Genomic DNA, 72,089 nt, shown 5'->3' with positions numbered 1-72,089 from the left:
AGACGCACGGTGGTCAGCTTCTCCCACGGTACACGCATTATAGACTGAGGCCCCGTTCATGTCGGTGTAGCGATGAATGTTAGCTGATAGACGCTGTTAATCTCACTGTTTGTCGAAGTAGTTTACTGTCAATATGCTTTGCTTAAGAAGCTTCCTTGCCCTATTCTGCACTCAATCTGCTTAGCTGAGATGGCATGCCAAGGCCGATTAGTTGCTAAAATATCCTGCCATATATTTATTGTGACGTAGATTGCCATGGTCTAGTAGCCAATCTGTTAGGTGAAATAGCTCTACACCGTTTTATACTCGATCTTTGTTGCTGCGATGGCCTTCGATAGTTCGATGGCTGTGTGCTCGGCCTCATTGACTTCTGAAACAGCCTGCCATAATTTGGCACTCAAATCTGTTTGCTGAATTAGCTTTACATATATTTCGTTACTTAGATCTGCTCGTCCAAATATCTTGCCATAGCTTTAGACATCGACCTAGGTATTTTTTTCTGGACTTCATAAAAAAGCATATATGTTTTTCCTGTAATATCTAGTAGAAGAACTAATTTGTATGTCTAACAGATGGACAGGACTTGGATAACTTCTGCTCGAAGATTCTCCGCTGCATATGTCGAGGGGGTTGAAAACTTCATGAACTTTATCAGAGCTGAGTACGGTGGTCCGAAATCAGATGTGCTCTGCCCGTGTAGCAGTTGTATGAATTCAGTTACAAGACCCCAGTCAACTGTGCAAAATCATCTACACTTGTATGGGATGTCGGTCACATATACTAGGTGGGTTCATCATGGTGAAGCTGTGAACGTCAATGTTATTGACTACGTGGAAGCAGCAGATCACCATCTTGATCTGCCTGATGCTCAGGTGGAAGAGGAGGAGGAGGTGGTGGTGGCGGAGCCAGTGAGTTTGACCAACATTGAAACAATGCTACGAAATGCTCGTGCATTCCGTGAACTTTCACCTGCAGAAGAAAAACGGTGGGCCCGCATGTTGGAACAATGCAACGTTGCTGTCACCCCAGGAAATAAGCTGTCAGTATTCTCAGCTATGGTCACCTTTCTTCAGGTGAAGACATCTGAGCGGATGACCAACAAATCATTCGATGCGATGTTGGCTGCTTTCCGCGAATCTTTCCCAGATGCGTCTGAGCTGCCACACACCTACAGTAAAATGAAGAATTTCCTTCGTGCAGTTGGAATTGGATATGATATGATCCATGTTTGTAAGAATAATTGTGTTCTGTTCCGGAAGGATTATGCCAACTTAAGTGAATGCCCGAAATGCAAATCATCAAGATGGAAAGATGGCGATGCTGTGAAGAGGATTCCTCATAATGTTCTGAGACATTTTCCAATTACACCAAGATTGCAGAGGTTGTTTCATGATGCTGAAACAAGAGAGGATGTACTGTGGCATTCTAGGAACCAGGAGTACAGAGATCAGAATGTAATGAGCCATCCATCTCATGGTAGTGAGTGGAAAAGCTTCAATGATAAACACAAAGAGTTTGCTGCTGACCCGAGAAACATTAGACTTGGCTTAGCTTCAGATGGATTTAACCCATTTGGCCACCAGAGCGCCACATATAGCATGTGGCCAGTGCTTGTTATCCCTTACAACATGCCTCCAAATGTCTGCACCAAAGAATCAAACTACATGATGGCCTTGCTCATCCCAGGTCCAAAAAGTCCTGGAAAGGATTTTGATTTGTTCATGGAGCCTCTTGTGGAGGAACTTCAACAGCTATGGAAGGGTGTTCTCACTCGAGACCTATATAGCAGCCCACCAGCTGATTTCTTTCTGCGTGCTGTTATAATTTGGTGCATCCATGATTATCCGGCTTTGGGCACTATGTCAGGGCGAACGACACATGGTTACAATGCATGTGTTCGCTGTGACAGGAATCCGCTGTCATACGCAATACTTAGCAAGATCTGTTACATTGGACACCGCCGTTTCCTTGCCAAGGACAAGCCGCTTCCTAGAAAATACCGAAGACATGTGTTCAATGCAAAGCATGAAAACCGTGATGCGCCAAAGAGGCTCACCGCCGATGAGTTGCAAGTGGAATTAGAGAAGGTCAGGCATATTACACCAGGAAACCATCCTGATAATGGTAGCGGGAAAAGGAAGCGTGGCAGGGCAGAAGAGAGATTATTGTTTACCCGCAGGTCCACTTTGTGGGACTTGGAGTATTGGAAAGATTTGGATCTGCGGCATAATCTTGATGTGATGCACATCGAGAAAAATATATGTGACAGCATTATCGGCACACTTCTTAATATTGAAGGCAAGACGAAAGATACCTTAAAATCTAGGATTGATTTGACACACCTGGGTATCAGACAGGATTTGCAGGTGCAAGATGAAGGTAAACCACGGGATATGGCACCAGCTGTGTACGTCTTGGACAAGGTAAAAAGAAAAGAATTCTGCGAGGTCCTGTCACGTGTGAGATTCCCACATGGATTTGCTTCCAACCCTGAAAGGAGAGTCAGTGCAGATGGAAACAAGGTACAAGGGTTGAAAACTCATGACTGCCACGTCCTACTTCAAAGGGTTTTACCTGTTATCCTTAGAGGATTGGGCCGCCCTGACTTATACAGAGCAGTTGCAGAGTTGGGACAATTCTTCAGGGAACTCTGCAGTAGGAATATCAGGATAGATGCTTTGGAGCGTCTTAGAGACAAGATACCAACTATCCTATGCGACCTTGAGAAGATATATCCTCCAGCCTTCTTTGATGTGATGGTGCATTTGGCTGTTCATCTACCTGATGAGGCACTACTTAGAGGTCCAGTACAGTATGGCTGGATGTACCCTATTGAAAGGCGGCTAGGCACTTTCAAGGGCTATGTTAGGAACAGAGCTAGACCCGAGGGTTCCATTGCAGAGGCCTACATTGCTACAGAAGCGTTGACATTCTGCTCAAAATACATTGAAACAGCTGATCAGCTTAGCAAAGAGGTGGGTGAAGACAATCCCGGGCTCAATGTTTTCGATTATTCTGTTCGAGTTACAGGGAAGAGTCGACAAGAGGACAAACCTAAAGATTTGGACAAAATGGTTTGGTATGTGTTGAATAACTGTCCTGAGATACTACCTTATATCAAGTAAGTGCAGTACTGCAGCTTATACATCGTAATCTACCAAACTTGCAGCACATTCTTATATATTTAGATGTTTGACGCGATCACTATGTTGTGCAGCATCTACAAAGAGGAGTTACTGCCGCAAAATCCAAGAAACATTGACAAACTGGTTATGGCAGGATTTGCGAAATGGTTCAAGAACCATGTAAGCTTTTGAAGTGCACTGTCAGTTTTTTTAATATATTGAGTACATAAGATGATCAGCTTGTCTATTTTCTAACCATAGGTTAAGAAGATGCGGGAGGATGGGCAGGCAGTTGATGATGCCCTTTACTCACTAGCAATGGGTCCTGATACTCGGGTAAGACATTATGAATCTTGCGTTGTTGGAGATGTGCGCTACAACACCCTTGCACGAGACGAAGGCAGGAAGACACAAAACAGTGCCATCATGAGCACGGATACGTATGACAAAGAGACAACTGAAATGTATGCTAACATAACAGACATTGTTCAGTTGCAGTATATCTCCAGTTTCGAGGATCATCGGTGTGTGGTTCTGTTGTGCTGTCGTTGGTATAACCTGTTTTCCAGGATCGCAAAACCCAGAGCTGATGATTATTTCAAATCCATCAATGTCAAGGCGGCGTACCAGACCAACGAGCCTTTTATTTTGGCAAATCAAGCAACACAGATATTTTTCTTGGAAGACACATTTGCACGTAGCGATGACTGGAGAGTATTGCAAAGGTTTGAGCAGAGGAATTCGTTTAATGAAGTTGCACAACAAGATGATGCTTACACTGCTCCTGATGTACAAGATAACACAGATGTTCCTAATATCTTTGAGAACCATCACGTCAATGACGCCGGCGAAAAGATTGCCTGTCGTGCTGTGGACATACAAGAGTTGATCAAGAAGAAGCCAACGTTCGAGGACGTTGAGGACGAAGAAGAAGATGACACCGTGGGGAATTACGATTCAGACTGATACACATGGCGAAGATGTTGACGCTGCTGCTGCGGATGATGATTACATTGCTTTTGTCGTATTTGCCTGTCAGAAGACGTTTTTTATCTACTATGTGAAATTGTGTTTGCTATGACAACTGAAACCTGATGAACATGTTGTTTAGTATTTTGCTGTGAGAACATCACTTGTTATGTATGCTGATTTGTGTTTGGTGATTGTATGACAACTAAAACATGATGACATTGTTGTTTAGTTGTACTCATATTTGGCTGTGAAACTTGAATTTGATGACATAGTTTGCTGTTGGACTGCAATTTGCTCGACGTCTTCGAATGAGAACAAAGCTGACCCGACAGGGCCTCTGCTATTTATTTATTTATATGAGCAAAAGGGGATACCCCCTGATTTCCGTTAATAGAAATCATTAGATGTTCAAAACACTACGCCCAGCCTGCTACACAGGTTTCATTCATTACTAGTTTCAGCAAAGTGCTCATGTCGTAGCCACTGAATACATCACGAGTGCTACATACACTGCAAATAAAGAGACAATCATCCTACAGAGCACATCGATTTTGCCCATTATCTTCACAAGCTCTTTCATCTCCTCATTGCTGTCAAGGCCGTTCAGCAGCTGTTGCTTGGCCATGATCAGAGGAACTGCATCTTTAACCTTCTGCTCTGCATCTTCCTCTTCTGCCGTTCCTTCAGTTACTTGTCCAACACCCCAACCTGCTGGTATTGGGATTCCTCGGCTAACCAAATAATCAGCGTAGTTGCATTCCCCCACATCAGCAACTTCCCAGAAATACAAATCACATGAATCTTCCCTTTTCTGCACGAATCAAATTGGTAGATCATCAACCAAACTATTAAAAAATCAGCAACTGAAAGCAGCAGAACAACACTTAAACATATTATTACCCCATGATTCGGGCATTTGTAGAAGACTCGGCCAGGGTTGCGGATTGTGGTTGAGACGCGACGGATGACTCTGCGTGATTTGCAGCAGTGGCACCACACCAACGGCAGCGGGTTGCGATGAGCAATCGGCTGCGGTGCGCGTGCCGGCGAGGGTGTGATGAGACCCACAGGCGATGGTACGGGTTGCGACTTGGCGCATATCTGGTTGTTGCCTGCTGAAGAGCAGGTGGACGAGCAGCCAGCGGACATGGTTGCTGCGGCCAGAGCTTCTGATGCTAGGCAGAGTAAGTAGAGAAGAGGAGAAGCGAACGTTGGATATGTCAGTTTCATTACTTGCAGAGTAGCATAGCACCATATATAGTCATAGTCTAGGTTTGGATTCGAACCAGCTATAGGAGCACGTCTTTCTTTTTTCTAAAACTCGGTAACGTCTCTTTACTGGTACACTAGCTTGTTCTGTACGCCTTCCCAAGTCTTTGATTTTCTTTCCCTTTTTTGCGAGGACCTGACAGCTGGGACCCACCGGAAGGGCCTCTGTATTTCGCGAAAAAAACGTTCCCCCCGCTGACATGTCGGACCCACCAGCTATATCTTCGCACGCAAGGAAGTGCCTCCTTATTACGCACAAAAAATGAATACCCCCTGCTAGCTGGGACCCACCATAGTGGGAGGATGACTTGTGGGCCAACAAAGTTGACGGGGACGGAGGGCTTTGTCAACTTAGTCAATATGAACGATTCTAGCTCCAGTGACCGTACGATGTCCATCCAACGGGCGTAGTGCTTCTTCAACCTCTGGTCTTCTTGCTCCAGCCGCCCAAAGCAGCGCCGGTCGTGCCGCATGCTCCTGCCTCCCGTGGCCGGCTGTGCTGCCGCGGAGGCCTCACCGCCCCCTACTATTCCCACCGCTGGCCAGGCCCTGCGGCGACGGCAGCCTCACACCGCAGCCGAACCAGTGAACCCTCGTACTCCTCTCCGCGCGGGCTTCCACTGCCGCGTCTTCCCCGGCTCCGCGTCGTCCCCTTCCTAGGCCTCGCCGTCGTCCACCGCCGTGGTGCTCTCCGCGCGGCGTGGTCAACGTGGTCAAGGAACGACTTCCATCGGAAGAGTACTGTACGTGGAGAGGCTGACAGCTGGGTCCACGGCCACAGCCCAGTTTTTTTGTGATTTGCCAAGTAAGTCGCTTTGTCAGGCCTGTTGGGCTGCAAATCTTTCAAGACGAGGAGAGCTTTCATTCGGCTGGCCGAGAAAATGGCCCATCAGTAATGAGAAATGGGCTGTACATTTTTAAAACACATCAAACCGGCAATTAGTTTCAAATATCTTTTTTTTCATTTCAAGATTTTAAATTACATTAATTTTTATGCGTGGAGAATTTGTTGGATTTTATATTGATATACATTTATTTTTAAAATCAGTTTGAATGTGAGTCGAAATTTCGGGATTAAAAACAGTTTGGACCGCACCGGAATATGCAAAATTTCGTATAATTTTTTAACCGTGGCCACAATTTGGGCTGCAATGCTAACAAAAAGAATATGGGCTCCAAAAAAACCTTAAGAATTAGCAAATGGGCTGAAAATTATTAGAAATAATGGCAGATGGGTTGTATGCTATTTTCCACAGATTTGAGGCTTTCCTAAAAAAAGGTTGACGCACAAGAAGTGACTGTTGGATGTCCATCCAACGGCCGTCGTGCTTCTTCAATCTCTGCTCTTCCTGCTCCAGCTGCTCAAACAGGCACCAGCAGGACTGCCTGCTCCCTCCTCCCCGCGGCCGGCTCTGCTGCCGCGCAGGCCTCACCGCCCCACCGTACTCCCATCGCTGTCCTAGCCATCCCTCTACTCGGCCACACCTGTTGTTATTCTCCAGCGACGGCAGACGAACCGGTAAACCCTCATACAGTCGTACTCCCCTCCGTGTGGGAAACAACTACCGAGTCTTCCCTGCCTCCGTGTCGTTCCCTTCCTTGGCCTCGCCGTCGTCCATCGCCCTGGTGCTCTCAGTGCGGCCTGGTCAACGTGGTCAACGACTGACATGCATCTGAATTGGACTGTACGTGGAGAGGCCGACAGATGGGTCCACGGCCGCATGCAAGGAAATGCCTCCTTATTATGCGCAAAATAATGATTCCTCCACCAGACATCAGGGACCCACCAAAAGGGCCTCTATATTTCGCGAAAAAAAGTTACCACCGCTGACAGCTCGAACCCACCAGCTATATCTTCGCACGCAAAGAAGTGCCTCCTTATTACGCACAAAAAAATGAATACTCCCCCTGTTAGCTGGGACCCAGTATAGTGGTAGGCTGACTTGTGGGCCTACTAAGTTGATGGGGACGGAGGGCTTTGTCAACTTAGTCAATAATGCACGATTCTAGCTCTAGTGACCGTACGATGTCCATCCAACGGCCGTAGTGCTTCTTCAACCTATGTTCTTCTTGCTCCACCCGCCCAAACCAGCGCCAATCGGGCCTCGTGCTCCTGCCTCCCGTGGCCGGCTGCGATGCGGCGGAGGCCTCACCACCCCTACTACTCCCACCGCTGGCCAGGCCATCCCTCTACTCACCCACACCCCATGTTACTCTACGGCGACGGCAGCCTCACACCGTAGCGAACCAGTGCCCTCGTACTCCTCTACGCGTGGGCATCCACTGCCGCGTCTTCCCCAGCTCCGCTTCGTCCCCTTCTTAGGCCTCGCCATCGTCCACCGCCCTGGTGCGCTCGGCGCGGCGTGGTCAACGTGGTCAAGGAACGGCTTCCATCGGACGTGGATTGTACATGGAGAGGCTGACAGCTGGGTCCACGGCCACATCAAGGAAGTGCCTCCTTATTACGTGCAAAATAATTATTCCTCCACCTGACAGCAGGGACCCGCCGGACGGGCCACCAGTATTTTGCGGAAAAAAATCGTTTCCCCCTGACTGCTGGGACCCACCGGACGGGCCACCGTATTTCGCGAAAAAATGTTTCCCCCGCTGTCAGCTCGGACCCACCGGAAGTGCCTCCTTATTACGCACAAAAAATGAATACTCCCCCAGCTAGCTGGGACCCACCTTGATGGGAGGCTGACTTGTGGGCCTACTAAGTTGACAGGGACGAAGGGCTTTGTCAACTTAGTCGATATGAACGATTCTAGCTCCATTGACCGTACGATGTCCATCCAACGGCCGTAGTGCTTCTTCAACCTCTGGTCTTCTTGCTCCAGCCGCCCAAAGCAGCGTCGGTCGTGCCGCATCTTCCTGCCTCCCGTGGTCGGCTGTGCTCCTGCGGAGGCCTCACCGCCCCCTACTATTCCCACCGCTGGCCAGGCCCTGTGGCGACGGCAGCCTCACACCGCAGTCGAACCAGTGAACCCTCATACTCCTCTCCGCGCACGCGTGGGCTTCCACAGCCGCGTCTTCCCCGGCTCCCCGTCGTCCCCTTCCTAGGCCTCGCCGTCGTCCACCGCCCTGGTGCTCTCGGCGCGGCATGGTCAACATGGTCAAGGAACAACTTCCATCGGACGTGGACTATATGTGGAGAGGCTGACAGCTGGGTCCACGGCGGCAGCAAGGAAGTGTCTCCTTATTACACGGAAAATAATAATTCCTCCACCTGACAGCAGGGACCCACCAGACGGGCCACCGTATTTTGTGAAAAAAATGTTTCCCCCTGACTGCTGGGACCCACCAGCTACACCTTCGCACGCAAGGAAGTGCCTGACAGTCGGGACCCACCTGGTCGAAGCGTACGTAGTGTTGTCATTCTGGTCGCGAACGTGTACGTACATATATACTGGTGGATGTAGAGGCGCGCACGTGTCATAGTAGAGGCACGCACGTAGCATGTACACGTACGTACAGCGGCCAGGGTGCAAGAAAGAAAATACGGCCACGTATGTGTACATACGGGCAGGGTCTCGAACGCCTACTCGCGCATACGTACGGCAAGGGCTCATGTACATGGCTGGGTCGGAACGGAGAAACAGCGTCATCGTCGTGTTCATGGGGAGGCAACGGAATGCGTCGTGTTCATCGGGAGGCAACGCGGCTGGGTCAGAACGGAATGCGTGGTCGTGTTCATCGGGAGAGCTTGGACGGAAGAGGCGATGGAAACGAGGCCCGGCGTACCGCACAAAGGAGGAAACGGACCTCCTACGGTTGAAACGGGGGTCCTGTTGATCAGGAGGGGTGTGGCGTACCGCACAACGGAGGAAACGGACCTCCTACAATCAAAACGGGGGTCCTGTTGATCGGGAGGGGTGTGGCCTACCGCAAAACGGAGGAAACGGACCTCCTACGGTCGAAACGGGGGTCCTGTTGATCGGGAGGGGTGTGGCGTACCGCAAAACGGAGGAAACGGGCCTCCTACGGTCGAAACGGGGGTCCTATTGATCGGGAGGGGTGTGGCGTACCGCAAAACAGAGGAAACGGACTTGTGTTGGAGCGCTACGGTCGAAACGGGGGTCCTGTTCATCGGGAGGGGTGTGGCGTACCGCAAAACGGGACTCCACGGGATACTGTTCATCTCCACCGTCGACCCCCTCCAGCCTCCACGAGCTACTGTTCATCCACCTTCGACCTCCTCCAGCCTCCACGGGCTCCTGTTCATCCAGCCTCCACCGCGCGCTACTCCACCGGCTACTGTTCAACCACCCCTCCACCGTCTACTGTTCATCCAGCCCTCCACACCACGGGGTCCTGTTCAACCACCCCTCCACGGGCACCCCTCCACCGTCTACTGTTCATCTTGCCCTCCACACCACGGGGTCCTGTTCATCCACCCCTCCACGGGCACCCCTCCATCATCTACTGTTCATCCAGCCCTCCACCACACCACGGGGTCCTGTTCATCCAGAGGCAATGCCATCGCTCACTGTTCATCCAACCCCCCCCAGAACACTCACTGTTCATCCCATGATCGGCTTCAGCTAGCAGTAGTAGCCAAGGAATCGCTCGATCAGGTTCAGTTAACAGCCATCGATCGATCGCTCGGGTTCAGTAACGCGTAGCCTGCAGTGCAATCGCTCGGGTTCAGTTAGAGCCCAACGCCTCGCTCGGGTTCAGTTAGAGCCAACGCCTCGCACACACGCGCGTATGTGTACGAGAGAAACGCGCATCGCTCGACCCCCGACCTCCCACCGTAACCGGGAACTCCCCGAAATTTTCCTCCCCCTTGCTTCTACCACGGTTTTTTCCGTCATGGATGGCCCAAAGAATGTCATGCAGCTGCGTCTCCGGCCCGCCCAGGATGAAAAGCCCATTTTCTGTCATGATTTTTGTCATAGAAGTAGGAGCCCACCACATCTATGATGATACCGGGTTTTGTCACAATTATCGTCATAGAAGTGTCATATGTATGACAGGAAAAAAATTCGTTCGGCCCAAAATGTCACGGATGTGTCTTTTTTTTTGTAGTGGATACAGTTGCTTCTCATAAATGGTAGTAACGTTGTGTCAACAGCAGCTGGATCGCCTTCCACCATCATTGGATAGTTTTTTCCAAGGAAGAGCGAGTTTCGTCCAAGACTTTCAATACTGAACCAGGGAGAAGGTGTTGGCGCTAGTACACTAGTATCCATCCCGAATACCCTGCAACGGATGTTGGAATAGGTCCAGAGAGTGTGACCATGCGAGACAACACCTGCTTCCTTAGTAACATCAGCAGTGCCCTGTATACACACAAGAAGTGGCGATCCATCGGAATAAGTTGGCACCACTGAGTATATGGGTCCTGCTCGTCCTCATGCTCGTAAAAAATTTCAAGTATAGGAGGTGGAATGTTCACAGGACCTTGGAAACACAAGAAGGTTAATTAGTAAAGGGAAACTAGCTAACCCGCATGCATGTGGATGAAACAATTATAATTACGGTGGAAGACACACGTACCGAAAGCATCAGGATTCCATGCAAAAACAGTGCCACGAGTGGTGGCAGCAAACACAAGCCCCTCTTATTGAATTGCATCACAGTACTTCATAGTTCGTGTAATCCTAAGAGTGGTTGGGAACTCGACAAATTGCTATCTTCTATAGACGACAGTCAGCATGATCATATTTGAACTCACGTGGAATACCGGTGTACTCAACCTCTGGGCAGTCGTCTGAGATTTTTGGAAGTGGAACCCGGTGACGAGTGTACACATTCACAAGTTCCCACTCGTAGTTGTACCCAATATAAACAACCCAATCTCCATTTGCGCCTGTCCAAGCCTTGCCCTCAAGCGATGGCATCTTAACATCATACGTATCATTATCAAGCGGCATCAACGTACACAAGGTGTGGCTTCCCTCATCCCCGCGCTAGTCAGCAGGTCACGGTGAAGAAGATAAGGGAGATCAAACCGCTCCTGGACCCTTGGGTTCCTTGTAATGATGTTATTAGTTGAGTCGAGAATGGTCTTGAACGAACCTGCCATGCTAGCCGAGGTGATGACGTCGCACCGATCAATGAGTTCCTCCACCGCGTCATCATTCATATCGGGGCAAGAATAACGGGGTCGTTTCCGGCCTGTGCCCTCCATGGAGAAGACGATCGAACAATGGCAGAAGGAAGGGTGAAGGAAAATGGAGGAGGGAGGAAGAGCTAGCGTGCGGCAGCAGTTCCAAATTGAGAGGGAAAGGCGAAGAGTCGATCGACGGTTGCCACGGTACATGAAGAGGCGCCTAGGGAGCGAACGGTTGCCACAGAGGTCACACACTGACGACAAGGGCCGAGTGAACCGCATGTGTATATCGCACACACCTTGATCTGGCTGACCGTTTCTTTTGTGTTGCCTAATCACAAACAGTTCATCCGATTGAACCGTATGATGTATATCACACACACCTTCATTTGGCTGCCCGTTTCTTTTGTTCCTCCTCATCACAAACAGTTCATCCGAGTGAACTGTATGTTGTGTATCACACATGCCTTCATCTGGCTGCCCATTTCTTTTGTTCCTCCTCATCGTGAACAGTTAATTGAACTGAACCGTATGCCCTTCATCACACATGCAATTAAAATCTGAACTGTGTTTGATGCATCCATCATCGCAAATGTTTTATACATTTTTGATGGTTTTCATACACCACCATTTGCGATTATTGCATCGAACATAGTTTCTCGAAGAGTCTCTGATTGTAGTGTCGCGTTAGCAGCATCATGCAGTAGTGACTTCAAGGGCTTGCCATCCACCTTGAGATCATGGGAGAGGTCCGTGATCATAAGGTGATTGGCGTTGAGTCCACGCTCCACCATCCCCTTGCACCGGAAGACATCTTGCTCCATAGCTTCGAGTCTGGCCTCCATGGTTCCCGTCCCCTTGGGACATGGCACATTGCGGAGGTGAAGCACCCCCTCATGCATCTGGATGACCTGAGGGTGCTGCACCACCTCCCGAAGGTATGGGTTGATGACGTTCTTAAAGAACTTGTCCTTGGAGGAGCTTGAAGCAGCCATGGTAGATGGAATCTAACAGAAAACAACAAGGAAAAGAAAACAAAAGATTTCTCTGTGATACGGTGGTTAATAGGTTCGGGAAGTATATATATATTTTTTATCTTGGGGGACAAGTAAACTATAGAAAAACGAAGTCCAGAAGGTGTCCCAGGTGGGCACAACTCACCCGGGCGCGCCAGGCTTGCCTGGTGCGCCCTGGTGTCTTGTTCCCACCAGGGTACGCTTCCTGGAAGTTCCTTTATTTCCTAATTTTCTAAATATTCCAAAACAGACAAAAAAATTGCGGATTTTTTGGAGTCCGTTTACTTACCGTATCACGTACCTCCTTATTCTCACGATTCTTGACTGTTCCGGAAGGGCTCTTTTATGTGTTCTTCCGATGTCAAAGTTTGAATAATATTACTTTGAACATTAATGGGTGTACCTGAGATATAATGTTTTATTCGTTATACATTGACAACCTTCGGGTTAGTACCTTCGGAATTATTTATTTTGATGGCTCCAGACCGTAAACCTCCTCGATAACATAGGGGTCTTCCCATTTTGAGAGGAGTTTTCTTGCAAAGAATCTGAAATGGGAGTTGTACAAAAGAACATATTATCCGACTTTAAACTCACGCTTTTGGATTCTTTTGTCATGCCATCTTTTATTTTTTTTGTTTGAATAATTTTGCATTTTCATAAGCTAGGGTTCTCCATTCATCTAAAGAGCTAATGTCAAATAACCTCTTTTCATCAGCAAGTTTGAAATCATAATTGAGCTCTTTGATGGCGCAATATGCTTTATGTTCTAACTCAAGAGGCAAATGACAAGCTTTTCCATAAACCATTTTATATGGAGACATACCCATAGGATTTTTATATGCTGTTCTATAAGCCCAAAGTGCATCATCTAATTTCTTAGACCAATTCTTCCTGGACGTATTGACAATCTTTTGCAAAATTAATTTTATTTCTCTATTGCTAAGTTCAACTTGACCACTAGACTGAGGACGATAAGGTGATGAAATTCTATGGTTAACATCATACTTGGCAAGCATTCTACGGAAAGCACCATGAATAAAATGTGAACCACCATTAGTCATTAAATATCTAGGGACTCCAAATCTTGGGAAAATAACTTCCTTAAGAATTTTAATTGAGGTGTTGTGATCAGCACTACTGGTTGGAATAGCTTCTACCCATTTAGTAACATAATCAATAGCAAGCAAAATGTGTGTATACCCATTAGAGGAAGGAAAAGGTCCCATGGAATCAAATCCCCAAACATCAAATGGTTCAACAAAAAGTGAATAGCTCATAGGCATTTCTTGACGCTTACCGATATTAACTATTCTTTGACATTCATCACAACATAAGACGAACTTACGGGCATCATTGAAGAGAGTAGGCCAATAAAATCCCGATTGCAATACCTTGTGAGCATTTCTATCTCCAGCATGATGCCCTACATAAGCTTCAGAGTGACATTTCCGTAGGATTTGTCCCTGTTCATGCTCAGGTACACAACGTCTAATAATACCATCTACTCCTTATTTATAAAGATGTGGGTCATCCCAAAAGTAATGTCTTAAATCATAGAAGAATTTTTTCTTTTGTTGGTATGTAAATCTAGGTGGTAAATATTTAGCAATAATGTAATTATCATAGTCAGCATACCAAGGAGTACTATGAGCAACATTTATTGCAGATAACTGCTCATCAGGAAAGCTATCATCAATAGGTAGTGGGTCATCAGGCACATTTTCAAGCCTAGATAAATTATCGGCTACTGGGCTCTCAGCTCCTTTTCTATCAATGATATGTAAATCAAATTCTTGTAACAAGGGAACCCATCGAATAAGTCTAGGTTTAGCATCTTTATTTTCCATAAGATATTTAATAACAGCATGGTCTGTGTGAATAGTTATTTTGGAATCAAAAATATAAGGTCTAAATTTGCCACAAGCGAACACCACTGCTAAGAATTCCTTTTCAGTAGTAGCATAATTTCTTTGAGCATTGTCTAGAGTTTTACTAGCATAATGAATAACATTCAGTTTCTTATCAACTCTTTGTCCTAGAACAACACCAACATCATAATCACTGGCATCACACATAATTTCAAAAGGCAAGTTCCAATCAGGTGGTTGAACAATAGGTGAAGAAATTAAGGCTTTCTTGAGTGTTTAAAAGGCTTCTAAACAATCATCATCAAAAACAAAAGGGATATCCTTTTGCAAAAGACTCATAAGAGGCCTAGAAATTTTAGAGAAGTCTTTAATAAATCTCCTATAGAAACCATCATGACCTAAGAAACTATGAAAACCTTTTATATCTTTAGGACATGGCATTTTCTCAATTGCATCAACCTTAGCTTTGTCCACTTCAATACCTCTTTCAGAAATTTTATGACCCAAGACAATGCCTTCATTAACCATAAAGTGACACTTCTCCCCATTCAAGACAAGATTTGTTTGTTCACATCTCTGCAAAACTCGATCAAGATTGCTTAAACAATCATCAAAAAGACTTCCCATAAACAGAGAAGTCATCCATGAAGACCTTAACAATATTTTCACAAAAGTCAGAGAATATAGCAGTCATACATCTTTAAAAGGTAGCAGGTGCACTACATAAACCGAAAGGCATACTGATACGTCCATTTTGCATCATGCTTTTATATCAATATTTATTGCATTATGGGCTGTTATTACACATTATGTCACAACACTTATGCCTATTCTCTCTTATTTTACAAGGTTTACACGAAGAGGGAGAATGCCGACAGCTGGAATTCTGGGCTGGAAAAGGAGCAAATATTAGAGACCTATTCTGCACAACTCCAAAAGTCCTGAAACTCCACAGAAGTCAGTTTCAGAATATATAAAAAAATATTGGGCAAAGGAAACACCAGAGGGGGGCCACCCACCATCCACGAGGGTGGGGGCGCGCCCTACCCCCCTGGGCACGCCCCTGCCTCGTGGGCCCCTGGCAGGCCTCCGGTGCCCATCTTTGGCTATATGAAGTCTTTCACCCTAAAAAAATCATAAGCAAGCTCTCGGGACGAAACTCCGGCGTCACGAGGCGGAACCTTGGCGAAACCAATCTAGGGCTCCGGCGGAGCTGTTCTGCCGGGGAAGCATCCCTCTAGGAGGGGGAAATCATCACCATCGTCATCACCATCGATCCTCTCATCGGGAGGGGTCAATCTCCATCAACATCTCATCTCAAACCCTATTTCATCTCTTGTATCCAATCTTTGTCTCCAAACCTCAGATTGGTACCTGTGGGTTGCTAGTAGTGTTGATTACTCCTTGTAGTTGATGCTAGTTGGTTTATTCGGTAGAAGATCATATGTTCAGATCCTTTATGCAGATTAATACCCCTCTGATTATGAACATGAATATGATTTGTGAGTAGTTACGTTTGTTCCTGAGGACATGGGAGAAGTCTTGTTATAAGTAGTCATGTGAATTTGGTATTCGTTCGATATTTTGATGAGATGTATGTTGTCTTTCCTCTAGTGGTGTTATGTGAACGTCAACTACATGACACTTCACCATTGTTTGGGCCTAGAGGAAGGCATTGGGAAGTAATAAGTAGATGATGGGTTGCTAGAGTGATAGAAGCTTAAACCCTAGTTTATGCGTTGCTTCGTAAGGGGCTGATTTGGATCCATATGTTTCATGCTATGGTTAGGTTTACCTTAATACTTCTTTTGTAGTTGCGGATGCTTGCAAGAGGGGTTAATCATAAGTGGGATGCTTGTCCAAGGAAGGGCGGTACCCAAGCACCGGTCCACCCACATATCAAATTATCAAAGTAACGAACGTGAATCATATGAGCGTGATGAAAACTAGCATGAGGATAATTCCCATGTGTCCTCGGGAGCGTTTTCATTTATATAAGAGTTTGTCCAGGCTTGTGCTTTGCTACAAAAAGGATTGGGCCATCTTGCTGCACCTTATTTACTTTTATTACTTGTTACCCGTTACAAATTACCTTATCACAAAACTACCTGTTACCGATAATTTCAGTGCTTGCAGAGAATACCTTACTGAAAACTGCTTATCATTTCCTTCTACTCCTTGTTGGGTTTGACAATCTTACTTATCGAAAGGACTACGATAGATCCCCTATACTTGTGGGTCATCAAGACTCTTTTCTGGCGCCGTTGCCGGGGAGTGAAGCGCCTTTGGTAAGTGGAATTTGGTAAGTAAAAACTTATATAGTGTGCTGAAATTTACTATCACTTGTTACTACGGAACATAATCCTTTGACGGGCTTGTTCGGGGTATCTTCACCCCGACCACTAGAGCAAAGAGTTGCTCCTCAACCTACTGAACCTACTGAAAATGTTTACTTTGAAATTTCTTCGGGTATGATAGAGAAACTGCTAGCTAATCCTTTTACAGGAGATGGAACATTGCATCCCAATTTGCACCTAATCTATGTGGATGAAGTTTGTGGATTATTTAAGCTTGCAAGTATGCCCGAGAATGTTATCAAGAAGAAGGTATTCCATTTATCTTTGAAGGGAAAGGCATTGACATGGTTTAGGCTATGTGATGATATGGGATCATGGAACTACAACCAAATGAAACTGGAATTTCATCAGAAGTTTTATCCTATGCATCTTGTTCATCGTGATCGTAATTATATATATAATTTTTGGCATCGCGAAGGAGTAAGCATCGCTCAAGCTTGGGGGAGGCTTAAGTCAATGTTATATTCATGCCCCAATCATGAGCTCTCAAGATAAATTATTGTTCAAAACATTTATGCTCGGCTTTCTCTCAATAATCGCTCCATGCTCGATACTTCTTGTACTAGTTCTTTTATGATGAAGACTATTGAATTCAAATGGGATTTATTGGAAAGAATTAAACACAACTCTGAAGATTGGGGCCTCGACGAAGGTAAGGAGTCAGGTATAACCCCTAAGTTTGATTGTGTTAAATCGTTTATGGATACCGATGTTTTCCGTGAATTTAGCACTAAATATGAACCTATTAAAGTTGAAGAAAAGACTATCACTTATAATGTTGATCCTATTGTTCCTACCGCTTATATTGAGAAACCACCTTTCCTTGTTAGAATAAAGGATCATGCTAAAGCTTCAACTGTAGTTCGTAAGAGTAATGCTAAAACACCTACACCTCTGAGAAAATTAAAGTTGAACCTAGTGTTGCTATGGTTAAAGATCTCTTGGCCGATAATATTGATGGGCATGTTATTTACTTCTGTGATGAAGCTGCTAGAATTGCTAGACCCGATACTAAAAATAAACATAGACCTGTTGTAGGCATTCCTGTTATTTCTGTTAAAATAGGTGCTATCATGGCTTATGTGATATGGGTGCTAGTGCAAGTGCAATACCTCATTCCTTATACAAAGAAATTATGCATGATATTGCACCTGCTGAGATAGAAGAGATAGATGTTACAATCAAGCTTGCCAATAGATATACTATTTCACCTGTTGGGATTGTTAGAGATGTTGAAGTCTTGTGTGGGAAAGTTAAATATCCTGCTGATTTTCTTGTCCTTGGTTCCCCAGAAGATGACTTATGTTCCATTATATTTGGTAGACCCTTCTTGAATACTATTAATGCTAAGATAGACTGCAAAAAGGATATTGTTTCTGTTGGTTTAGGGGATATGTCTCATGATTTTAATTTTGCTAAATTTCATAGACAACCCCATGATAAAGAATTACCTAGTAAAGATGAAATTATTGGTCTTGCTTCTATTTCCGTGCCTCCTAATGATCCTCTAGAACAATATTTGCTAGACCATGAAAATGATATGTTTATGAATGAAAGAAGGGAAATAGATGAAGTATTCTTTAAACAAGGACCTATTTTGAAACACAACTTGCTTGTCAAAATTCTAGGGGATCCTCCTCCACCCAAGGGTGATCCCGTGTTTGAGCTTAAACCATTACCAGATACTCTTAAATATGCTTATCTTGATTAAAAGAAGATATATCCTGTTATTATTAGTGCTAACCTTTCAGAGCAAGAAGAGGAGAAATTATTGAAAACTCTGAAGAAGCACCGTGCTGCTATTGGATATACTCTTGATGATCTTAAGGGCATTAGTCCCACTCTATGCCAGCACAAAATAAAATCGGACGAAGACTCTAAACCGGTTGTTGATCACCAATTACGGTTAAATCCTATGATGAAAGAAGTGGTAAGAAAAGAAATACTAAAGCTTCTGGAGGCAGGTATAAAATTTTATCACGTTGCTGATAGTCAGTGGGTAAGTCCTGTCCATTGTGTTCCTAAGAAGGGAGGTATTACTGTTGTTCCTAATGATAAAGATGAATTGATCCCACAAAGAATTGGTATAGGTTATAGAATGGTCATTGATTTCCACAAACTAAATAAAGCTACTAAAAAGGATCATTACCCTTTACCTTTTATTGATCAAATGCTAGAAAGATTATCCAAACATACACACTTTTGCTTTCTAGATGGTTATTCCGGTTTCTCTCAAATACCTGTGTCAAAAGGGGATCAAGAAAAGACCACATTTACTTGCCCTTTTGGTACCTTTGCTTATAGACGTATGCCTTTTGGTGTATGCAATGCACCTGCTACCTTTCAAAGATGTATGACTGCTATATTCTCTGACTTTTGTGAAAAGATTGTTGAGGATTTCAGGGATGATTTTTCTGTATATGGAACTTCTTTTGATGATTGCTTAAGAAACCTTGATTGAGTTTTGTAGAGATGTGAAGAAACTAATCTTGTCTTGAATTGGGAGAAGTGCCACTTTATGGTTAATCAAGGCATTGTCTTGGGGCATAAAATTTCTGAAAGAGGTATTGAAGTTGATAAAGCTAAAGTTGATGCTATTGAAAAGATGTTGTGTCCTAAGGACATTAAAGGTATAAGAAGTTTCCTTGGTCATGGTGGTTTTTATAGGAGGTTCATTAAAGACTTCTCAAAACTTTCCAGGCCTCTGACTAATCACTTACAAAAAGATGTTCCTTTTGTCTTTGATGATGATTGTGTAGAAGCATTTGAAATACTTAAGAAAGCTTTGATTTCTGCACCTATTGTTCAGCCTCCTGATTGGAACTTACCCTTTGAAATTATGTGCGATGCCAGTGATTATGTTGTAGGTGTTGTTTTAGGACAAAGAGTTGATGATAAATTAAATGTTATCCAATATGCTAGTAAAACTCTAGACAGTGCCTAGAGAAATTATGCTACTACCGAAAAGGATTTTTTAGTAGTTGTATTTGCTTGTGATAAGTTCAGACCTTATATTGTTGATTCTAAAGTAACTGTTCACACTAATCATGTTTCTATTAAATATATTATGGAAAAGAAAGATGCTAAACCTAGACTTATTAGATGGGTTCTCCTACTACAAGAATTTGATTTGCATATTATTGATAGAAAGGGAGCTGAGAACCCCGTTGTAGACAACTTGTCTAGGTTAGAGAATGTTCTTGATGACCCACTACCTATTGATGGGACGCTACTTCAGTGCCGTAACTGCACCTGCAGTTGGGTCATTGACATGTGGGCCAGCTGTCTATTAGGCCCACATGTCAGTGACCCAACTGCAGGTGCAATTACGGCACTGAAGCTCGGTCCCTATTGATAATAGCTTTCATGATGAACAATTAGCTGTCATAAATGCTTCTTGTACTGCTCCATGGTATGCTGATTATGCTAATTACATTGTTGCTAAATTTATACCACCTAGTTTCACATACCAGCAAAAGAAAACATTTTTCTATGATTTAAGACATTACTTCTGGGATGGCCCACACCTTTATAAAGAAGGAGTAGATGGTGTTATTAGACGTTGTGTACCTGAGCATGAACAGGAGCAGATCCTACGCAAGTGTCACTCCGAGGCTTATGGAGGACACCATGCTGGAGATAGAACTGCACATAAGGTATTGCAATCCGGTTTTTATTGGCCTACTCTCTTCAAGGATGCCCGTAAGTTTGTCTTGTCTTGTGATGAATGTCAAAGAATTGGTAATATTAGTAGACATCAAGAAATGCCTATGAATTATTCACTTGTTATTGAACAATTTGATGTTTGGGGCTTTGATTATATGGGACCGTTTCCTTCCTCTAATACACATATTTTAGTTGCTGTTGATTACATTACTAAGTGGGTAGAAGCTATTCCAACTAGTAGTGTTGATCATAACACCTCTATTAAGATGCTTAAAGAAGTTATTTTTCTGAGGTTTGGAGTCCCTAGATACTTAATGACTGATGGTGGTTCACATTTTATTCATGGTGCTTTTCGTAAGATGCTTGCTAAGTATGACGTTAATCATAGAATTGCATCTCCATATCAACCATAGTCTAGTGGTCAAGTAGAACTGAGCAATAGAGAGCTTAAATTAATTTTGCAAAAGACTGTTAATAGATCTAGAAAGAATTGGTCCAAGAAACTTGATGATGCATTATGGGCCTATAGAACTGCATATAAAAATCCTATGTGTATGTCTCTGTATAAGATGGTTTATGGAAAAGCATGTCACTTACCTCTCGAACTAGAACATAAAGCATATTGGGCTATTAAAGAGCTCAACTATGATTTCAAACTTGTCGGTGAGAAGAGACCATTTGACATTAGCTCACTTGATGAGCGGAGAATCCAAGCCTATGAGAATGCCAAACTGTATAAAGAAAAAGTTAAAAGATGGCATGACAAAAGGATACAAAAACGTGAGTTTAATGTAGGTGATTATGTATTTTTATACAACTCTCATTTAAGATTTTTTGCAGGAAAACTCCTCTCTAAATGGGAATGTCCTTACATTATCGAGGAGGTCTATCGTTTCGGTGCCATAAAAATCAACAACTTCGAAGGCACGAATCCGAGGGTGGTGAACGGTCAAAGATTTAAGCATTATATCTTAGGTAATCCTATAAATATTGAAACTAATGTTATTGAAACCATAACCTCGGAGGAGTATATAAGGGACACCTTCTAGAATGTTTCAGCCTCCGAAAAGGAAGAGGTATGTGGTACGGTAAGTAAACCGACTCCAAAACAGTTCTAATAGCATTTTTTCTCTGTTTTGGAATACTTAAGAAAATAGGAAAATAAGAAGCAGTCCAGAAAGGACACGAGGGATCCCCGAGGGTGGAGGGCGCGCCCTACCCCCTGGGCGCGCCCCTGCCTCGTGGGCACCTTGTGTGCCCCCCGGACTCCGTTTTCTTGCACAATGCTTCTTTTGGTCAGTAAAAATTCATTATATGATCTCCCGAAGGTTTTGACCACTGTACCACGCAAATATCCTTTGTTTTTGTTTTGAGCTTTTTTCTGCCAGAGTTGTCAAGGCCAGGCATTATGCCATCCCCCTCCTCCAACAATGAGGGCAACGATGCTTGGCTAATGAAGATAGAGCTAAAAAGAGAAGTACCCGGGGAGATCAACAAGGATGATGGGATCAAGAAGGCCATGGAGGATCAAGCTCCGGCAGCAGAAGACGAAGACATCCTCCAACCTCATTACAATCTTCTTACCCCAACCGAGATTGAAGCTTTCAAGATGATTGAGTTAGCTCGCATACAAAATAAGTATCTCATGCGTGAAAATATTTTGTTGAAGGAGCATATCACCGCACTCAAGGGCATTATCCACAAATTGGAGGATGTCCTACGCTCGATGTGTGACTATCCATCATTACCACCTTCTTCATCACCAGCAAAGGAGAACTGAGTATCTGGTATGGGCACTCCCCTTGGCAACTGCCAAGCTTGGGGGAGTGCCCCGGTATCGTATCACCATCACACTTCTATCTTTACCGTTTTTCCTAGTTCGGTCCTTTCGGTAATATATTGATCTAGTAGAATAAAGTTTTAGTATGATCTAGTTTTGAGTTTTGCTTTATGATCCTTCTATGTAATCGAGCCCGTGAGCTATATATAATAAAGATTAGTGTTGATTCAAAGGCTTTGATTATCTTGCTATGATCTTGAGGGAATAAACATAAAAGAGAAGAGAAAGGATAAAAAGAAATAAAGAGATCATATTGATCTTATGGAAAGTAATGACTTCACATATAAAAGAGTATGATGAATAAAAGTTGTTGAGAATTGACAAACATAGTTTTGGTCATAGTTGCAATTAATAGGAAGTAATAAAGAAAGAGACGTTTTCATATATAAATACACTATCTTGGACATCTTTTATGATTGTGAGCACTCATTAAAATATGACATGCTAAAAAGTTGATGTTGGATAGGGAAGACAACGTAATGGGTTATGTTTTCTTATATATGAAATAAAGTATATTGTCATGGATCATCCAACATGTTGAGCTTGCCTTTCCCCCTCATGCTAGCCGAATTATTTGCACCAAGTAGAGATACTACTTGTGCTTCCAAATATCCTTAAAACCCGGTTTTGCCATGAGAGTCCACCATATCTACCTATGGATTGAGTAAGATCCTTCAAGTAAGTTGTCATGTTGCAAGCAATAAAAATTTCTCTCTAAATATGTATGATTTATTAGTGTGGAGAAAATAAGCTATATACGATCTTGTGATTTGGAAGCAATAAAAGCAACGGACTGCATAATAAAGGTCCATGTCACAAGTGGCAATATAAAGTGACGTTATTTCGCATTAAGATTTTGTGCATCCAACCATAAAAGGACATGACAACCTCTGCTTCCCTCTGCGAAGGGCCTATCTTTTACTTTTGTCTTATACCTTATACAAGAGTCATGGTGATCTTCACCTTTCCCTTTTACATTTTATCCTTTGGCAAGCACATTGTGTTGGAAAGATCCTGATATATATATCCAATTGGATGTAAGTTATCATGAACTATTATTGTTGACATTACCCTTGAGTAAAAGGTTGGGAGGCAACACTATAAGCCCCTATCTTTCTATGTGTCCGATTAAAACTTCATACGCATAAGTATTGCGTGAGTGTTAGCAATTGTGAAAGACTAAATGATAGTTGAGTATGTGGACTTGCTGAAAATCTCTTATGTGACTCTTTCCGATGTTATGATAAATTGCAATTACTTCAAAGACCGAGATTATAGTTTGTTAGTTTTCAATGAAGTTTCTGATTCATACATGAGATTGTGAATAGATTGTTACTTTAGCATAAGATCATGATATGTGTGTGTGTGTGTGTGTTGTTATAAGAATGATCATGATACCCTCATGTCCATATTTTATTTTATTGACACCTCTATCTCTAAACATGTGGACATATTTTTCGTTATCGGCTTCCGCTTGAGGACAAGCGAGGTCTAAGCTTGGGGGAGTTGATACGTCCATTTTGCATCATGCTTTTATATCAATATTTATTGCATTATGGGTTGTTATTACACATTATGTCACAACACTTATGCATGTTCTCTCTTATTTTACAAGGTTTACACGAAGAGGGAGAATGCCGGCAGCTGGAATTTTGGGCTGGAAAAGGAGCAAATATTAGAGACCTATTCTGCACAACTCCAAAAGTCCTGAAACTCCATGGAAGTCAGTTTCAGAATATATAAAAAATATTGGGCGAAGGAAGCACCAGAGGGGGCCACCCACCATCCACGAGGGTGGGGGCGCGCCCTACCCCACTGGGCGCGCCCCCCTGCCTCGTGGGCCCCCTGGCAGGCCTCCGATACCCATCTTTGGCTATATGAAGTCTTTCTCCCTGGAAAAAATCATAAGCAAGCTCTCGGGACGAAACTCCGCCGCCACGAGGTGGAACCTTGGTGGAGCCAATCTAGGGCTCCGGTGGAGCTGTTCTGCCAGGGAAGCATCCCTCCGGGAGGGGGAAATCGTCACCATCGATCCTATCATCGGGATGGGGTCAATCTCCATCAACATCTTCACCAGCACCATCTCATCTCAAACCCTAGTTCATCTCTTGTATCCAATCTTTGTCTCCAAACCTCAGATTGGTACCTGTGGGTTGCTAGTAGTGTTGATTACTCCTTGTAGTTGATGCTAGTTGGTTTATTTGGTGGAAGATCATATGTTCAGATCCTTTATGTGTATTAATATCCCTCTGATTATGAACATGAATATGATTTGTGAGTAGTTAAGTTTGTTCCTGAGGACATGGGAGAAGTCTTGCTATAAGTAGCCATGTGAATTGGTATCCATTCGATATTTTGATGAGATGTATGTTGTCTTTCCTCTAGTGGTGTTACGTGAATGTCGACTACATGACACTTCACCATTGTTTGGGCCTGGAGGAAGGCATTGGGAAGTAATAACTAGATGATGGGTTGCTAGAGTGACAGAAGCTTAAACCCTACTTTACGCGTTGTTTCGTAAGGGGCTGATTTGGATCCATATGTTTCATGTTATGGTTAGGTTTACCTTAATACTTCTTTTGTAGTTGCGGATGCTTGCAAGAGGGGTTAATAATAAGTGGGATGCTTGTCCAAGGAAGGGCAGTACCCAAGCATTGGTCCACCCACATATCAAATTATCAAAGTAACGAACGCGAATCATATGAGCGTGATGAAAACTAGCTTGACGATAATTCCCATGTGTCCACGGGAGCGTTTTTCTTTATATAAGAGTTTGTCCAGGCTTGTCCTTTGCTACAAAAATGATTGGGCCATCTTGCTACACCTTATTTACTTTTATTACTTGTTACCTGTTACAAATTACCTTATCACAAAACTATCTGTTAGCGATAATTTCAGTGCTTGCAGAGAATACCTTACTGAAAACTGCTTATCATTTCCTTCTGCTCCTCGTTGGGTTCGACACTCTTACTTATCGAAAGGACTACGATAGATCCCCTATACTTGTGGGTCATCACATACGTCTATAAGCATAAGTTCCAAAGGGACAAGTAAAAGTGGTCTTTTCTTGATCAGGTTGAGAAACAGGCATTTGTGAAAAACCAGAATATCCATCAAGGAAGCAAAAGTGTGTGTGCTTAGATAATCTTTCAAGCATTTGATCAATAAAAGGCAGAGGGTAATGATCTTTTCTAGTTGCTTTGTTTAATTTTCTAAAATTAATTACCACTCTATAACCTATAACAATTATTTGTGCAATAAGTTCATTCTTATCATTAGGAACAACAGTTATACCTCATTTCTTAGGGACACAATAAACATGACTTACCCATCTACTATTATCTATAGGATAAATTATACCTGCTTTGAGAAGTTTTAGTATCTCTGTTCTTACCACTTCTTTCATCTTCGGATTTAACCGACGTTGGTGATCAACAACGGGTTTAGCATCAGGTTACATATTAATTTTATGCTGACATAGAGTGGGACTAATGCCATTTAAATCATCGAGAGTATATCCAATAGCAGCTCGGTGCTTCCTTAGAACTTTCAATAATCTTTCTTCTTCATGTTCTGAAAGGTTAGCACTAATAATAACAGGATATATCTTCTTTTTATCAAGATAAGCATATTTCAAAGTGTCTGGCAATTGTTTTAATTCAAACACAGGATCACCTTTAGGTGGAGGAGATCCTCCTAGAGTTTCAATAGGCAAATTGTGTTTAAGTAGAGGACATTGTTCAAAGGAAATCTTATCTATTTCATTTCTTTCATGCATATGAAAATCATTTTCATGGTCTAGCAAATATTGTTCTAAACGATCAGTAGGTGGTACAACAATAGAAGCAAGACCAATTAATTCATCCTTACTAGGCAATTATTTTTCATGAAGCTTTCTACTAAACTTGGAAAAATTAAACTCATGAGACTCATCACCAAAACTAACACCGACAGTTTGTTTCTCACAATCTATCTTAGCATTAACGGTGTTCAAGAAAGGTCTACCAAAGATAATGGGACAAAATTCATCTTGTGGGGAACCAAGAGCAAGAAAATCAGTAGGGTATTTTATTTTCCCACACAAAACTTCAAAATCTCTAACAATCCCAATTGGTGAAGTAGTGTCTCTATTAGCAAGTTTAATAGTAACATCTATGTCTTCTATCTCTGTGGGTGCTATGTCATTCATAATTTCTTGATATAAGGTGTAAGGAATAGCACTCACACTAGCACCTATGTCATATAAATCATGATAATAGTGATCTCCTATTTTAACTAAGATAACGGGCATGCCAACAACAAGTCTATGTTTATCCTTTTTATCAGCTTTGGCAATTCTAGCAGCTTATTCACAGAAGTAAATAACATGCCCATCCATATCTTCTTCTAAGAGATCTTTAACCATAGCAATACTAGGTTCTACTTTAATTTGTTCATCAGGTTTAGGTGTTCTAATATATCTTTTGTTGACCACAGTTGAAACTTTAGCATGTTCCTTTATCCTAACAGGGAAAGGTGGTTTCTCAATATAAGCAGAAGGAACAACTAGATTAACATTGTAAAGTATAGTTTCTTCTTTAACTGGTACCGGTTCTTTGATTTCTTCTTTAATAGGTGGGTGATATTTAAACCACTTCTCTTTAGGGAGGTCAACATGAGTAGCAAATGATTCACAAAAGGAGGCTACTATCTCAGAGTCAAGTCCATATTTAGTGCTAAACTTTTGAAAAGCATCGGTATCCATAAAAGATTTAACACAATCATACTTAAGTTTAATACCTGACTCTTTACCTTCGTCGAGTTCCCAATCTTCAGAGTTGCGTTTAATTCTTTCCAAAAGATCCCACCGTAATTCAATAGTCTTCTTCATAAAAGAACCAGCACAAGAAGTATCAAGCATGGTTCGATCATTACGAGAAAGTCGAGCATAAAAATTATGGATAATAATTTCTCTTGAGAGCTCATGATTGGGGCATGAATATAACATTGACTTAACCCTCGCCCCAGGTAGAGCGACTTTCTCCTTCACGAGGCCAAAAATTATATATATAATTCCGATCACGATGAACTAGATGCATGGGATAAATTTTTTGGTGGAACTCCAATTTAAAATGATTCCAGTCCCAAGATCCAATATCATCGCATAGCCTATACCATGCCAATGTTTTTCCCTTCAAAGATAAACGGAAAACCTTCTTCATAACTTCATCTCCGGGTAAACCTGCAAGCTTGAACAATCCACAAATTTGTTCTACATATATCAAGTGCATATCAGGATGTTCGGTTCCATCTCCTGCATAAGGATTGGCTAGCATTTGTTCTATCATACTCGAAGGAATTTTATATTCAATATTTTCAGTAGGTGCAGTAGGTTGAGGGGTAGCTAATTGTGGTTCCAGTCGAGGTAAAGATACCCCGAACAAACCCCTCAAAGGATTGTTTTCCATAGTAACAAGTGACAATACATTTCAGCACATTATATAAATGTTTCCTTACCAAATTCCACTTACCAAAGGCTCTTCACTCCCCGGGAATGACACCAGAAAATAGCCTTGATGACCCACGAGTATAGGGGATCAATTGTAGCTCTTTTCGATAAGTAAGAGTGTCGAACCCAATGAGGAGCAGAAGGAAATGACAAGGTTTTCAGCAAGGTAATGTCTGCAAGTGCTGAAATTATAAGTAGGAGAGTAGTTTGATGGCAAGGTAATTTGTAATGAGCAAGTAAAGATAGTAGTAACAAAAGTGCAGCAAGTTAGCCATATCCATTTGTGGCAAAGGACAGGCAAAAAAGGTCTTTTATGATCAGCAAAGCGTTCTTGAGGGTACACGGGATTTTCATCTAGTCACTTTCATCATGTTGTTTAAATTCGTGTTCGGTACTTTGATAATTTGATACGTGGGTGGACTGGTGTTTAGGTGATGTTCTTACTTGAACAAACCTCCTACTTATGATTAACCCTCCCGCAAGCATCCGCAACTACGAGAAAAGTATTAAGAATGAATTCTAACCATATCATTAAACTTTTGGATCCAATCGGTCCCTTACAGAATAGCGCATAAGCTGGGGTTTAAACTTCTGTCACACTCGCAACCCATCATCTAATTGCTACTCCACAATGCATTGCCTTAGGCCCAAATATGGTGAAGTGTCATGTAGTCGACGTTCACATGACACCACTAAGGGAGTCACAACATACATTCTATCAAAATATCGAACACATATCAAGTTCACATGATTACTTGCAACATGATTTCTCCCGTGACCTCAAGAACAAAAGTAACTGCTCACAAATGATAACCATGCTCAAGATCAGAGGGGTATTAAATAGCATATTGGATCTGAACATATAATCTTCCACCAAATAAACCATATATTAATCAACTACAAGATGTAATCAACACTACTAGTCACCCACAAGCACCAATCTATAGTTCCGGTAACAAGATTGAACACAAGAAATGAACTAGGGTTTGAGATGAGATGGTGTGTTGAAGATGTTGATCGAGATTGCCCTCCCCAAGATGGGAGAGTTGTTGTTGATGATGATGATGACAATGGTTTCCCCCTCCGGGAGGGAAGTTCCCCCGGCAGAATTGCTCCGCCGGAGGGCAAAAGTGCTCCTGACCAAGTTCCGCCTCGAGATGGTGGCGCTCCGTCCCGAAAGTCCTCTCCTTATTTTTTTTCTGGGTCAAAACGACCTATATACCAAAAGATGGGCACCGGAGGTGGGCCTGGGTGAGCACAACCCACCAGGGGCGCGCCTGGGCTCCCTGGGGCGCCCAAGTGGGTTGTGCCCACCTGATGGGCCCCCTCTGGTAGTTATTTGCTCCAATATTCCTCAAATAATTCATAAAAAAATCTCCGTAAAGTTTGAGCTTGTTTGGAGTTGTGCAGAATAGGTGGCCTTACGTAGCTTTTCCAGGTCCAGATTTCCAACTGCCGGAATTATCCCTCTTTGTGTATACCTTGCATATTATGAGAAAAAATGCATTAGAATTACTCCAAAAAGCATTATTATGGATAAAAACATTATAAATAACAGTAAGAAAATATGATGCAAAATGAACGTATCACACCTCGTCAGGGCCGCGGCGGCCACGTCCAGAGCGCGTAGTGGCTGCTCCCCAAGTGTGCGGGCGGACGCGGGTGCGCGGCCTCATGCCCACGCCGTCGCCTTCACCATCTCCATCGCCACCACCACCTCCTCGCATGACAGCGGAGGAGGAGGCCGGGCTCATGCATTGCGTCATGGAGGACTCCATGAAGAAGCACGATGAGCGCCAATGGGCGGGCCTCGAGGAGATGATGGCCCTTTGTGCAGCCGGTGACGTCGCCATCCCCGAGCTGGAGATGGTGAGGATGGAGGAGGTGATGGAGGAGGAGCCCGTGGCCGCGTTCCACCCGGGCCTCGTGGGCCAGCAGTGGAGCTGGTCGTGCACGGCTCCGGAGATGGACGACGCCGTCGGGGGGGCGTGAACTGGTGCCCCACGCCGTCGCGGTCATCGGAGCGGGAGGCATCGCCACGGGAGGAGGTGGTGCAGGCACCTCCCGCCTTCCAACTCGCCCCCGTGTACCACGCACTGCCGTTCCACCTCTGGACGCCGCCGGACTACGTCGACCTCGTCAGCGACGACGACGACAACGACAGACACTGAAGACGGCGACGGTCACGACATCGACGGACACGACAGAAGCGCGCGGGCGGCGATTTTATTTTGTTTTTTATGTTAATTATGTCTATTTGAATCGTGGAACTGGGTCGTTTTATGGCCGTGATGGTTAATTTATGTTTTATGGTTGATGTTTGCGTTTTTTTAATTTTTTAACATTTATTTATATATTTTTGAATCACGTTCACCTCAGACATGATTTGGGATGCGGCCGCACGTTAGGCACACCGACAACCGCACGGCCCTATACAAACATGGGCGAATCCATTGTCACCCCCAAAAAGACGAAAATAGGCCAAACCGAACGTCCTCGTGCGCTGTAGTTGGCCTAAATCTGGGTGACAACGAAAGCTGCACCGAAAGAAAAGCGGGAGCTGCTGGCTGCTGCACCATCTCGAAGAGGAGATGGTATCTTGGGGTGCGTGATGTGTGCTGACTGCTGAGCGAACCACTGAACCCTAGTCCCGGGAGACACGGCCGGCCGGATGCGCCAAAGCGGCCAACATGACCATACGCCCACCGCCAAATCGCCCCCGGCGGCACCCTGCCCTCCCCGAGTCTCCACAATCAAAGATTACGTCCATATCATTTTCAGAAGAAAAAAAAGTCCATTCGAGTCGCTCCCGTCCCTTCTTGTCTCTTCTCTCAGATTAACTGACTCCGCGTTGCACCACAGATCCCGTCAGGCCGTCCCTTTTCCTCTCGCCAGTAAGTTACGTAGATCCAACGCTCACAGAAAGGTCCTGCGTAGATCCAAAATGGCGAGCCAAAGGGATAGCGCTTGTGGACTTGGACGCCGGCCAGAAAAAAAGGCAGCGTGGGAACGGCGTCTTCAGATAAGCGACGACCCTGACGCCGCGGCTCGGTCGTGGTCGTCCACGTTAAGCGACCCCGTGGCGGGACCGTAGCAACGCGGAAATCACGGCTTTGACCTCTGGGCGGTGGGCGGCGGAGCCGGAGCCTTGGCGGGGGCGGTGGTGCGCCGTGGGCGGCTGACGGGGACGGAGGCGGCGGTGGATCGTGGGGACGTGGTGGCGGTCGCGCAGAGTTTTTCTCGTAGCGGCAGGCATTTCCTATTTTATTTGGCGCCCTCAGCGCTGGTTACAGGGCATCCCTATTTCCCGCTTTAAGCGAGCACATGGCACGCCTCGCGTCGGGGGACCCCAGATGGGCCTGCCAAGCCGCGCAGGAGGCAAAGCCTGTTTTTAAATTTTATTTATGTTTTTTGCGTTCTCATTTTTTTCAAAATGTTAAGCAAGCATTTGAAAGAATATTGAACAAGTATGTGAAAAATCTTTATCAGGCATTTGAAAAATGTTAAATATGTTTAAAAAATGTTGACCATTTGTTTGAAAAATGTTAATATTGCATTTAGAAAATGCAAATCAAGCATTTTAAAAATGTTAAATGTTCATAGAAAAATGTTGACCATGTATTAATATTTTTTATCTTGTCTTTAGAAAATATTAATCAAGCATTTAATTTTTTTAAGTGTGTATAGGAAAAATATTGACCATCTATTCAAACAATATTAAACTTATATTTGAAAAATGTTAATCAAGCATTTGAAAAATGTTGACTATGTATTAAAAAATAATTAAATTTGTATTCAAAAAATGTTAAATATGTATAATAAAAATGTTTTTGACATATACAAAATATGTAGATTAAAAACCAAAATAAAGAGAGAAAACAAAAAAAAAGGAACAAAATAAACCAAAAAATTATAAATGAAAATAAAACCAAAGAAACAAATGCAATAAAAGAATGAAAAAAAACAGAGAAGGAAAAATAAAAACGAAAACGAAAAAAGCATTGAAAACCAAGAAAGAACAGAAAACCAATGAAAAGAAAGAAGTGTGTATAGGAAATATATTGACCATGTATTCAAACAATGTTAAAATTGTATTTGAGAAATGTTAATCAAGAATTTGAAAATGTGTGCAAAAAATGTTGACTATGTATTAAAAATAAATAAATTTTCATTCGAGAAATGTTAAATGTGTATAAGAAAAATGTTTTTGACGTATACAAATTATGTAGATTAAAAACCAAAATAAACAGAGAAAACAAAAAGGGAACAAAATAAACCCAAAAAATAGAAATGAAAATAAAACCAAAGAAACAAATGCAAAAAAAGAATGGGAAAAAAAGAGAAGGAAAAAGAAAAAAGAAAACGGAAACGGAAACGAAAACGAAAAAAAAGCATTGAAAATCAAGAAAGAACATAAAAACAATGAAAAGAAGGAATGAAAATGTGGAAAAAAAACAGCTCTTTTCCTTCTAGTAGGTTGCGCCCTACATATTGTACACGAACTCGATGTTGGCAGAGTGGCTAATAGAGTTGCAAAGTAACCAGGAGATCCCAGGATCTATCCCTCGCGCGAAACAAACAAAAAGTAAATTTGGGATTTCGTCGGATCATTCGCAAGGTTACCTTGTCAATGGCAACCCAGAGCTTTCTGTCAGAGGTTCTTTTAACGATGTTTTCTCGTAGTGTTCGGCTTCCTAGTATCTAAATTGGCGATGTACATTTTATTCAAAAAAAAAGTCAACTATGTGTGTTTTTTTCTGATAGAACAACCGTTGTAGCTTGTTGGATTACCTCGCACAACTACAACTTTGGATGTCACTCGCTTGAATTCAGAACGAATCAGTGGAGCATATTCCAAAGTGTGTGTACAAACCAAATGTCTAGGGGTAGCGCCAGCAACCTTCTACGTTCAAGAATCAATGCATTCAATCCTTCCCCGAAAATAAAATAGAATAAAAGACTGACTACAAGACACATTATCCTTGAGCCGCTCGTGCCATCTCGTGAGTTGTTCACAGTGATTTATCCGGTATTTACTTGGACCTTAAGGTTACACTTCATTTTTCCACACGTTCGGCCGAGAGCAACTAGTTAACGAGCGCTCCTTCGGGAGCCTCGCAACGATCAGCGTCACTTAGCGCGCTCTCAGCCATTCGTCACGTGTCGCGCTCTGGACGCTTCATTCAGATTTTATTTTTTTATTTTTCCACACGCGTTTTCGGCTTTTTAAACAGTTTTTTTCCTAGTTATTTTTGACATTTTGGTTTTTCCCTGGTCTTTCTTAGCTTTTCGATCAAAAAAAATTTCGAATTTTTTTTGTGCGAAAAAATGCGTTTTCTTTTTTTCCCCTTTCGCAAAAGTCACGGTTTTTCTTCCGCGAGAGGCACGGTTGTGCTTTATCGAGAGTCATGGCCGTGCCTTTCGGAAACAAAAAAAAACGCGTTTTTTCTTTTTTTTTCTTTTGCGAGAGTCACGGTTTTTCTTCCGCGAGAGGCACGGTTGTGCTTTTGCGAGAGTCACGGTCGTGCCTCTCGGAAAGGGAAAAACAAAACGTGTTTTCTATTTTTTTTTCGTGAGAGTCACGGTTTTGCTTCCGCGAGAGGCATGGTTGTGTTTACGCGAAAGTCACGGCCGTGCCTCTCGGAAAAGGAAAAAAATACGCGTTTTCTGTTTTTTTTTCTTTCACGAGAGTCATGGTTTTGCTTCCGCGAGAGGCACGGTTGTGCTTTCAGGAGAGTCACGGCCGTGCCTCTCGAAAACGGAAAAAAAATGCGTTTTCTATTTTTTTTTCCTTCCATGAGAGTCACAGTTTTGCTTCCACGAGAGGCACGGTTGTGATTTCGCGAGAGGCACGGGCGTGCCTCTTTCGGAAAGGGAAAAAAACCGTGCTCCCGGTTCAGTTTTTTCGCCTGGTTTTTTTCATCCGGTTTTTTTCGTGAAAAAAGTTCGTCAAAACCTATCAACATGGGATCTAGTTTTGAAAATCTCGACGCGAGGAATCCAATGATGAAAACGGTTCGAGATTTGGATGCACGGTTTAAGAGATAAAACGTTTTGAATAAACGGATCTACGGAAAAAGAGAAAACTCCCAGGTTGCGACAAGTGGCCCGCTGCATGTGCGCCACTTGTCGCGATCTGGGAAAGTAAAGTGTTCTTTGCAACGAGTACTCCTTAATTAGTGATTTTGCGTTCGGCCACACTGGAGCTATATAATAAAGCGAGAGCCAGATGGGCCAGCCCAATATGGTTATTGTGGGAGTCGTTTCACGGGAAGCTTCTATGACCTATTTTAGTGTTCATCAAAAAATAATTGGTGTGGTGTTTTGTTGTGTTTTCTACGGTTGTTTTCATTGTCTTGTAATTTTCAGTTTTCTATGTTTGTTTATCCTTTTTTGTTTTCCCTTTCATGTTGTGTTTCTATTTTTCTTTGGTTTTCATTTTTTTTCTATGTATCTTTAACGGTCTCCTTCGATTTTTAAATTTACAACTTTTTCCCTTTTCCGAATACAAGTCAACTTTACTAATATATGTTGCACATTTTCCATCTACACGCAAAACCTTTTTTATACACATTGACCATTTTTCAAAAACAAGATTGCAATTTTTCAAATACATGTTTCATACATTTACTTTGAATAAATGTCACATTTTTAAATACATGTTTAACATTTATTTTGCATGGTACATATTGTTTGCAATATTAGATATGTTTTTATTATGTGTTAATTTTTTTAAAAATGAGATTAACTAGTTTTTTGAAATGCATGATTTTGTTAAATGTCACAAACATTTTTCTTATAACGTGTGAACATTTTGTAAATGTTATGTACATGTTTTAGAATGTGATAGATTTTCAAACTTCTACAAACATTTATCACCTTGAATAGTTTTTCCTCAAAAATGTGAAGAACCTTTTTTGAAATGCACGAACAATTTTTTGAAGGGTAAGAAATATTATTGAAGTATTATGAAAATATATTTTTACATTGTATAAATAACTTTTTTGAAAATATCTAAGATTTTTTATGAAACACATGAATATTTTTATAGGCCATAAACGTTTTTGATTGGTGCCAACATTTTTGAATAGTTATGGAACATTATTTCTACACTACATGAACATTTTTAAAATGTTAGATGATCGCTTTTAAAAACTATAATTATAATATCTATATTTTTGTCAAAATACAGAAAAAAATGAAGAAAAGAATAAACTGAAAGAAACTAAATGAACGAACAGACTAACGTTCCTAGGAACTAACAGACCTCAACCTCTACTATCAGGTCGTCCACCAGAACTCCCCACAGAAGGTCTATCCCTCTCGATGGTGAGGGTTTTTTTTCAAGTTATCACTCCTCTGCTGTAGCCTAGCTGTTAAACGGAACTTGATTTGAAATTGGGGAACTTGGTTTGAAATTGGGGAACTCAACGGTGAAAACATTTGTAGTTGCCGCCTAAAAGCTTTTGCCCTGCTAGACTTGAGAGCTAATGCTCCTGGATGTCTGAGCCATGTTGACTTCCCCAGGTTAATCTTCTTTTTTAACAATTTCAAAAATATTACAATGTGCTAGGCCATGTTTACCAGAACGAGGTATCCATTTATGTCAGTTGATAGTTCACTCAGTGCATGCAGAAGGAAGCTGCTTATGTTATTTTGCTATCTGGAGGCATTTTGAAACTTTTTTTTTTGCATCATCCAGGAATGCATCATCCGTGAAAGCTGAGAATGCTAGGAAGGAGATGGCCATGCCGAGTAAGGAGCAACCATCTATGAGGCCTCATGTGCGACGTGAATCGTTGGTCGCGGCTTTCACAAAGCATCTACCAAGATATATATACCCTTGTCTTTTGGTAGTTTTGCAGAGCTCTCCTTTTTGTACAGATGAGAAAATGAGACCCTAGAGTGTATCGGAACTAGGGTAGTGCAATCCTCACGGGTTGTGGGGTGCATGCATGTATATCTTCAGTTGATATCTTCCAGAGGACATCCCGGGCGTGGTGAAGTCTGAGGCCATCATTATTTTTTGTTGTGGAACATGTATCTTCAGTTGATAATCATTATATGGTCGGATAATTTATACAGTGTAGTTATGGATCATCCCTAATTTGGGACTTATTGTGCCAGTTGCTGAATTGCTAGGCTTGGCTGTTGCATGGTTGCTTGTTTGCCAGACTGTTGGAGGAATTATTCAAAGTGATTTCCATTACTGCTTGTTTTGTGTTGACCCAAATGTGAAGTTTACATGCTAAAGACGCTTTTCTTGTTGTGGCAGTGGAGATTGGATTTATTGTGATTTATTTACGTTCTTGTGTATCATGCTTGTAAAATTTCCTGGATAATACGTGAAATAAATCTAAGTTTTCTTGATTAAAATTGAGGCCCATTCTATTCCACCAGCGTGGTAGTGTTTGCCTGTACTTTTCATGGATATAGAGTTTGTGGCATCCTTGTTGGAGAGGTCTCATTTTATTTGGTGATTGCCAGATATTGTTAAAACAAAAAAAAATCCGGATGCTACACCTTTTGAGCTTTTTTATCCATCATAAGCGAAGTGATGGAAACCCAATTCTTCTGGCGTTGACGACGTTGTCGATATAGGATGCTGCGGTGGGCATGCCTGATGTTGCAGGCTGGCCTCAAAGTGTTGGAGAGTTTAGTCATAGTTGCCCTTACCCCCTTGCCCCCGAAAAATAATTAGCACCTTCTCCAAAAATCAGTCTTAGCAAAAAAAAAAGTCTTGGCAAAAAAAGAAAGTAAGGAAAAAAAGAATAGGAGCACCTTTTTAAAAATATAGTCATAGCAAAAAAGAAAGCAAAAGCAACAAATGGCAAACGACTTCATTTTATGAATCCTACATGGATTGGCTAACTGCCACTCATCGACGCACGCTAGCTAGCAAAGGACAAAGCTTCCGTTGCATGGCAATCTTACTAGTTCCTAGTTGTGCTTTTGGCCCCATATCTTTCTACTCGCTCCGGTCTTTTTTACTTTCCATATTAGAATTCTCTGAAGTCAAACTTCACAAAGTTTGACCATATCTATATGAAAAAATATCAACATCTGCCATGCTAAAGTTATACAATATGAAATTTTAAGTCATGGCACATCTATTAATATTGATTTCAGATTGTGAATGTTGATACCTTTTTCTATAAAGATGGTCAAACTTTACGAGGCTTGACTTCAATCAAATCTTATATGCGAACTAAAAAGAACCGAAGGGAATACAAGCTAACTTTATCAGAAGGCCCATGGCCATGCACAAGGCCCATGCACATCGTGTTCCTAAGTAGAAGCAAGCCGCCACACTTGTTTAGTACCACCTCGGGGAGGGGAGAGCTTCAGCACCAACATATAGGTGCCCTCCCTGTTTTTCTTTAGAATATTAGTACCACACATAGATAGGTCCCAAATAGCGCATGCGCTCGCGTGGTTACAAATCTTTTTTTTACACATGCATGCGAGATGTCTCATGATATCTCTATATGGTAAAGTTTCAAAGGATTTTGAATTTTTTGTTGTACCTTTCAAATTTCATTTCCTTGTCAGTCTTTCAACTTCAACTTGTCTTGTGATGGGGTGCTTTGACGGTAGCGTGCGATGCTGCGATGGCATGCTTTGCTGGTCGCGGTGATGTGGTAAGGCATGTAATGACACAGCTTGGCTGCTTCGGCGATGTTGTGACGGCGAACGACATTTTAGCGGTAGCAGGCAGTGATGCTATGGCCGCAGCGGTGTTGCATTGTAGCAACCGATGGCCATTCATCGTGCGACAATGCTGGACGCCGGCCGTTCCAAGTTTAAATGCATGCTTTTGTTGAATGTCACAAATATTTTCCTTATATCATGTACAACTTTTGGAATGTGATAGATTTTCAAATATGTGTTAAAGTTTTTCCTCAAAAATGTGAAGAACATTTTTTTAAATGCATGAATTTTTTTTGAAGGGTACGAAATATTTTTGAAGTATTATACAAATATATTTTTACATTGTATAAATACTTTTTTTGAAAATATCTAAGATTTTTTATGAAACACATGAATATTTTTTATAGGCCATAAATGTTTCTGATTGGTGCCGACATTTTAAACTAACAGACCGCCGAATAGCACGCGTATAGAGTCTAGGGGACGCCTGCCCTCGCTGACTAGGCAGCTGGCCATGGACGCGTCCTGTCGGCCATGTTCAGGATGCAGGCCCCCGTTTGAGATCCTGGACCTGCCTAATTGTTTGTGCTAATTCCCGTTCAATGTAAATTAAATTTAATTGCCGATGTTTCGGGGGCGCTTACAAGTGGCTTGCTACATCAAAACACTGGAGTTTTGCACAAGGCACCAGCGAGCAACTACAGCAAACCGCTCTACTATTGCGAGTAGTGTTGTTCACGCCATAGCATTTCTTTCTTTTTTCCAGTCGATTTTAATATAAAAAACATGACAGTTTTTTGTGAGAACACGAAAATTGTTTAAACTAAGAACATTTGGAAATTATGAATAATTTTGAAATCCAAACATTTTTGCATAACACAAATGACATTCAGAAGTGTGAGTTTTTTTTGGTAAATGGGGTTTTGCAAATCTTTTTGGAAATTCTGAAAAGAGAACATTATTTGGAAATTGTGTACTCCCTCCGTCCCAAAAAACATGTCGGGGGCGCAGTTCATTGTTGATTTTGCAAAAAGGCCCTTGTAGTTTTAAAATCGTCCTCCGCCTCCTGTATTCTTCCTCCGCCGTCGATAGGGGCCGGCGCCGCCCAGCTGCGCGACTCGCCGCCTATCAGGAAGTGCTCCACCGCCGTCGCCACCTACCTGCTCCGTCGCCGCCGTCGCCAAGTACCTGCTCTGCCGCCTCCCCCGCTCAGACCTGCGTCGCCGCGATCCCCTCCCGCCTCGATTACATGCGGGCATCGTCGGGACCTCTGGCCACGTCCTCCTCGAGCTCGCGGGCGTCCACCTCGAGCTCCCGCGCATCCTCCTCAAGCTCCAGCGCATCCTCCTCAAGCTCCAGTGTATCCTCCTCGAGCTCCCGTGCGTGCGCCGCCGCAATTCATCCTGGCCGCAATCCCCTACGGGCTTCGCCGGAAATTGCCTCCACGATCCGGTGGACCAGGAGCTCGCGCGCGTCCTCGTTCTCCCCTGCCCGTGCGCCCTCCTCAATCTTTCGCGCGAGCCCGTGCGGCTGCTTCTCCCCTGCCCGCGTGACCGTGCGGCTGCTTCTCCCCTGCCCGCGCGCCCGTGCGGCTGCTTCTCCCCTACCGCCGGTGCTGCTGCTGCTCGTCTGCCCATGCTTCCGCCAGAGCTCCTTCTCGTCAAGAGGAAGAATGTACCGTAAGGAGTTGCTCCTCTGCTCCCTGTGCTGAATATGATCAGTGTACGGGAGTTGCTGCTCTGCTCCTGTTCGTCAGGAAGAACTGCTCTGCTCCTGTTAACTGAATATGATTAGTGTTAATTGAATAAAAATCAGTAGATATCAGGGGGGTGGAGGGAGCAAGCTAGAAATAATTTGCTCTGTGTCTTCTATCTTCTCAGGAAAGATGTTGTAGAAAACATAAAGAGGTGATGTGCCTAAATCTCCAAACACCACACCAAGGCATTGGAAAGCTAGTTGTAGCATCAAAACTGTTGGGTAGGTCTGCACATACAAGAGGAGAAAACAGGGCAAAAGCAAAATTACTTATCATACTGTGGTTGTTCATTTTTCTTCAGAAGTTCAAAGTAAAGACACCAAATGACTCTGCATCTTAGGCAACATCTCAAAATCCTTGCATAAAGACAACTACCAGGGATAATGTACTGCTGAAAAGAATGTGCTACGAAACACAAAATTGTGATAATCAATGCTAAAGCCATGTTCTTAACACAGGACATTAATTCTGTATCCTATTAGCTAAGATTCAGATACAGAAACTGACAAATACTTGGATGATGATAGAAATCACCTTTTCTCTGTACATATTCCTCAGTCTCCCGGCCTCTGTGTCCATCGGCTGATCAAGGCTCTTTTCCAGCTCCCGCATCGCCCCCTTGCCGGTGTCCTCATTTGTCGAAACGGTCTCCATGAAGTTCAGACTTCAGAGCAGTCAATCAACAGCAGAAGTATGTCACAAACTGCAGGCATCAAGAAGTCAATCAGTCTAAATGTATTTGTCTTTCCCTCTTACAAACTCCAACAAAACACATGCTGATTGCTGCACAGAGTACATGGCAACCAACGACAACATATCCCATTTTGATTACGAATCTAAACGAGAACATGTGGTTAGCAGAAACCTTGGAACTTGAAACCCAATCTGGTTCAGTTGAGTAAACAGCAAGAAACACATATTTTTGGTCTTGAACTTGTTTTGCATGTTGGTGGATGGCCATGCTTGTGCTGCAAGTACAAGTTAAATGAAAATAATGTTCAGATTTCTTCAGAGATACACTGAATAAAACAGTTAACAGTAGGTGTGTACAAAACGTGGTTTGAAGCTTGTTGGGAGAAAATCATTACATTAGACACATATTCACACTAAATCCGTTTCGACAGTGTCAAAGCATACAGTAGTACTGACAGTAATTTTGATAATCCAAGCAAATTAATTGAACCTATCTATGCTTGACATGGCACAGAAAAGATCAGTAGATGCAGAGCAATTATGATCTGAACAAACACTGTCTCTAGAATTGTTATTAGAGGAACTACTGTAAGTAGAGTAAAATTGGTGGTGAATGAAGGGAAAAAACATGGGCCACTTGAATTTATTCTGTTATGAATATATTCCAGTCACAAAAGACTGGCTGCTATCACTCTCTAGTTATTATTCCCTTCCCACTCTACCTTGTGGGAGGAATATCATGAGGATTTTTCTGTGCATTGTGCATTGATTGGCATCAGAAGAATGTATTAGGAGTAGCTGTGAAATTGTGAAGCCTTTCTTTTTTAAATGAGAATGTGGATCTTGTTAAGCCAGGCAAAACAAGATGATTTAGTGGCATTAGCACTTTAGCAGAGCACATCACAGTTCAGAGAATGTGAAGCCTTTTTTGTAATGGTTGCAAGGCTCCTGTCATTCTACTCATTTTTGTGTGTATATCCTTGTTATGGTACCATGATGTACTCATCTTTTGTCATTGCTAGCAGAAGTATGGATTTGAACATGATGCCTCAAGAGGAAGACGATGAAGGTATTAATTTGAATTTGATGCCTCAAGAGGAGGAACCTCAAGTGGCAGAGAATGTAGTTATGGATTTGAACTTGATGCATCAAGAGGAAGACGATGAAGATATAAATTGGATGCCTCAAGAAGATGAAGCGAAAGAGGATGAAGCTCAAGAGAAAGAGGATGAAGTTATGAATTGGATACTTCAAGAAAAGAGAATTGTCAGATAAGGAGAGGCATGGTGTTTACTTTGCCTTGCTGGTAATTGAGCTCAGAGATGGGTCTGTTCAACCAGACGACAAGCTGCTAGTCTCAAACCTGTTGGACATAAGTGTACGATCTGTTGAAAGAATCTGGGAAGATGCTAAAAAGAAAATTGCCGATGGCAAAGAAGTAGATGTCTCAAGCAAGAAGCCAGGAAGATCCGGCCTAAAGAGAAAGGAGCTAGATCTAGAGAGGACCTCAACAATCCCACTGAATAAAAGAAGAACAATTCGATCTCTGGCACGGTCTCTAGGTGTGGCCCGATCGACCCTGCATAATAGGTTCCAGTTGAATGAGCTCAACCGCATCACAAGCACCGTGAAGCCCCACCTCAAGCTAGAGAACAAGCTTGCGAGCTTGAAATTTTGTATGTCCATGGTCCATGACAATTCAATCTCAACTTCTCGGGCTATGTTAAAACCAATGACGAATATGGTTCACATCAATGAGAAGTGGTTTGACATGACGAGAGTGAAGAATAGTTACTATGTACTTCCAGGAGAACCTGAACCGAAGCGCACCGTGTCAAACACTCACAGCATTGGGAAGGTGATGTTCCTAACAGCTGTTGCCAAGCCTCGATATAACAATGAGGGGGAGCTAAAATTCAATGGGAAGATCGGCATTTGGGCATTTGTCGAAGAGACTGAGGCGAAGCGGACAAGTCAGAACAGAACAAAGGGAACAAAAGTGTTGACATCAGTGAAAGTAACCAGGCCTGTGTGCAGAGATTATCTAATCAATAAGGTTATCCCAGCAATTCAGGATAAGTGGCCCGACGATGATGAGGGAGCAACAATATTCATCCAACAGGATAACGCAAAGCCTCATGTCCTTCCCAATGATGTAGCTTTTCGAGAAGCTATGGAACAAACTGATCTTGACATCCGGTTGCTACAACAGCCCCCAAATAGCCCTGAGTTAAATTGTTTGGACCTCTGCTTCCATAACTCTCTCCAGTCTCTAACCGACTGCAGGTCACCTACAAACATCCAAGAACTGGTACAGGGTGTGGAAGAGGAATTCGAGAACTACGATCCCGACAAGTTGCACAGAAGCTTTACCACATTAGAAGCAGTTATGTTTGAAGTTATGAAAGGCAAAGGAGGAAATCAATATAAGTTGCCCCACTTGCACAAGGATCGCGTTCAGAATGCTGGAATGGAAATAACCGGTGTATATTGCGACAGTCGGGTAGTTGTTGATACTAGGGCCATTATGGAAGAAATGGAAATTGCAATAGGAAAAGAAAATGAAAGGAAAGAATTAGCTAGAGAAGGGAAAAGAAAGAAAAATAAAGGGAAGGGAAGGGAAGAAGTGGCTAGAGAAAGGAAAAGAATATAGTCAAGAGGGGACAAAGAGACCCTTATGTCATGTAGTCAGGTGCTCCTTGTGTATGTCTTGTGTAATCTTGTGTCAAGAGGGGACAAAGAGGCCCTTATGTCATGTCCTTGTGTATGCCTTGTCTAATCCTTGTATATCAACTCCTTGTTGGAATTTATTGGAATTATTTGGGTTATTTGGATTAATTGAATTATCTGGGTTATTTGAATTAATTTGGGTTATTTGGATTTATTTGAATTATTTGAATTGATTTGGGTTAATTTTAGTTATTTGAATTAATTTGGGTTAGTGGACTGAAATTTTTGCTTGACAACTACAGCAACTAATGAGGCAAGCAAGGCCTTTGCTAGTATGAGATTATCTTCTACTGCAATTGCAAACTAGCTTTAGTAAAAAAGCAAGAGTCCGTTGTATGGAGTTAACTGAAGACTGAACATGTTCTAAAGTTTTGAGTAAGCTGGAGCAGTACTGAATTTGGTTTTGTTAATTAATGTTAAATCAGCAAAGCTATCAACATGGAACAAATGAAAGGATAGTGGATGACAAGAAATCGCTTCTATTTAGTTAAGAGGTCCATTTCATGCTATCAAGGACACTTCCAGTTTTTCTTTAGTTTCATCAAAGGTTCATCAATACAGATGCTAAAATCTAGCATATCACATGGGATGGATCAGCTAAAATAAGAAAAACCATCTTTGGTATAGTAAATAAATATGCAGCCATAGCATGGATAGATTAGATAATGAGAAGAGTAGCACTGGATTAATCCATCTCAAGGTCCTGGCTAATTAGCTATCAATATATATTTCCCAGCTTCTTAATTAGCTATCAGTATATAAGTACAGCCTTATACATCTCTCCTTCATGATCTAAACATATACAGCCTTGGGTAGTTTAATTTCTCAGCAACTGTAGTCTACTGATTAATTACCTGGTGGGTATAGTGAAGAGGAGTAACTGAAAGGTTAATTAAGCTAGGTAGAAAGAAACCCACTGAAGTCTGTTGGAATGCAGTTTTGTTTTTGTATGCTAAACCTGTAGTACACTGTACACATGGAGTATACTGTTGGAGTTTAGTGTGGCATATACTGGTGAGTCCTTTTGGTCAAGCATATATCTAGAAGTTTAGTGTGGCATATACGAGCTGTAATGTCTGTCTCTACAGGTCTAGAAGTTGATGTTTGTCTCTACAACTGATGATGCAATCCATCTTGAAAATCTAACAACAACTGGTGTCTGTCTCTACAGAGATCAGTTTATGTCTGTCTCTACAACGAGCTGCAACCTTGAACCCCTAACCAGTCATGGACTCATCACTCATGATCAAGCATACTGAATGGTTTTTTTCAGTTCACTTCACTGCACTAGGTACCCATCCTGGCTTTCTTCAGTTAACGCAAAGCTTATTTGCACAGGTTTGTGACAGAAATTGGCCACACTAAACTATCCAATTCGCAACAATACGCCACAGCTAGCTAAGGATTTAATATTATGAACAAGACATGGAGTTCATTTACCTGAGGAAATTTGGGAGCTATCCTTATCGCTTCCTCGGCATCTGCGAGGGCGCCAGTAGTACCCCCAATCGCTATTCTCGCCTTACACCTGCACAATTGCGACCAAACCATCACTCATACACTGTCAGAACTGAGAGGCTAGATAGTTCTCCAGGCAAATTCAGCAAGGGGGAGCAGACCTGCCTCCGTAGGCCAGATGCAGCCCACCTTTACAACACATTCTCTGTCAGTACAAGATGTAAAGATTGGCCGCCGGCTGAAAAGAATGATTCAGTCCATGGCGATGCTCTGCAGCACAAACAAGTCATAGTCATTTTTAAATCAGAATAGCAAGCAGAGAGCTGCAGTTTTGTCCATGGCGTTTTGGGGAGAGAGGAACCAGAGCAAGCACGCACGGACCTCGGTGAAGAGGGCCTCCGCCCGCACGGCGTCCCCCTCGGCGAGCGCGGCCTCGGCCTTCTCCCGCGCCGCAACCAGTCAAGCCAGGGAGAAATGGCCAAGAAGAGCTGCGGTGTGCCGAGCCCGCGACGAGGCAGGGGCGGCGAGGAGGCCCGCAAGCTCTTGATGTTGGCCGACTAGAGGATCTCGCCCTCGCTTCGCGACGTCGGCGGCACCGTCGTCGTCGACGGCGAGGACGACACCCGGCTGCTCGTCGGCCTTTAGGTTGTTGTTGGTGGCCCGTATCCGGCGCCCGCGGGCTCTCCGACGGCAGTTCCAACGCAGCTGAAGCAGAGCGCGGCGGTAGCTGTGGGTTGGACTAACATGGGATCCAAATCAAGGATTTTTTTGAGAAAGGGGGAGCTTGGGGAGGCAGGCGAGCGGTAGCTGCAGCGGCGGAGCAGGAGGCAGCTGTGGCGGGAGAGCGGGGGAGCAGGGGAGCAGCGGCGGCGGGAGAGCGGGGGAGAAGGGGAGCTGCGGCGGCGAGAGCAGCGAAGCAGTGGCGACGGAGACTAGCGCAGCTGCTGCTTCTGTCGGAGGAGGAGGACGAGGAGCGCGGGTTTGGTCGGGAAAAACGAGAGGTTTTTTTTTTTGCAAAAATGCCGCCGCGACATGTTTTTCGGGATGGAGGGAGTATTTTCTTTGAAAAAATTGGTTTTTAGAAATTGATATCATTTTCGAAAAATACTAACAAAATTTTAAACTATCTACCATTTTTGAATTTTCTTTGAATTTTTCCTAGATTTTTTTCCAAAAAATAAAAAATAAAATATACATTATCGTTGAGCCCCTCACGCCATTTCATGAAATGTAAACAATGTTTTATCCATTCGGCCTTAGGTGGACGCTTCGTTTTCCATTCCTTCAACCAAGTAGAACATGAAAAATGTCACGAGGAAAACATTTTAACGGTATAAACATTTTGTACAAATGTCACAAACATTTTAACAGTATAAACCTTCTGAACCAGTTCCACTTTAATTATTTGCCAAACATCGGATCAAAATATAAGGTAATTTATGGGATGATCATTTATTTACACAATCACATTATTATATACAGGTAAATCACAAGCCAACGTATTAGAAGATTTATTATATCCCGTTGCAACGCACGGGCATTCTTCTAGTGTATTAGAAAATAATTAAATTTTATTTGAAAAATGTTTTTGACATGTACAAAATATGTAGATTAAAAACCACATGATGGAAGGAACATACGTAGACAGAGATCATGGAGGCATAGAGGAAGGGGCTTGGACTGGTTCTGGCTTTGTGAAGAGTGAAAAGTCTCTTATTTGTGCCCATTTTCTGGTGCATGATGGAAGTAATAAAGCTTTTTATAGTTTGTTTGTTTGACAAAAGTTGACAAGTTTTTTTAACTTGTCATTATTTTTCTGATTCTAGCCAATACAGTTTTTAAGAATCATGACCATTATGTCATTCAATGCCTAGGGATACTCACCGGTCAGCAAGGGTCTGGATTGTGTCATCTCATTGATCCATGGCACCACTGCCTCCTTGATATGTGGCACCACCGCCTCCTCGTTCTCTACATAATGCCTTCTTCCATGACCAAGCCATCTATATATATACTAGAGGTAGTGATTTATCCGCGCGCGGGGTGCGCATGTGACTTATGACTTGAGACTTGAATGACGACGATGCAAGAGGTGTGCCACCATGCTGGGCACCAGCGTATCGCAGTCTTCCTGTGGTCTTTCGGATTTTGATCCACTCGCTCTGATGCTTCACACTTCGTGTATCATCGGGGAGTTGACACTGTATATATGCTTCTCTACGTCGACGACATCATCCTCACGACGTCCGCCCCCGACCTCCTTCAGCGACTGACTGCTCGACTTCGTGATGAGTTCGTCCTCAAGGATTTGGGGCCCCTGCACTACTTCTTCGGTATCAAGGTGGTCCGACGGACTGACGGCTTCTTTCTGCATCAGCAGAAGTACGCCCACGAGCTCCTGGAGCGTACCGGTATGCTTAACTGCAAGCCGGCGCCCATCCCCGTCGACAAGAAGACGAAGGTCTCTGCTCTTGAAGGGTCTCTTGCATCCGATGGAGCATTTTATCGCTCTATTGTCGGTGCTTTACAGTACTTGACGTTGACTCGCCCCGACCTGCATTACACTGTCCAGCAGGTGTGCCTCCATATGCACGCCCCACGTGACTCTCACAGGACTCTGGTGAAGCGTATTCTCCGTTACATACGCGGCACCATGTCTTTGGGACTCACCCTGACGGCCTCCGCCTCCACCGACCTCGTGGCCTACTTGGATGTCGATTGGGCTGGCTGCCCCGACACGCGACACTCTACGTCAGGCTACTGCGTCTACCTTGGGCCCTCGTCGATCTCTTGGTCTTCAAAGCGGCAGCCCACGGTCTCCCGCTCCAGTGCCGAGGCAGAGTATCGCGTCGTGGCTAATGTTGTGGCCGAGTGCTCTTGGATACGTCAGCTGCTCCAGGAGTTGCTTTGTGATGTTCACAAGGACACTCTTGTCTACTGCGATAACGTCAGCGCGGTCTACCTCTCCGCCAACCCGGTGCACCATCGACGGACGAAGCATATTGAGCTCGATATTCACTTCGTGCGCGAGCAGGTTGCCCTTGGCCGTGTTTGGGTTCTCCACGTGCCGACGTCACAACAGTTTGCTGATGTGATGACTAAGGGATTGCCTACTCCCGTCTCCGAGGAGTTTCGGTCCAGTCTCTGTGTCTCCGGCGACGCTTCGATTGCGAGGGTGTTGAATATGTATTTTGTACTGCATGTATAGTGAAGCTATGGCTCACCTCCTAGTCTTGTATAGTTGAGGTAGATGCCTTCCCTTGTATTATATATGCGTGCACCAGCACCGCAATCAATTATCGTATTGCAAATCATCTATTTAAAAAGAAAAAAATATTTTTTTACATGCATCCCCATGTAAGATCTCACAAGGGAGACTTCGCTAAACCTCAATTGAATGAGATTTAGCAATCCCGCTAGAAAAACCGGACACCTCAACGCAACGAGCTTTGCGTGTGAGCTCCTGTTGTTTGGGACACCACTGACGATAATATTCTTTTTCCCGGCAAAAATAATAATAATATCTTGTGTACCATCCTCCCTGCATCAGCACCAGTAATTGATTGAGCGATTATGGGAGCGTCTCAAAAGAAGTCCCGGTCTTGAAGATCTGCCACCGAGCTCGCCGTGCTACTTTGATTCTGTTTCTGGGACGGGAACACAACATCTTTTTCGTTGAGAAAGCTGGAACGCAAGTAGCGTAGCGTATCAGAGATGCCGTGCGTGTGCCCTAAACAATAGGATTACGATTCCGTAATCCGCTTCGATAGAGTATTAAAACACGATACACTTAAATCTGAGAATGGTTTTGCTATAACCGGGTTTGTTGGGTCGGTTTCTCTATGTGGGTATGTGTAGTTTGGGTGTTAGCGGGCTGACTCTGACATTGGTTCAGTTTAATTCGGTTTTGTGTATCAAATAGTTGAATATAATCAGGTATGGGTTCAAACAGTTCCGATTCCAAACAGTTTAACCCGTGGGTCATACCCAGGTTGTGAGAACTGTTTAGGCCTGTTTGCTCCACAGCTGCCCGTAACAGCGGATATGGTTGGTGCCGGGTTGCGCGCAAGGTGTTTGCTGAAAAGCAAAGCACGAGCGAGCCATGAGGGACTTCACATCCAGATCGCGGACAGGGCGTCATCCTCGAGCAGTGCTGGCAAGGGTGCTGCGCAGAACCTGGTCACTTGCCTTTACCGGACGCAGTTCGTCGGCTGGCCCCGCGTCATCTCGGTCACCTGGAGCAAGAGTCTCATGAGGCAGGGCCTCAGCATCGGCGTCAGAGCCTCTACAAGGCGGACATCAAGCCATGGCTCTTCTCCAAGAAGAAGGGCTCCAAGAGCATCGACGTCGACGTCGGCAAGGTCGACATCTTCTGGGACCTGTCGGCTGCCAGGTTCGGCGCGGGGCCGGAGCCACTGGGAGGCTTCTACGTCGCTCTCGGCGAATGGAGTTACGGCTCCTCCTCTTGAACGACGGCGTCCCTGCAGAGGTCACGGAGGCCGCCAGACTTGGACTGGTTGGTCGGTTTCCCCGGCGCCTGGATGAACCCACCGTTGGCCACCACCGGGCTGTCCACGATGTGCACGGCGCGACGCGCGGTCGTACACGCGCACCCACCCTCGCTGCCATCCCTCGCGTTGCATCTTCGCTCATTTCCTTGGTTTGCTTCATGTGTTCTGTGCGTCGAGACCGGAGCTACCGGAGGTGTCGGTGGGCACATACCGGAGCGCATGGAGTACTGACGGCCGTCTGGGCTCTGTCCGTCCGTGGCAGCAGCCGCCTGATTCTTATTTAGAGGCATCGCCACTTGCTGCTGCTTTGCCGTCATAGCTTTTGCCACCGTGCTATCACTCTGCTCCTCTACTGCTCCTATGTTCTGCAGTGGGTGAGGAGGTGGGCTCGCCATTGATGGCTAGACGGCGGGCACGGTGACGAGGTTCTATGGCAGCTTGTCAGGTATGAATTCGAACGGGACCTTGCGGGTGCCCATCTTGCTGAACCTCCTGATGCTACTGCACCTTGCAAGCTGATGTGTTGAACCATTAGAGCAAACAGTTTTCAACCCACTTTAGAAAATGGTTTTAACCCATAGATGGGCACTCGGTTTAGTTCAGTTTGGTGGAAACTGGAAAGATCGGGTGGGTTTGGTTTTAGTTGGGTTGATAATTTTCTAAACGGGTTTAGTTGTGGTTGGGTTGACAGAAATTTTCGTGTGGGTTCAGTTGAGGTATGGTGCGGTTTTCAAACCATCCTCAGGTTTAATACACTGATAGTACCAGTCCTACCAAGCATCTGGGGATATGCATGCATGTGTAAGGAGAGATCACGATCGATCACTGTCTAGGTGGCGACAGGAGCACGCACCGCACGCGAGCCGCGAGGCTCAGAGCCTGCCAGCGGCGGCCTCCTTCATCCCTGTCACGTGCATGCATATGCACCAAACGACGTCTCCGCTCAGTTCCAACCCAAATCCCCGGCGCTCGACGACGCCGGAGCCAGCGAAACCGGCCGATCGATCGGCCCCGTGTCGTGTCCAGCACCCGCACGGCGTGATCGCGACGATCATGTCGATGGACGTCTGTGGAAGCCAGCGGAAGAGAAGAAGTAGAAGGCAAAACGCTGCCGGGTTCTCTTCGGACTTTGGGCAGCGGCGATGGCAACAAGGCGAGGCGTGGTGGGTCAGCTGATGAGAGCGAGGCCGCTGCTTGCGCGTCGTAATGGTGCGTGATGGCACGGCACGCCGCTGTGTCCCGCCGCTGCCGCCCGGAAGCTTCCCGGAAAGAGGCCTCGTCCTTCTCGTTGGACTCGACACTCGACAGGGGTGGAGGAGCTTGTCCCCGACGCATTCACTCCCTGCCCGTGCCCGATCATACTCTCGCTTGCATGGGAAGGAACGCTCCATGATTGTACTGCCCGTAGCCCGGCCGCGCCACTGTTGCTCCGATCTCAGCACTGTTCTCCCCATCGATCAACCCGGCCGATTTTCCATGTGTCTGACTGAATCGCGCGTGCCAGCGACAGTTTTGGCACCTCCAGGGTAGACGAGAGGACGGCTCAGTGCGGATCGGGATTGACCGGGCGGGCGGCGTGCGGTCCGACATGACCCCCACAATAATTCGCCTCGCCCCGCCCCGCCCGCATCCCATAATGCGATCCCGGCCATCCCCGTCGCCATCCATCGCTACTAATTAGGCTGGCTGTGGACTGTGGTGCGCGCCGCGCGGACACGACGGTTATAAAGGCGCGCGCAAGGTGAGGTGAGAGAGCCTTGCAAATAAAGCCACCCCCACCACACACCACACACCACCACCGCTCTGTCCCCCGCGCCGATCGAGCACCATACGAGGAGGAGAGGAGAGGCCCATGGAGGCGCGCTCACCTGCCCCGCTTCCTCAAATGGCCGGCGCCGCCAAGACTATATCCTGCGCCCGTATGAGCAGTGCTCGCGGTTAGGTGCGCGCGCGCGTGCTCGGAGCGGGCTCACGTACGTGCACACTCGTCGGCGTCCTTACGAACGTTCGGTCATCATGGCCGGGATGTTGCCCGGGGTGGAGTGCGCGCGGCGGCGGCGGATGTGGCAGGGCGGGGGCGCCGGGGCGGACCAGGCGGCCGCGGGCACCAGGCGGCTCTCCTTCTGCCTCTACGCGGCCGGGCACGGCGCCGCTCACGCCGTGGGCACCGGAAATTCCGGCAATAAGGTACGTAAGCGGCGAGCTCGATCGATAGTCTCGTGAATTGTCCGTGGTAATCTTGTCACCGCCACGGGACGATTTTTATTGGAGTGATTGGCTTGGACGTTTGGTTGATGTCTTTGGTGTGAATTCGCAGCAGAGGAGCGGCGCCATGGACGGGTGGGCGCTGGACAGCAATGCCCGGGAGGCCAAGGAGCGGCTGGACCAGAAGCTCAAGAGCAAGAGCACCGGGCCCGACACCGTCATCAAGAGGTGGTTAATCAAGTCGATGTGCGGAGAGAAATTTCAGTTAATCGGTTACCCAACTGATCGGTGGAACACTTGCGCAGGCATCACAGCACGGGGAGCATAAAGCTGAGCAGAGCAAACGGAAGCGGCGGCGGCGGTGGTGGCGGAGGGGGCTCGTCGGCGGCGGTGGCGACGGGCGTGCAGCGGGAGGTGTACTCGAAGAAGGGCGTGATGCGGCGGCTGATGAGGTGGAGCCGGCTGCGGTGGGAGGCCGCGGAGCAGGCGGAGTGCGCGGTGTGCCTGGAGGAGTTCGCCGCGGGCGACGTCCTGGCGCACCTGCCGTGCGGCCACCGCTTCCACTGGGGCTGCGCGCTGCCCTGGCTCGAGGGCGCCGCCGCCGCCTCGCACTCCTGCCCGTTCTGCCGCGCCGCGGTCGACGCCGGCGCGCACGCCGCCTCCTAGCGACAGCAACACCCCGCCGGGCCATCGGTTCGACGCCCACCGCGCGCGCGCCACGGCTTCGCACGGCTTCGCACGATGCCGTGACCGGCCGCCCCGCCGCCCGCACATGATGCATGCCCTGCCACGGCGAAGTACCACTTGTAGGATGCATCGCCGGAACGATGGCAGAAACTTGGGAATGCGTAGGGAGAGAAGACGGCCGTGAAAGAAATCCTCGCGGTCGCCGAGTTGCATGGTTTTGGGCGCGTCGGCGCGTGGTCTGGTTCTGCCATTTCAGTTTTCCCGGCGAGCGGTGGCCGATGAGGTTGTGTTTGGCGGGCATGTACATGCAGCGGTTGTCGGTTGGCAATGTCAGTCCGATGTGTTACACCATCATCCTCTGGTCAAGAGGAAAAACTGTATATTAAGAGCTTAGTTGTAGCAAGGGTGGGACTTTGTGCATCAGCATCAGCTGTTGAAACTGAAGAAGGCGTGGCTGCCGCTGAACCTGACCAAACTGAAGAAGGCGTGGCTGCTACTGAACCTAACAAAACTGACGAAGTTGTGGTTGTTACTTGTAGAAGTGCATGCTTTATCTAATGCAACCAAAAGATCGATCTGATGGAAGAGACTAGGCAGCACATTATACGTCAACACTTCTTCTCACGTGTGGCTCCGTCAGGCCTAAACATGGATCGAAAGTGGCTGCAATATAATTGTGCGAGCCAGGTCTTGAACTCAAGATCTTTTAACTCTGATACCATGTAGAAGTGTATGCTCTAGCCAATGCAATTAAAAGACCAATCTGATGAAAAAGACTAGACAACATCAACATTGCTGAACCGGACGAAAGAGGAAGGGTGCTGTACTTCGAACGGCGAGAGCCAAATGGAAGAAGTATGGCAAGTTGCTAGCCCCAGAGGTCAGATAGACCCCTTGCGTCGTCACAGAAGTATGCCGTGAAAGAATGGGTCACGTCATAATGAGGGACCTACATGCAAGCGAGTATAGTTGGTCCCTGCTATGTACAGAGCTCCCTGTTGAGTGTTTTTGGGCATTGGGTGGATTGTGGAACCGTAGAACGCTTGAAACAGGCTCACACCCCGCTTTATATATAAAACAAACATCACAGTACACGGCCAAACGATCATGGAACTGTAGAGGCCTGAAAGGGGCAAACGACTCTCTTCCCTCTCTTGAATTCCTCCTTTCTTGTAATTCCGAATCTGAGATGTTGAGGTGAACGAGCAAGTAGATCTCTATGATTCCTGTTGGGGATATCACTACTGGGCGTAAACCGGCCTATCTGGGCCGGGTTAATTTCGTCAGTAGTTAAGTATGTTAAAGTCCAAGAAGGCAGATGAGGGCTCAAGGCCCATAGTCGGTTCAAGGCCTGTAGCCGTAAACCGGCGTTGGTATTTAACTTGTACTGTAAGTTAGGAATAAGTAGAGACCAAACCGGACACATCTATGAGCCGGTATTGGGACTATGTGAACCGACGGGCGTCACCCGTGTATATAAGGGGACGACCCGGCGGCGGTTCAAGGACAACAGACAACAACTCGAGACGTAGGCGAAGCTTGTTTGCTCCCTAGTCATCGAAACCCCATCAATCCCATCACAACTAGACGTAGGCTTTTACCTTCATCGAAGGGGCCGAACTAGTATAAGCTACAAGATGGCCGGATTGGGGGTTGTTCCGACGGCGACAATATTCCGGACCCCTCTGATCTACCCAACCGAGTTGGAATATTCATGGCCGGCACACAAGCAGCGCTTCATTCTTCGACCGTCGCGCCAATAACCTCCGGTTCAGCAGCAGCGACAGCTGCCGGGGCAGGAAGCTCTGCACGCCCGCCGGCTCAAGTTCTATCAGATCTATTTGATGCATTGGCTGCGCTTATGGCAGAAGCTAATCCGGCGGATCAGGAAGTCCACAACGCGGAGATTGCAAAGGTGAAGGAACAGATCACCCAGGCCAAGGCGGACCTGGCAGCTGAGAATGCCAGGATGACCATAGAGCGGACCGCTTTAGACGCACAAGCCTACAGGCTCATGTTAGACCAGAACGCGTCGCATGAAGTCATGAGGAGGAAGTACTGATCCCGTTTGCCTTCGGTTTTCGAGGCCAGAGACCTTTTCAACACCCTAGGAGCAGGAACTAGTAATCCGCTGGAGGGGAACCGGGCGGAAGCTCCTGGGACCGGTGCGCCGGTTCAGCCCCGTCCGATGAATCCGCCTCGTCAAAACACTGTTATACCTCAGGCTGTCTCAACACCTCCGGGTCACTACTCCAACCCAATGGAAAATCTTGTTGCCACTGCTGCACGACTGGAGGCCATTCCAATTGAAGGCGACTCACCGCAGGCGATAGAGACGCGACGAGTCAAGGAGCTTCTTAGGACAGCTTTGGACCAACAGGAAGCATACTCATACAGCCGCGACCGGATCCACTCGACCCCTCGCCCAAGCCGGAGCTATAGCAGGCGTATGGATGAACTGGCAGTGTCAAGCAATGAACGACGTGGAGCACCCCGCGGCAACAATCCGGCGGGTGGTGCTGATAACGCTCAGGAGGTGGTGGACCGGGCCCGAGCTCGCAGGGAGGCCGAGTTAGCCGCACAGTATCAGGCTCGGCAGCTTACGCCGGTTCGTCCAACTATCTCGCTCGAACCCGGTGTTACTTCTAGTTCTTTGGGGGTTCCTTGCCTTGTCCCAGCTTTACGCAATGTGCGCCTGCCCAAGTATTTCAAGGGCCCGCGCAAGGTACCAAATTACACGGCGGATCAACCCCCAGAGACGTGGGTGGAGAGCTATGAGATGGCCATGGAGATGCTTGATGTGGATGGTGCGGCATGTGCGAAGTACTTCACCATGATGCTTGAAGGAACGGCCCGCACTTGGTTAAAAAGCTTACCGGCCAACTCTATCAGTTCATGGGCCCAATTACGAGCCCGGTTTATCAGTAATTTCAAGGATACATGTAAGCAGCCTATGTCGATAGTGGACCTAGCTGCTGTTGGAAATATGCCCTAGAGGCAATAATGAATTAGTTATTATTATATTTCCTTGTTCATGATAATCATTTATTATCCATGCTATAATTGTACTGATAGGAAACTCAGATACATGTGTGGATACATAGACAACACCATGTCCCTAGTAAGCCTCTAGTTGACTAGCTCGTTGATCAATAGATGGTTACGGTTTCCTGACCATGGACATTGGATGTCGTTGATAACGGGATCACATCATTAGGAGAATGATGTGATGGACAAGACCCAATCCTAAGCCTAGCACAAAGATCGTGTAGTTCGTATGCTAAAGCTTTTCTAATGTCAAGTATCATTTCCTTAGACCATGAGATTGTGCAACTCCCGGATACCGTAGGAATGCTTTGGGTGTACCAAACGTCACAACGTAACTGGGTGACTATAAAGGTGCACTACAGGTATCTCCGAAAGTGTCTGTTGGGTTGGCACGAATCGAGACTGGGATTTGTCACTCCGTGTAAGCGGAGAGGTATCTCTGGGCCCACTCGGTAGGACATCATCATAATGTGCACAATGATGATCAAGGAGTTGATCATGGGATGATGTGTTACGGAACGAGTAAAAGAGACTTGCCGGTAACGAGATTGAACAAGGTATCGGGATACCGACGATCGAATCTCGGGCAAGTACAATACTGATAGACAAAGGGAATTGTATACGGGATTGATTAAGTCCTTGACATCGTGGTTCATCCGATGAGATCATCGTGGAACATGTGGGAGCCAACATGGGTATCCAGATCCCGCTGTTGGTTATTGGCCGGAGAGTCATCTCGGTCATGTCTGCATGTCTCCCGAACCCGTAGGGTCTACACACTTAAGGTTCGGTGACTCTAGGGTTATAGAGATATTAGTATGCGGTAACCCGAAAGTTGTTCGGAGTCCCGGATGAGATCCCGGACATCACGAGGAGTTTCGGAATGGTCCGGAGGTAAATAATTATATATAGGAAGTGCTATTTCGGCCATCAGGACAGGTTTCGGGGTCACCGGTATTGTACCGGGACCACCGGAAGGGTCCCGGGGGTCCAACGGGTGGGGCCACCTGCCCCGGGGGGCCACATGGGCTGTAGGGGGTGCGCCTTGGCCTATATGGGCCAAGGGAACCAGCCCCAAGAGGCCCATGCGCCAACAGTAGAGGAAAAGGGAGAGTCCTAAAGGGGGAAGGCACCTCAGAGGTGCCTTGGGGAGGATGGACTCCTCCCCCCCTTGGCCGCACCCTTCCTTGGAGGAAGGGGCAAGGCTGCGCCCTCCCCCTCTCCCTTGGCCCTATATATAGTGGGGGGAAGGGAGGACAACGATACCTAAGCCCTGGCGCCTCCCTCTCTCCCATGACACATCTCCCTCCTCCCGCAGCGCTTGGCGAAGCCCTGTTGGAATCCCGCTACTACCACCAGGCCGTCATGCTGTTGGATCTCCATCAACCTCTCCTTCCCCCTTGCTGGATCAATAAGGAGGAGACGTCGCTGCTCCGTACGTGTGTTGAACGCGGAGGTGCCGTCCGTTCGGCGCTAGGATCATCGGTGATTTGGATCACGACAAGTACGACTCCATCAACCCCGTTCTCTTGAATGCTTCCGCGCGCGATCTACAAGGGTATGTAGATCCACTCCTCCCTCGTTGCTAGATGACTCCATAGATAGATCTTGGTGACACGTAGGAAAATTTTGAATTTATGCTACGTTCCCCAACAGTGGCATCATGAGCTAGGTCTATGCGTAGTTTCTATGCACGAGTAGAACACAAAGTAGTTGTGGGCGTTGATTTTGTTCAATATGCTTGCCGTTACTAGTCTTATCCTGATTCGGCGGCATCGTGGGATGAAGCGGCCTGGACCGACCTTACACGTACTCTTACGTGAGACTGGTTCCACCGACTGACATGCACTAGTTGCATAAGGTGGCTAGCGGGTGTCTGTCTCTCCCACTTTAGTCGGGTCGGATTCGATGAAAAGGGTCCTTATGAAGGGTAAATAGCAATTGGCATATCACGTTGTGGTTTTTGCGTAGGTAAGAAACGTTCTTGCTAGAAACCCATAGCAGCCACGTAAAACATGCAAACAACAATTAGAGGACGTCTAACTTGTTTTTGCAGGGTATGCTATGTGATGTGATATGGCCAAAAGGATGTGATGAATGATATATGTGATGTATGAGATTGATCATGTTCTTGTAATAGGTATCACGACTTGCATGTCGATGAGTATGACAACCGGCAGGAGCCATAGGAGTTGTCTTTATTTATTTATGACCTGCGTGTCAACTTAAACGTCATGTAATTACTTTACTTTATTGCTAAAGCGTTAGCCATAGTAGTAGAAGTAATAGATGACGAGACAACTTCAAGAAGACACGATGATGGAGATCATGATGATGGAGATCATGGTGTCATGCCGGTGACAAGATGATCATGGAGCCCCAAGATGGAGATCAAAGGAGCTATATGATATTGGCCATATCATGTCACTATTATTTGATTGCATGTGATGTTTATCATGTTTATACATCTTGTTTACTTAGAACAACGGTAGTAAATAAGATGATCCCTTACAACAATTTCAAGAAGTGTTCTCCCCTAACTGTGCACCGTTGCTAAAGTTCGTCGTTTCGAAGCACCACGTGATGATCGGGTGTGATAGATCCTTACGTTCACATACAACGGGTGTAAGACAGTTTTACACATGCAAAAACACTTAGGGTTAACTTGACGAGCCTAGCATGTACAGACATGGCCTCGGAACATAGAGACCGAAAGGTCGAGCATGAGTCATATGGTAGATACGATCAACATGAAGATGTTCACCGATGTTGACTAGTCCATCTCACGTGATGATCGGACACGGCCTAGTTGACTCGGATCATGTAATCACTTAGATGACTAGAGGGATGTCTATCTGAGTGGGAGTTCATAAGATGAACTTAATTATCCTGAACATAGTCAAAAGGTCTTCGCAAATTATGTCGTAGCTCGCGCTTCAGTTCTACTGTTTAGATATGTTCCTAGAGAAAAATTTAGTTGAAAGTTGATAGTAGTAATTATGCGGACTAGGTCCGTAAACTGAGGATTGTCCTCATTGCGTGATAGAAGGCTTATGTCCTTAATGCACCGCTCAGTGTGCTGAACCTCGAACGTTGTCTGTGGATGTTGCGAACATCTGACATACACATTTTGATAACTACATGATAGTTCAGTGTGTAATGCTAAAGGTTTAGAATTGAGGCGCCAAAGATGTTTTTTGAAATGTCGCGGAACATATGAGATGCTTCGAGGGCTGAAATTGGGATTTCAGGCTCGTGCCCACGTCAAGAGGTATAAGATCTCCGACGATTTTCTTAGCCTACAAACTAAGGAGAAAAGCTCAATTGTTGAACTTGTGCTCAGATTGTCTGAGTACAACAATCGCTTGAATCGAGTGGGAGTTGATCTTCCAGATGAGATAGTGATGTTTCTCTGGAGTCATTACCACCAAGCTGCTAGAGCTTCGTGTTGAACTATAATATATCAGGGATATATATGATGATCCTTGAGATATTCGCGATGTTTGACACCGCGAAAGTAGAAATCAAGAAGGAGGATCAATTGTTGATGGTTGGTGAAACCACTAGTTTCAAGAAGGGCAAGGGCAAGAAGGGATACTTCATGAAACGGCAAATCAGCTGCTGCTCTAGTGAAGAAACCCAAGGTTGAACCCAAACCCGAGACTAAGTGCTTCTGTAATAAGGGGAACAACCACTGGAGCAGAATTACCCTAGATACTTGGTAGATGAGAAGGCTGGCAAGGTCGAGAGAAGTATATTGGATATACATTGTGTTGATGTGTACTTTACTAGTTCTCCTAGTAGCACCAGGGTATTAGATACCGGTTCAGTTGCTAAGTGTTAGTAACTCGAAATAAAAGCTACAGAATAAACGGAGACTAGCTAAAGGTGAGCTGACGATATGTGTTGGAAGTATTTCCAATGTTGATATGATCAAGCATCGCACGCTCCCTCTACCATCGAGATTGGTGTTAAACCTAAATAATTGTTATTTGGTGTTTGCATTGAGCATAGACATGATTGGATTATGTCTATCGCAATACGGTTATTCATTTAAGGAGAATAATGGTTACTCTGTTTATTTGAATAATACCTTCAATGGTCTTGCACCTAAAATGAATGGTTTATTGAATCTCGATCGTAGTGATACGCATGTTCATGCCAAAAGATATAAGACAGTAATGATAGTACCACCTACTTGTGGCACTGCCACATAAGTCATATCGGTATAAAACGCATGAAGAAGCTCCATGTTGATGGATCTTTGGACTCACTCATTTTTGAAAAGTTTGAGACATGCGAACCATGTTTGTTGGTAGATATGCATGAAGAAACTCTATACAGATGGATCGTTTGGACTCACTTGATTTTGAATCACTTGAGACATGCAAATCATACCACATGGGCAAGATGACTGAAAGCCTCGTTTTCAGTAAAATGGAAATAGAAGCAACTTGTTGGAAGTAATACATTTTGATGTGTGCAGTCCAATGAGTGCTGAGGTGTGTAGTGGATATCGTTATGTTCTTACTTCACAGATGATTTGAGTAGATGTTGAGTATATTTACTTGATGAATCACGAGTTTGAATTATTGAAAGGTTCAAGTAATTTCAGGGTGAAGTTGAAAGATCATCGTGACAAGAGGATAAAATATCTATGATATGATCATAGAGATGAATATCTGAATTACGAGTTTGGCACAGAATTAAGACATTGTGGAAATTGTTTCACAACTAATACAGCCTGGAACACCATAGTGTGATGGTGTGTCCGAACATCATAACTGCACCCTATTGGATATAATGCATACCATGATGTCTCTTATCGAATTACCACGATAGTTTATGGGTTAGGCATTAGAGACAACCACATTCACTTTAAATAGGGCACCATGTAATTCCGATGAGATGACACCATATGAACTATGGTTTAGAGAAACCTAAGCTGTCATTTCTTAAAAGTTTGGGGCTGCGACGCGTATGTGAAAAGGTTTCAGGCTGATAAGCTCAAACCCAAAGCGGATAAATGCATCTTCATAGGACACCCAAAACAGTTGGGTATACCTCCTGTCTCAGATTCGAAAGCAATAAGGGATTGTTTCTAGAATCGGGTCCTTTCTCGAGGAAAAGTTTCTCTCGAAAGAATTGAGTGGGAGGATGGTGGAGACTTGATGAGGTTATTAAACCGTCTCTTCAACTAGTGTGTGGCAGGGCATAGGAAGTTGTTCCTGTGGCACCTACACCAATTGAAGTGGAAGCTTGTGATAGTGATCATGAAACTTCATATCAAGTCACTACCAAACCTCGTAGGATGACAAGGATGCATACTACTTCAGAGTGGTACGTAATCCTGTCTTGGAAGTCATGTTGCTAGACAACCATAAACCTACGAGCTATGGAGAAGCGATGGTGGGCCTGGATTCCGATAAATGGCTCGAGGCCATAAAGTCCGAGATAGGATCCATGTATGAAAACAAAGTGTAGATTTTGGAAGAACTACTTGATGGTCGTAAGGCTGTTAGGTACATATGGATTTTAAAAGGAAGACGGACAATGATGGTAAGTATCACCATTAAGAAAGCTCGACTTGTCGTTAAGATGTTTTCCGACAAGTTCAAGGAGTTGACTACGGTGAGACTTTCTCACTCGTAGCGATGCTAAGAGTCTGTTGGAATTATATTAGCGATTACTGCGTTATTTATGAAATCTTGCAGATAGGATGTCAAAACATTGTTTCCTCGACGATTTTTCTTGAGGAAAGGTTGTATGTGATACAACCGGAAGGTTTTGTCAATCCTGAAAGATGCTAATAAGTATGCAAAGCTCCAGCAATCCTTCTAAGGACTGGAGTAAGCATCTCGGAGTTGGAATGTATGCTTTGATGAGATGATCAAAGATTTTGGGTTTATACAAAGTTTATGAGAAACTTGTATTTCCAAAGAAGTGAGTGGGAGCACTATAGAATTTCTGATGAGTATATGTTATGGATCAGAAATGATGTAGAATTTCTGGAAAGCATATAGGGTTATTTGGAAAGTGTTTTTCAATGGAAAGCCTGGATTAAGCTACTTGAACATTGAGCATCAAGATCTATAAGGATAGATCAAAACGCTTAATGGTACTTTCAAATGAACACATACCTTGACATGATCTTGAAGGTGTTCAAGATGGATCAGTCAAAGAAGGAGTTCTTGACTGAGTTGTAAGGATGAAGTTAAGACTTAAAGCTCGACCATGGCAGAATAGAGAGAAAGGATGAAGGTCATCCCCTATGCTTAAGACATAGGCTCTACAGTATGCTATGCTGTGTACCGCACCTGAAGTGTGCCTTGCCATGAGTCAGTCAAGGGGTACAAGAGTGATCCAAGAATGGATCACAGTACAGCGGTCAAAGTTATCCTTAGTAACTAGTGGACTAAGGAATTTTCTCGGTTATGGAGGTGATGAAGAGTTCGACGTAAAGAGTTACAACGATGCAAGCTTAACACCTATCCGGATAGCTCTGAGTAGAGATACCGGATACATATAATGGAGCAACAATTTAGAATAACTCCAAGTAGAACAGTTATTTGAAATGGCTCCAAATAGAGCATGGTAGCTGCATCTAGGAGATGCCATAAAGATTTGTAAAGCACACACGGATCTGAAAGGTTCAGACCCGTTGACTAAAACCTCTCTCACAAGCAACATGATCAAACCCAGAACTCATTGAGTGTTAATCACATAGTAATGTGAACTAGATTATTGACTCTAGTAAACTCTTTGGATGTTGGTTACATGGTGATGTGACCTGTGAGTGTTAATCACATGGCGATGTGAACTAGATTATTGACTCTAGTGCAAGTGGGAGACTGTTGGAGATATGCCCTAGAGGCAATAATAAATTAGTTATTATTATATTTCCTTGTTCATGATAATCGTTTATTATCCATGCTATAATTGTATTGATAGGAAACTCAGATACATGTGTGGATACATAGACAACACCATGTCCCTAGTAAGCCTCTAGTTGACTAGCTCGTTGATCAATAGATGGTTACGGTTTCCTGACCATGGACATTGGATGTCGTTGATAACGGGATCACATCATTAGGAGAATGATGTGATGGACAAGACCCAATCCTAAGCCTAGCACAAAGATCGTGTAGTTCGTATGCTAAAGCTTTTCTAATGTCAAGTATCATTTCCTTAGACCATGAGATTGTGCAACTCCCGGATACCATAGGAATGCTTTGGGTGTACCAAACGTCACAACGTAACTGGGTGACTATAAAGGTGCACTACAGGTATCTCCGAAAGTGTCTGTTGGGTTGGCACGAATCGAGACTGGGATTTGTCACTCCGTGTAAGCGGAGAGGTATCTCTGGGCCCACTCGGTAGGACATCATCATAATGTGCACAATGTGATCAAGGAGTTGATCACGGGATGATGTGTTATGGAGCGAGTAAAAGAGACTTGCCGGTAACGAGATTGAACAAGGTATCAGGATACCGACGATCGAATCTCGGGCAAGTACAATACCGATAGACAAAGGGAATTGTATACGGGATTGATTAAGTCCTTGACATCGTGGTTCATCTGATGAGATCATCGTGGAACATGTGGGAGCCAACATGGGTATCCAGATCCCGCTGTTGGTTATTGGCCGGAGAGTCATCTCGGTCATGTCTGCATGTCTCCCGAACCCGTAGGGTCTACACACTTAAGGTTCGGTGACTCTAGGGTTATAGAGATATTAGTATGCGGTAACCCGAAAGTTGTTCGGAGTCCCGGATGAGATCCCGGACGTCACGAGGAGTTCCGGAATGGTCCGGAGGTAAAGAATTATATATAGGAAGTGCTATTTCGGCCATCGGGACAGGTTTCGGGGTCACCGGTATTGTACCGGGACCACCGGAAGGGTCCCGGGGGTCCAACGGGTGGGGCCACCTGCCCCGGGGGGCCACATGGGCTGTAGGGGGTGCGCCTTGGCCTATATGGGCCAAGGGCACCAGCCCCAAGAGGCCCATGCGCCAACAGTAGAGGAAAAGGGAGAGTCCTAAAGGGGGAAGGCACCTCTGAGGTGCCTTGGGGAGGATGGACTCCTCCCCCCCTTGGCCGCACCTTTCCTTGGAGGAAGGGGAAAGGCTGCGCCCTCCCCCTCTCCCTTGGCCCTATATATAGTGGGGGGAAGGGAGGACAACGATACCTAAGCCCTGGCGCCTCCCTCTCTCCCATGACACATCTCCCTCCTCCCGCAGCGCTTGGCGAAGCCCTGTTGGAATCCCGCTACTACCACCACGCCGTCGTGCTGTTGGATCTCCATCAACCTCTCCTTCTCCCTTGCTGGATCAAGAAGGAGGAGACGTTGCTGCTCCGTACGTGTGTTGAACGCGGAGGTGCCGTCCGTTCGGCGCTAGGATCATCGGTGATTTGGATCACGACGAGTATGACTCCATCAACCCCGTTCTCTTGAACGCTTCCGCGCGCGATCTACAAGGGTATGTAGATCCACTCCTCCCTCATTGCTAGATGACTCCATAGATAGATCTTGGTGACACGTACGAAAATTTTGAATTTATGCTACGTTCCCCAACAGCTGCCTATGTCCAGGAGGAAGGAGAATCAACGACTCATTGGGTGCGCTGGGTCTCACAAGTGTTGCATTCATCAGACCGCATCAACGCTGACACCACAGTCTTAACCTTAGAAGGCAACTGCCGGTTTGGGCCCCTAAAGCTGAAGTTGGGACGGATGAAGCGTCATTGCACTGACATGGGGACCCTCATGGTCGCTTTGGTAAAGTATGCTGATTCTGATAGTACCAAGGATCCCGAATCTGATGACGACAAGGCAGGGAAGGGAAAGAGGAACAACAATTCCAAAGGTCAGCAGCATCACTTGGCAGGCAATGGTGGTGGAGGCAAGCGTAAAGCGGATGGTAACATGGACTTTGTGGCTAACACCAACGCGCAGGACAAGGGCCAGCGACGCAAGGGTAAACCGCCAAATCGCAATGGAGCACCCAACCCTAACCCAGACCGCCTAAATTATCTACTAGCCAGCCCTGTCCAAGACATGGTACAAAGGAGGTGCCATCAAACCACCTTTGGAAGGATTGCTTCATTATGCAGGAGTTCAAGAATTCTAATGCTTTCCGATATGATAACGGCTCCGGCGGTGGCTCAGGATCCGGGCCGGGTTACGGTGGAGGAAATTCTGGTTCAGGATTTAATGGTAATCCGGTCGGACATAATAATCAAAATAATCAGAACAACCAGGGTGGTTACAACCAACAACAGCAACAGTCAGGTTACTAGAGCAACCCAAAGCAGTTGAATAGTGTGCAGTACCATGTCTTCACCACTAGCTTGGACAAGCGAGACCGGAAGGTTCAGAGGCGGGCAGTCAACTCTGTTGAACCGGCCGTGCCCCGTTATCTACGATGGTCTGAACAGCCAATCATATGGAGCAGAGAGGATCACCCACCCCAGGTTGATAATCCGGGTCAGTTGGCTCTGGTGGTGGCGCCTCAGGTGGGAGGTTATAAGTTCACCAAGGTGCTCATGGATGGATGGAGCAGCATTAATATCTTGTACTATGAGACCTTCCGTTGTATGGGACTAACAGATAAAAATCTCAAACCGTCCAATACGGTGTTCCACGGTGTGGTACCTGGCAAGTCAGCATATCCTGTTGGTAAGATAGCTCTGGAAGTGGCCTTTGGAGATGATCATGATTCCAGGTCGGAGACATTGACGTTTGAAGTGGTGAAAATCCAAAGTCCATATCACGCCCTGTTTGGGCGACCGGCCTACGCCAAGTTTATGGCGCGGCCCTGTTATGTGTATTTGCAGCTCAAAATGCCGGGTCACAAGGGGACAATAACGGTTCACGGAAGCCGTAAAATTGCTTTGGTGTGCGAGGAAGGAGATGCGACCTACGCAGAGTCGGTTTGTGCCACTGAGGAGCTGAAGTATTATAAGGACAATGTTGATCCGGCGGACATGACTCCATTAAAGAAGCCAACTACAGAGCATGATCCGGCCCTGAAGTTCAAATCGGCAGCAGAAACTAAGCTTGTTGACTTTGTACCTGGCGATTCGTCCAAGCAGTTCATCATCAGTGCCAACTTGGATCTGAAATAGGAAAGCGCGCTCATCGAGTTCATTCGTGAGAATCGGGACATTTTTGCATGGAAGCCCTCTGACATGCCAGGTGTACCGAGGCAACTCGCTGATCACACCCTCAATGTGGATCCTAAATACAAACCAGTGAAATAGTTCCTCCGCCGGTTTAACGAAGAAAGATGCAAGGCGATTGGAGAAGAGGTAGCCAGGCTCTTAGCAGCTGGCTTCATTGTTCAAGTTTTTCACCCTGAGTGGCTCGCCAATCCAGTGCTGGTCCTTAAGAAAAACGGCACCTGGCGCATGTGTGTGGATTACACAGATCTTAATAAGGCTTGTCCATCAGATCCTTTTGCCCTCCCCCGTATTGATCAAATTGTTGATGCTACGGCGGGTTGTGAGCGTTTAAGTTTTTTGGATGCATATTCTGGCTATCATCAGATCAAAATGGCAGTTAAGGACCAGGAGAAGACATCATTCATAACTCCCTTTGGAGCCTTCTGCTATGTGTCTATGCCCTTTGGGCTCAAGAGTGCCCAGGCAACTTATCAACGGTGTGTACACAATTGTCTTCACAAGCAGATTGGTCGTAATGTACATGCTTACGTGGATGATATCGTGGTTAAGTCCAGGGAGAAGGAGACTCTGGTTGACGATTTGAAGGAAACCTTTGATAACCTGAGGACGTACAAGATGATGCTTAATCCGGCCAAGTGTGTTTTTGGTGTACCGGCAGGCAAGTAATTGGGTTTGCTGGTGTCTAACAGGGGAACTGAGGCTAATCCAGAGAAGATCACAGCCATCACCTCCCTGGCCAAACCGAAGTGTATCAATGATGTTCAACGCCTGGCAGGCCGGATTGCCGCGTTAAGCCGGTTTATCAGCCGCCTTGGTGAGAAGGCAATCCCTTTGTATCAGATGTTGAAGAAGACGGATCAGTTTGTCTGGAGTTCCGCTGCTGATGAAGCATTTGAGGACTTAAAGCGGCAATTGGCCAATCCGCCTGTGCTCGCTGCTCCCATTGACAAGGAGCCGTTACTGCTATATGTTGCTGCTAATGCTCATGCGGTCAGCGTGGCTATTGTGGTGGAGCGAAAGGAGGCAGGTAAGGAGCATCCGGTTCAACGTCCGGTCTATTATATCAGCGAGGTACTCATTGAGTCCAAGCAAAGGTATCCGCATTGGCAGAAGCTGGTGTACGGAGTTTTTATGGCAAGCCGGAAGCTTAAGCAATACTTCCAAGGGCACCCAATTACGATGGTCAGTTTTGCTCCTTTGGGGGATATCATCCAGAACCGGTAAGCGACTGGCCGGATTGCCAAGTGGGCTATAGAGCTTGGGCCGCGGATTGAAGTATGTGCCTCGGACGGCGGTTAAGTCTCAAGCACTTGTTGATTTCATCAATGATTGGACGGAAATTCAAGCACCTGAAGAAAAGCCGGATCACACATATTGGACCATCCATTTCGACGGATCCAGGCAATTGGAAGGCTCGGGGTCTGGAGTCGTATTAACTTCCCCACGAGGTGATAAGTTCTGTTACGTTCTCCGCTTAATGTTCCCTTGTACTAACAATGCAGCTGTGTATGAAGCCTTGCTCCATGGTCTCTGGATGGCTAAGGAGATGAATCTAAGTCGAGTTAAGTGCTTCGGTGACTCGGACCTCGTGGCTCAACAAGTATCTGGCACTTGGGACTCCAAGGACCCACTCATGGCAGCATATCGTCGTGAGGTGGATATTGTTGCAGGTCACTTTAAAGGCTATCAGGTGGACCACGTGGACCGACGGAAGAATGAAGCGGCGGACGCCTTAAGCCGGCTGGGCTCTCAGCGTAAGCCGGTCCCGCCCAATGTTTTTTTGGATGTGCTGCACAACCCGTCGGTCAAGCTCCCTGGTGAAGCGGATTTGGCTATTCCTGATCCGGAGGCTCAATAGGTGGCAGCTCTTCATGTCATTCCGGATTGGACGCTTCCTTACCTGGCGTACATGAACCGGGGCGAGTTACCAGAGGATGAGACTCTGGCCCGACAGATAATCCGGCGGTCCAAGTCCATGACTATTGTCAATGGCGAGTTGCATCATCGCAGTGTATCAGGGGCGTTTCAACATTGTGTGTCTCCTGAAGAAGGCTGTGAAATTTTGCGTGAGATCCACGAAGGAGATTGTGGCCACCACGCCGGTTAAAAGTCTTTGGTAGCTAAAGCGTTTTGCCATGGCTTCTATTGGTTAACTGCTCATGCTGATGCGGAGGATCTGGTCAGACGATGTGACGGTTGCCAAAAGTTTTCAAGACATGCTCATGTGCCGGCTCAAGAATTGAGAATGATTCCAATTACTTGGCCGTTTGCGACTTGGGGGCTGGATATGGTTGGGCCTTTCAAAAGGTCCAAAGATAAGAAGACCCACCTCCTGGTGGCGGTTGATAAGTTTACAAAGTGGGTGGAGGCAGAACCTGTTAGCAAGTGTGATGCGGCCACGGCGGTTCAGTTCATCAAAAAAGTGATTTTCCGGTTTGGCTTTCCACACAGTATCTTCACAGATAATGGTACCAATTTGTCCAAGGGTGCCATGAAGGAGTTCTGCGAACGAGAGCACATCCGGCTTGACGTTTCATCAGTGGCACACCCACAGTCCAATGGTCAAGCAGAAAGGGCTAATCAAGAGATCTTGAAAGGCATCAAGCCCCGGCTTATGGTTCCTTTGCAGAGAACACCGGGTTGTTGGGTCGAAGAGTTACCATCTGTGTTATGGAGCATCAATACTATACCCAACAGATCAACAGGATACACACTGTTCTTCATGGTTTATGGAGCAGAGGCGGTTCTCCCCTGTGATATCCGTCATGATTCACCTCGTGTGGCGGCTTATGTTGAAGCGGACAATGAGACAGCACGGCAAGACGCTTTGGACCTGTTGGATGAAGAACGTGACATAGCAGCCGCCCGCTTGACGATTTACCAACAGGATCTTCGTCGTTATCACAGTCGCCGAATCCGAACCAGAACCTTTCAGGAAGGAGATTTGGTGCTTCGGCTCATCCAAGATCACACTGATATGCATAAGCTATCCCCACCTTGGGAGGGACCTTTCGTGGTCAGCAAGAATCTGCACAACGGGTCTTACTATCTGATCGATATTCGAGAGCATAAAGACTCACGTACATCAGAGGAGGAGACCAACAGGCCGTGGAACATAGCTCATCTTCGGCCTTACTATACCTGAGCCATTGGCTCTACTTATGTACATATTACGACGATGTATATATTATGATTAAATATAATAAACTGGAACCTCAGCTAAAGCGGGGTATCTTTTCTTTTACATCATGTGTGGTTACACGGAGTTGTTCTAAAGCGGCCTCCGGTTTACCCCTTGAGTTAGCTTTTCAAAAGCATCATGTTATATCACTTGGGGGCTTGGTCGTGTCCGAACCAATGCAACACCTCTTGATAGGCGAGAGCCACCAGATCACTTGGGGACTTGGTCACGTCTGAACCAGTCACGCCTCTTGATCGGCCTAAGGCCGCAGAATCACTTGGGGGCTTGGTCGAACCCGAACCATTGCCATGCCACTTGATCGGCATAAATGCCACGGTTTCATTTGGGGACCTGGCTGACTTGAATCATAGCTACACCTATCGGGAGCTTGGTCATGTCCGACCATGGTAACGCCATCTGATTGGCTCAAATAAGCCTCTTTTTGCAAACGGTTTTATCATTGCCTTTGCTTCACATTTTTTTCTTTGAAAAATATTTCTTTCTTTTTGTTGCGTTTTTTAAACCGACAAAGTTTTTAGCCAGTTCAAACTGTCAATTGATGGAACACGGTTCATTTTTAATCCGGAGACTATTTGCCCGGTTTGATTTTTTGTTAACATCCTATTACGGAGTAACACGGTGTTTTATAACCCGGCACGGTTTACATGGTAAACCGGCATTATATATATAAAGGAGCTGCTATCTCCTCCAACAGTGTGGGTTTATGAAACCTCCGTATCAAGATTGGCTAAGCCAACTTCATGCCCAACGATGGCAGGTATCATGTATCTCAAAGATTTGATCATATGCTTACATTTCAGATATTTTGATTTCACATATGCAGATATCATACTCCGCCTGACGGTACAACCGCGGTGGCACTTTAAGATTTTTATATTGCAGAAAATACTTTGGAAAGTTCATCACCCAAAGGAAGAACAAGTTGCAGTAATTATGCATGAAGGCATATCAAAATCGAGAGTATCGGCTGGCCTATTACAAGGCAACACGGGGCCCAAAACAAGATCATTGTTTTTTCAAAGGAGAAGCAGTTTCAACCGGCTTCCGGTTCAAGCTTGGTCACCAGCCTGGCCTGATGGTTGTGGGTCATCCCGCGCCGCTTCAACTTCAGTTTCTCTACCCAGCGGCTGGAAATCAACAGTTGTCTAGTCGATTCCCATTAATGCTCGAAAGACAGCTTCATCATGGATCAGCAACGATGGTTCAATATCGGGAGCGTAAGTATGCTTACGAATTGGAGGGATAAGATTTTCCGCTTCATGAATTGGTGCAGCTACTCGCTTGTTTTGATTGTCATATTGGGCTTGATAATGAGACAAGTCTGCTTCTTCAGCCAATTGACAAGCTAGCGGACGCACCTCCCGGTTTATTGATCGCAGATCCGCTTCACTAAACTCTGACCCGTCTTCCTTCAAGCTGGGATAGCCCTGAGCCGCTTCAATAGGATCAAAATCCGGCACCCAAGCTTTTGCCCGGATTTAGGCATTGATCGCACCGGTTCGAGCAACAGATTTCTTCTGCTCTTCAACCCGGGCAGGAAGCACCGACAGTTTCGTCAGAGTGTCCTGAATCAAAGTGGGCGCCGGTTTGTTGTGGGATGTAGTACAGATGATACGTTGTGCACCAGTGTACAGTTGTTCGATCAACGTATAGGTGGCTTTCAATTTCTTCCGCACATCTGACCCCAAATGACCAAATCGTGTCCCTGAAATATCACAAAGGGTTAACAAACCGGCAGCTCTGTAAGACGGCAGAATCAATTCATAAATCAAACCGGCTTACCAAAGATAGCAGTGGTCATGGCATGCACGTGCCGCTTTATGCTGGCCAGTTCGTCCACCACCGGTTTTAGTGCAGCCTCGGCGTCTTCTACTCGCTTGGTTAAAGCGGATTTTTCAGTAACCCAATCCGTCCGCTCCTTCTTGAAATCCTTCTTAAGCTGTTCCATGACGCTTAAGGCGCTGGTCAACTCCTCTTTTGCTTTTGAGGTTTCAGTCTGTTGGGACTTCAGATTTTCTTGGAGATCGGCAATTTGGGTCTCTTTTGTCTTCAGCTTAGCATGCATACAGACAGTTATATGATTCAGCAAGCAGTGCAAGAATTGAAGCACCAACCACATAACAAGTTATGCACTTGGTGCTTGGGGGCTAATGCATATTCGATCTTCCTATTTCAATTGATTACAAAGTCCCAAGCTCAATACAAGTATTCAACTTGGCACTTGGGGGCTAATGGCTATTTGTTCAAATAAGTTCTGATGCGGTGATATTAATTACTTAAGTCCCGGTTTAACTACACTAAGTTGAACCGACCCTTGGGGACTACATCAGCGAATTTCGAGGCGTTAAGATTTATATTAGTAAGTCCCGGTTTGAAAGAAGATTACAAACCGGCCCTTGGGGGCTAGGAGAGTCAGCAAGAATTGAAACATACAAGCAGGAAAGAGCATATGGAAGTTACCTCATATTTATCTTTCATCATGTTAACCAGACCGGCTTCATAGTCACGACTGGTATATAGCCGGTTCAGATAGCCGGAATGGATGTCTTGGGCGTTCAGAGCAGCGTAAGTCGCCAGATCAACATTCCACTTGCCTTTGCCAAAGGCAGCAAATTCTTCCTTCGCAGTATGTTTAGACAAAGCGACATGATTGCTTGGCTTTGTATGGCCAATGCCAGTAATAACAACTTCATCATCCTTGGCATCGCCGGTTTGCACTGGGGCCGTTGGCTTATCAGTAGGCTTTGTTGGATTTGTGGATTTCTCAATCCGGATGGGGCTTGTAGGCTGGTTGACAGGACTTGAGGTATCAACAGGCCTCTCTTCAGCAATAAGACCGTCATCTCGCTGCGGTGGATTATTGGGTATATCTTCAGGAATAGCCGCTTCAAGATCTGGTGTTTTGCCCGGTTCAGGGACGGCATCCTCCTCGGCCGCTTTATCCAGGCGAGCCTTCTTGATCGGCCTAGGTTTGGCCCTGAAAGGAATAATAAAGTCAAATACAGCATATGTTCCAAGGTGATGTACCGGAAATGTTGTGATAAAGTATAGCTTACCCAAGCACCATTTTGAGCGGTGGCAGCTGAGTAGCCGATGATTCGCCAGAGGGTGAGTGGGAAGTAACCTGATAATCGGAGTCAGATGGATTAAGAGGTTAACGAAAACAGCCCGCTTTAGGACAAGCACTGACAAGCAAATTAGAGACCTCTGAACGGCGTTTCCGAACCGGACTGTTCGGTAAACCGGCGGAGGTAACTACCTGGCCGCTGTGCTGGGTTGTGCGGCGAGCTTCGTGCTGTTGGGTCTTCATAAGAAATTTGGGATCCAAGTAAGCAAGAGGATGAGAAAATTTAACTTTCCGGTTTGCCTGACAGATTTTTATTGAAGGCAAAGGTTCTGAATCGGAAGAGAGAATAATTACCTCTGCAGCATCAGCATGGCTGGCTTCGGCATCATCCTGACAAATATCATCATCAATAAGATGCATGAAAAATAAGCCAAGTGAGTCAAGTTCTACCTCAAGGTCTGGATTATCCACATCATCATCAGGGGCCGGATCAGAAGATGCAGTGGTTCTCTTCTTGTGAGCAGGCCCTTTTACGACTTTAGTCTTTGGCCGGGTTGGTCGCTCCGGTTTGTCTGGTTTTTCTGGTTTCTCCTGTGGAAGTTTCTTGCTCCAAAACGGATCATTACCCTGTTTAAGTAGACATTGATATTAAACAATGACCAGATATATCAATAACAGGTTCAGTAAAAAGAAAAAAATCAAATTCTTACAACTGGCGGTTTGTTGGTGGCACAGAAGGGAAGCAGGCCGGTTCGAGCACAGACGTGTTCCGGTTCATTCAATATTTTATTCACAGCCTCTGTGATTTCTTCGTCAGTGAGCTGGATGTTAGCATGTCGCAGCGGGTCATCAACACTGCCAGTATACTCGCACATCAAACCGGTGCGCTGACTAAGGACAGTATGCTCCACGATATCCAACAGCGAGCGAGATCAACCCCTGTTAAACCGTTGGCCATGAAGGCTCTGAGCTTGGACAGTAGAGGAGCGTATTTGCTTCTCTCCTTGGCAGTCAACCTTTGCGGAAAGGGGTGTGTATTGCTAAGCCGCTCCGGACGAAAGCCAGGCAAAGGATTTTCACCAGCAGGGGAGGTGTCTTTGCAATAGAATCATGTTTGATTTCATTCTTTGGGGTGGCTGTGCAGTTTGGCGTGAGGGTATGTGACCTCTTTCCTTTTCTGAATCGCCACACCACCCAATTCCGTATTGGAACCGTCAGAAAACTCAGTACGGCGGTT

The 72,089-nt window shown here is 45.3% G+C and overlaps 1 protein-coding gene and 1 long non-coding RNA gene across 2 annotated transcripts; one reads left to right on the top strand and one right to left on the bottom strand.

Annotated features, from left to right (window-relative positions):
• Positions 1 to 37,919: 37,919 nt before the first annotated feature.
• Positions 37,920 to 44,939, bottom strand: LOC123151308 (uncharacterized). Its single transcript, XR_006475614.1, has 6 exons — positions 44,329 to 44,939; positions 44,109 to 44,217; positions 43,930 to 44,017; positions 39,932 to 40,034; positions 39,601 to 39,769; positions 37,920 to 39,293 (listed from the first exon to the last, which is right to left on the bottom strand). It is a non-coding gene; the product is annotated as an uncharacterized lncRNA (long non-coding RNA).
• Positions 44,940 to 50,183: 5,244 nt separating this feature from the next.
• LOC123150705 (E3 ubiquitin-protein ligase RDUF1) lies at positions 50,184 to 51,930 on the top strand. The gene is made up of 3 exons (XM_044570540.1): positions 50,184 to 50,645; positions 50,776 to 50,891; positions 50,969 to 51,930. Exons 1-3 carry the CDS (start codon positions 50,475 to 50,477, stop codon positions 51,327 to 51,329), a joined length of 648 nt encoding a protein of 215 aa, XP_044426475.1. The 5' UTR covers positions 50,184 to 50,474; the 3' UTR covers positions 51,330 to 51,930.
• The last annotated feature ends 20,159 nt before the right edge of the window (positions 51,931 to 72,089 follow it).

The sequence above is a fragment of the Triticum aestivum genome, chromosome 7A (genome assembly GCF_018294505.1).
Source record: "Triticum aestivum cultivar Chinese Spring chromosome 7A, IWGSC CS RefSeq v2.1, whole genome shotgun sequence".
NCBI classification, from domain to species: domain Eukaryota; kingdom Viridiplantae; phylum Streptophyta; class Magnoliopsida; order Poales; family Poaceae; genus Triticum; species Triticum aestivum.
Note: the sequence above shows the minus strand (reverse complement) of the source record. Positions and strands in the feature narration are given on the sequence as shown.

What these genes read in the sequence shown, in the direction of transcription:
- LOC123150705 (XM_044570540.1), top strand. Translation starts at nt 50,475, where the DNA reads ATGGCCGGGATGTTGCCCGGGGTGGAGTGCGCGCGGCGGCGGCGGATG. An exon ending in CCGGAAATTCCGGCAATAAG is followed by an intron (nt 50,646 to 50,775) that starts GTACGTAAGCGG and finishes GTGAATTCGCAG; the next exon opens with CAGAGGAGCGGCGCCATGGA. An exon ending in CCCGACACCGTCATCAAGAG is followed by an intron (nt 50,892 to 50,968) that starts GTGGTTAATCAA and finishes ACACTTGCGCAG; the next exon opens with GCATCACAGCACGGGGAGCA.